This window comes from Marmota monax, unplaced genomic scaffold, assembly GCF_021218885.2.
Source record: "Marmota monax isolate L192 unplaced genomic scaffold, Marmota_monax_Labrador192_F-V1.1 WCK01_AAM20220418_F8-fsc00196, whole genome shotgun sequence".
Lineage (NCBI taxonomy): Eukaryota > Metazoa > Chordata > Mammalia > Rodentia > Sciuridae > Marmota > Marmota monax.
In genome coordinates, this window is record NW_026694390.1 from 3,216,166 (window position 1) to 3,277,113 (window position 60,948).

At 46.9% G+C, this 60,948-nt stretch overlaps 1 protein-coding gene across 1 annotated transcript; it reads left to right on the plus strand.

Moving 5' to 3' along the window:
- Positions 1-11,228: 11,228 nt before the first annotated feature.
- Tgfbi (transforming growth factor beta induced) lies at positions 11,229-44,877 on the plus strand. Its single transcript, XM_046468051.2, has 17 exons — positions 11,229-11,432; positions 16,291-16,389; positions 25,759-25,823; positions 27,317-27,477; positions 27,821-27,985; positions 28,211-28,357; positions 30,499-30,640; positions 34,126-34,338; positions 35,068-35,205; positions 35,796-35,941; positions 36,675-36,811; positions 37,617-37,747; positions 40,300-40,424; positions 41,959-42,061; positions 42,602-42,681; positions 43,736-43,760; positions 44,246-44,877. The coding sequence occupies exons 1-17, from the start codon at positions 11,299-11,301 to the stop codon at positions 44,284-44,286; spliced, it is 2,052 nt and encodes a 683-aa protein (XP_046324007.1). The 5' UTR covers positions 11,229-11,298; the 3' UTR covers positions 44,287-44,877.
- Positions 44,878-60,948: the final 16,071 nt, after the last annotated feature.

Sequence of the window (60,948 nt, forward strand, 5' to 3'; positions counted from 1 at the left end):
ACAAGTGCTAGGGGCCTGCTTCAGGGCCTGATGGTTTTAGAATTTCAAAAGTAGCTACAGAGAAGACTTGGATGTATTTTTTGAGAAAGACCAAATCCTGAGGAAATTTAGTAGATTTCTGTGCAATCTTGGAAGGGATAAAATGATAATCTTAAATAAAAACAAACAAACAAAAAACCAGGAGGATATTTTCCTGGGCCAATCAGAATAAATGCACAGAAAAGCAACTCTTTTAGGCTCTCCTATGTCTTGGGAATTATAAAGTGCTAACAAGAACCAGAAACCCAGACCAGCAATCCTGCCTCAAGTGCTAACTCCGTCGCCGGTTCTGGCTTGATGAGCTGCAGTCTACCTTGCTGACTTGGCATCACTCTCCACCCGATGATGAATCACCTCTTCTGGGAAGACTCCGGTCCCCTCTGGCTCCATGCTCCCCCCCCCCCCCACAGCCCCTGCTCCCTGCCCCCACAGTGGAGTATGCGGTTGTACTTTCCTTTGGAGTTACTATTGCATATAGCCCCATACTGGGCACTCATTTCTTTGTATGTGCGCCTGGCTCCCCTGGGACTGCAAGTGTCTCCCAGCCAGAGTGTGACTCACACATGTCTGGAAGCCAGTGTGCAGCCTGCTGCCGGCTGGGCTCAAGTGTTGGTAGAACCAGTCAAGACCCACTTTCAGAGTGTTCTGGTTATCTGAACACTGTCAGCAATATTTTTTTTTAATGATGAATAATACAGCTAACTCAACCTCTAGTTTGACTGTTATTTCAGAAATGTGCCAACTAATGTGGGCCAATTTTTTCTATAGACCCAGGAGGTCATTTTAATTTTTTCCTCTTTTTTGGTGTTTTAAATGTTAAATTAAAACGACCATGCCATCAATGTGAATAATTCGCAGGCAGAATATTGATATTTGATCAGTAATTAAATGAGGTAATAAAGAAGGAGAAGCTTTTTTTCTTGGAATATGCCTTGCCAGAGTGTCGTCACCTGTGGGGCTGTGCCAAGCATCCGCCCCCAGCCCCCCAACGTCTTTCACTTATTCTCATACTTTTATGGTGCTTTAAGAAACAGTGACTGCTAAGTCTATGAGTCTATCCCCAATCTGAAATACATTAGGAAAGAAAACGCGCCGTCTTGCCAACCAAGGAGTCAGACAGAGGTCACTGCTTGAAATGTAGAAGGCAAAGAGGGGTCTAGGCAGTCCAAGATGAATGGTGGAAGCTGCTAGCTCCTGCTTCAGGATACTTAAGAGCCCCATAGGAGCAGAGGCCATCAATCAACACCTGGGACTGCAGGACACCCTAGGGTAAATGGCATGGGGCTGGGGAAGATTCCCTCTGGGAGGTCCCAAGCCCTAGGGAGGCAGATGTCAGTGCTGTAGACTCCCTCAGCTATCTACCCAGACCCTGGAGGAAAGCTAGGGAGACACCTGCCACAAATTCAAGGAAGCAATCCAATCCCCCTTTTGCTCATGCTAGGTGGGTAGGATTTTTACTTTTAGTTAAAATTCTAGAGTTGCCACGACAGGCAGACTCTAAAACAGTATGATTTGGAGGGAGCAGAAAGTCACCGCTACCTGAGCAGAAGGAGATTTTGGTTGATAAATAATCCCCTCTCCCAGGCCTGGGAATCACCGCCTCACTTAGATTCACTAAGCTGTATATACAGAGCATTCTTCTTGTAGGCTGGGAGTGGGAACAGTAAGATTGTTGAGGATTGCCAAACAACGCAAGTTGATCTAGTCACAGGAGCACCGATTTCATGGTAAATTTAAATAGTGGCTTCCAGCAGGTCAGTTACCCCAGCCACCTGGACAAAGGAACAAGTAGCTGTGGCTTTCCTCACCAAAGCTGCCTCATTCATCAGAGTGACTGCTGTGAACCTGAGAGGGTTTGCTTAATAAACATCTATGCAAAGGAGGAGGTTTGAGGGTTTCAAAAAAATAAAAATAGAAATAAATGCAAATACCTAGTCACAGTGGTGCATGCCTGTAATCCTGGCAATTTAGGAGGCTGAGGCAAGAGGCTCTCAGGTTGGAGGCCAGCTGGGCAACTTGAAGAGACCCCATCTCAAAATTAAAAATAAAAAGAATTGTGCTTATGGGTAGAGTACCCCTAGGATTCAATCCCCAGCACAAGCAGGGGAAATACGCAATTCTACTCCCTGAGAAAGGGGCATAGTGCATACTGTGGTTTGGGTGGGGCCGGAACTGGGGGCTGGGCTGGCTGCCTTTGAATGCTGACTCTGCTATTTACTAGCTTTGTCACTACTCTAGCAAGTTTCTTTGCCTCCCCCTTCCCTGCTTTTCTCATCCATTAAATAGAAAAGATAACAAAACCTAACCCATAGGATTATTTCAAGGATGGAAGGACTTAATACATGAAAGTATTTAGGCTGGCACTTGATGTTGGTGAACTCTAATTATTTGTTATGGGCTAGTATTCTGTGTGTGCACATGCACGCACGTATCTTCTCTTCCTCTTCTGATTACTTCCCTGCATCATACTCAAACATATAGTCTTTCTTAATCAGCCTGGTTCAGAGGAAACTTGGAGGCTAATTTTTGCTTGTTAGAAGCAGCAATCCAAGGCCCTTAACTGTCTCCTCTGATCACTCTAAACACTTATGATTTTCACTATAAGGCAGCGTGTAGTTTGTGTAGAACTTCAGCAGTCACCCTATTCATGTCCCAGTGAAATACTAGGAGCCCCCTGGATGGAAGATTGAGGAGGAAAGCACTGGGGAAGACCAGGATATGGGATGTTATAGCTAGCCCATGCTAATAGACCTACCTGTGGACCCTGTCTTCCTGGATGGATCCAGTGCCCAAGAGCTGGGTGAGAGGAAGTAGAGGGTCCAAAGCAGTCTAAGGTAGGTATCATGGGGCACTCTCTGGATTTAATTTTATCTTTCATGCCAGGGACAAAGGGCTGATCTGGACAGTGAGCATGTTCCAAATGTTCAAACATGCAGGCAAAATGCTTGGGTCCTCATCTCACAGCTCTCCAGCCTACACAAAATTGCCTTCTACAGCCTGGACTTGACTGTCTGAGAGTTTTTAAGATGGAGTGGATAAGAGCAAATTCTTAGGAATTTTGGGCTCAGCTTTCAGAATGACTGCTGTAAAGCCAGCAGTCCCAGCTGCTTCAGTCTGTCTTCCTGTCTGCTCTTTGATTTTGGTACAACACTGAAACTGATAAAGGAGAAACTTTCTTTTACCTGGCTTGGAGGAATATCTAGAAAGCCAGGATGTGATGTTGGGAGCACCAGTCTGAAGAATCTCTCTCCTTTTTGCTAGGACTGGATATCCCACACTATGGACCCTGGGGAGGAACCCAGGACCAATGTCCTTTAAGGCCCCTCAGAATCTCTGCCTGACCCACAAGGCCACACATATCAGTCTAGCCCAAGGCATGTGCTGGAATAGCCCCCAAAGCTGCGCCACCAAAGTATTTAATGCAGACCTCTCCTCTCTCTCTGATGGAAAAAGTGTGAATTGCACCAGAAAGAATGTAGGCTAGACCTTTCAAAACACAGACAGCCAGTCCATTGGTGGATCCATAAATGTTAACTGGGCTCTATGATGACTTATTATGAGGCTGTAAAAGAATCACAGGAGCAAGCACATGGGCTGACTGTGAGAACAGGCATTCGACTTCAAAAAGAAGAGGCTCCAATAAATGGGAAAGCCACAGAAGGGAGGCCAGCTGAGAAAACAGCAGTCCAGAAAGGTTAAGGAATCTGCCTGAGTAAAGCTGCCTATTAGCAAAGCTGGTCTTGGAGGGAGAGTATTATATATACATATGGAGTCAAAGAGGATCCCAGAGAACTGACTGCATGGGAGAGCACTCCGTGCTTGGGGACCGTAGGAGGAGGTCCATATCCTGCAGGAAACTGGCCCACACTGGCACACACAGGCAAGCAAGTGAGATGGCTCAAAAGGAGGAATTTTGGAAAGACTTAAAAGTCAGGTGCAATGGAAATAGAGCAATACATCTGAAGTTCTTTTGGCATAGGGATTATGGATGGATGATGTTTTCTTGTTATCTAACCTTTTCAGTATTTACCAAGCCTTTTACAACACACGGTATTCCTTTTCTAAACAAGGTCAGAAAGTCAAGATGTTCATTGGGAAAAAAAAATGAAAAAACAGGCAGAGAAGTCTAGACTTTTTTCTTGTAAACAATAGAAACCATCAAGAATGTCCTAGGAGAGCTGCATTTTGGTAGAAGTGCTTGAAGAAAATGAGCAATTGTTGGGAAAGATGGATGCCTGGGAGTGGGAGCTGATGTTATGGAGACTGGTGGGGGGCTGAGGTGATGGAGATGGGGCCATGGGGATCTGAATGTTCAAGGACTTGGGGGAAGACAGAAATTTCTAGGAGATACTTGGAAAGAACACTCACAGCATACGTGGAGGTTAGAAGCGAGGGGATGCAGAGCTGCTTGCTAGATTTCCAGCCTTGAGCACTACCATCGGCAAAAATGAAGAAAGGAAGAAGGGGAGCTGCTAGAGTCATGGGATTTCTGTACTTTGGAATTCATTGCTGTTGGGTGGGATCTAGTTCTCTAAGCCTATCTTGTAGGAGAACTCAAGGGATGCAGAGGAAGAGGTGTGAGTAATCTCTGTTCCAAAGCCAACAATCACCTATGGGTATCACACTCATATAAGTATTTGAGGTCAGGCAATTAAAGCCATGCCAAAAGCATTTCTGAATTCTTCTCGTTTAAGATACTTTAGCTGAGCCAAATCAAGGAAACTCTCTTGTGAAAAATCAATTTCCCTAGAAATTAAATTTGGGTTCTAACCAGCAAACAGCATTTGGCAAGGCCTCATTTAAAAAGCCAGAGTTTGAGGAAGTTGGGAAAGCAGCAAGTCACTTAACAGAGTAAACCTAATGCCATTTCAGGGCCTGACAGCTGTTTGGTGTCTATCAACTGGGGAGCCTGAAGCTGCAGGTTTGTTTTAAGTTCTTGCTGTTACAAATCTGTCATCCATCCCTGCACCTTTTGAGGTTTTTGAAAGGAGAGAATGATGGAAGATTACTCAGAGAGAACCCGATTTCCTGTTCCTGTTTAGTGCGTAGAAGACAACTAGATGTAGAGAAAAACGCATCTTGACAGTCATTCACATTAGGAGCTGGGCCTCAGCACAAGATGAAATTTCCTCTATGATCGTTTTACTGGTGCACATATTTGGGTGTATTTCTTTTTGACCAAATGCTATATAAATTGAATCTTATTTTACTCTCATCTGAACTCTGAGCTATTTAAATGACTTTGTAGGACTGTGCTTCTCGAATTGTGACGTGCGTACAAGTCACCTAGGAATCTTGTAAACATTCAGTAGGTTCACACTGAATTTCTAGCAAGTTCCAGGTAGTCTTGATGCTGCTGTTTGCAGACCAAATTTTGAATGGCAAGATTGTGAAAGAGTTGTTCAAAATCAAATAAAAAAAAATTCTCCTAGCTATGATGTTTCTCCCCTGTGTTTGTTACCTGAATGGAATAATTGCTGTGTGAAGTCCTGTCCTACGTGCTGTGCATTATACAAGGAACGGAACAAAATTTGACTCATGTACCGTTTTCATTTGGAGATCTCATGCCAAAACTCATCCTTCTTTCTTCTGAGCAAGTTCTGAATTCTAAGAGCTCTCTAAATAGCTGAGTGGTGGCAGGTAGGAAGGGCCAAGTGTCCTCTGGAAGTTATTTTGACTGTGTCATCTATCTCCACTGATGGCCAAACATCACCAGGAACTTTGGAGGCCCAGGTCCACCCCCACAAATGCCAGTTCTCCCACTGATAGCCCCAAACTCAGTTTCTTAGTTTCCTTTGCAGGCAACTCATTGGAACTACTAATTCATCTTGATGTTTAAGGCCTGCTGTCATGCACTACACGGTTATTTTCTAAGACTAAACCGTTTTTGGTAATCTTGTATGTGCCACAGAATGTGAAAGTAGTTATTTTTTTTAAGTACCTGAAAAAGTCTAGTAATTATTGTTCCAAACAAGCCTCATTTTCTCCTGTTTAGATTTTCCAACATGGAAAGAAAAAAAATATATCCTGCCCAAATGAAAGGTCTTTTATTATGCTGTGCTGTGTTTGTCCTGGGTGATTCCAGGTCATCTGGGGATGGAGGACCCTGCTCCTCCCTCGAGCAGCATCGCTCCATCTCCAGAGAAGCAGCAGCCTGCAGTGGAAGAACATGTTTACATTTGCAGGGTTCTGCTTTTTATGGTTTTGGAGAGGGGGTGGGTGGTGGAGCATGGAGTGGAACTTTTTTAAATATCTAAACAGTAACTGAAGTATTACTGTGATCTCTTTACTGAGCTCATGGAAAATTTCAAGTCATCAAGCATTCGTTTTACAGATGAGGGGAGTGAGGTCCAGTGAGATTACTTGACTTGCCTGGAGCCCCTCCATCTTGCTGGAGGGGAGTGAGGATTGAACGGTATGCTTCCTAGCCTCTTGCCTACAAGAAGCATCTATCTTCCCTAGAAATGGTGATGCTGCCAGTTCTCCTGGTCCTAGGAAACATCTTCCAGTATGAACCACGAGCTTGAGTCTCTTCGAGTGCCTTCCAGTGTCCTAGACCAAGCATTCAGTTTCAAACAGAGAAGCTTTTTGCTTTCAGTCAGTCAAATGAGCACTTTCAGATCATTGTTTCAATAGTTGCTAAAGTATCATATCTTTTCATTGAGCTCTGTATTACAGAACAGTTACTGGGGAAAAGGAATAACAATAGCAATTCCAAATGACTGGCCATTGTACTTGAATTACATCATACAACCTACCCTAGAGTCCTGTGGAGTAGGCTTTATCATGGTCTCTGAGAGGCTGAATAATCCACCTAAGGCTGCATAACTAGAAAGTAACAAGATTGGTGTTGGAACTCACATCACCCGTCGCAAAGAGTTGGCACTCAACAACTTTGCTACGCCAATGCCATTGCCTCGTCACTGGAACCTGGTTGGGGGATCCAAGCTGTAAATCTAAACTATTGTTATGGTTTGGATATGAGGAGTCCCCAGAAGCTCCTGTGTTACTGCACGAGTGTTCAGAAGTGAAATGATGGACTTGTGAGCACTATAACCTAATCTAAATAGTTTGAAGAACTAACTGGGTGATAACTATAGGTAGGTGGGGTATGGGTGGAGGAGCTGTGTAATTGAGGGTGCATCCTGGAAGGGTGCATATTTCATGAAGCCCTTCCCTTTCTCTCTCTGCTTCCCAGTTGCCGTGAGCAGAGAAGCTTTCCTCTGCTGCCCTTCTGCTGTGATGTTCTGCCTCACCTTGGGGAATAATGGAGTCACCAAACATGGACTAAACCCCTGAAACCCCGAGTCAAAATAAACTATGCCTCCTCCAAGTTGTTCTTGTCAGGTATTTTGGTCACAGCGATGCAATACTGACTAACAGAACCATGTAGCAACATTGCCAAAAGCTGCTTTCTCCCCTTTGAACACACATCCATTCCAGAAACTTCCATTTCTTGTCCTACCCTGGCCAGGACCACCCTGATGTTACTTTAACATCAGCTCATATTTGGATGCCTCACGGAGGCCACACTGTGTTTCAGACCCTCACCCTGGCCAAGCCCACCTTCACGGTTCAGAATCTTAGCTGCCATCCAACCTGATGTGGCGCGTGGGGTCATGGCCAGGGACACTTCTCTCTTTGCAGGATCCACTGGCTGAGCAGAAAGTCAGCAAATAGGATTTTTTGATGTAGAAATCACCAGTATCCCTGGAGGTTTCAAGAAAACAAAGAAAAACGATGATGAATACCATAATAAGGGAAATGATTCACAGATAAAGTAGGGCTAACTCCTAGGAGTCCAAGCCCAGAACTAATCCAGCAAGAGAAGCATCCTCCTCTCTCAGAAAGTTGCTTTAGGGAAAATCCACTTAGTGTAGACCAAACCTTGTACTCAACAGTCCTCACCAGCAAGCAGTGAATCCCACCTGGGCAGAGACAGAACAAAGGAAACATTAACCCCCATTATGGCAGAAGACCCTAGCACTGGAACTGGACCCCATATGTAGCCAGGGGAATAAATGTCTCTCTGTGGGGGAGATGAGGTAAGGAAGGAGACCAGGAGAGCATCAGGGAAGGATGTGGGTTTCCCCAAAGTCAAAGCCATTCCAGAACATCCTCTAGTCTTCAATGCAAAAGATACCGGCTAGTGTTCGAATGTTCCAGGAAACTTTTTATAGCCTTGTAATCTTTTGTTTCCTGAGTGCCAACCAAGTGCTAGAAACAACTCACTGATATGGTCCAGCCTGATTTCTGTGTACCACCTGGTAATGATGGTAGTTCTCTGAAATTCTCTTCCTCTATGGCCTCTCTGGATTTCCCTGGACCTCTCTGTCCCTTTAGTGTTCCTTTTTCTGCCTGCCTCTCAACCTTCGTAACGTCTCCATCCTCTCTACATCAGAAAATCCTCCCTAGATCTCTGCCAATCATCCTTTCCTCTTCTTCTCACTATTTCTCCTCCTCTATTCCAACACATGTTCCCCACGGAGCTCATCCAGTTCATGGCTTTTGAAACCACCTCTAGTGGTGGAGACTCAAATCGGCTTCTTCAATTCTCACAGCTCTCCCGAGCTGCAGACCAGTGAATGCAGCTGTCTCCCATCCAGTTCGTCCACCTGGAAATGCTGGAGGCTTGTCACTGCCCTCATGCACTCAAATGTGAACCTTCACCAAGGCACCCTGTGGATGAATCCAGTTTCCCAGTCATGAGCCTCCCAGTTATCTCAATCCCTGTCCCTTAGTCTCCATGTCCAAAGAGCTTCCAAGTCTAGTCAGTGCTATGACTAAAGTCTTTCCTAAACCTGTCCATGCCCCTCCACTCACTCTACTCTTCTAATCAGTCCTTCAATATCTTTCTGAAGATCCCACTCTTCTTCCAGCACCTAAACCCCTCTGCTCCAGGCTCATCTTGCTCCTCATCCCTCACTCATTACCTCGCTCCCTCCCATGGCTTTGACTCCTCATTCTCAGTTATTTCTATCAGTGTTCTTGACCTTGTCTTCTTCTGGCTTCCATCCTAACTCTCTCCTTCCCTTTGACACTCTACACTCGATCACCATATCTGGCTTTGGCCATCCTGCTTTGCACAGCCAAGTCCCCAGGGACCTTTTTGTTTCGGACATAGTGGATGCTGTTGGACTCTGTCTTGTGTGCAGCATTCCTCTCTGTTAACAGCTTCCTCTTCTAGGACTCCCTCCTCCCTTGACAGCTCCACACTAGCCATTTCCGCCCACTCTACCATCAGCACTCCTTTCTCTCTTTATGGACTGCTCTTGGCCTGAGTCTCTGCTCCATCATCTGTCATCGCTTACCTCTAGCTTCACATGCTGTCCTGGAGGAGGACTCCCAGGTGTGAATCCCCATCCTGCATCCTTCACTCAGGACCCAGATCCTTACATCCAGCTGCCTAGGGGGATACTCCATCTGGATGAATCACAAGCACCTCAAACTCAGCGCGCCTCAATCCATTTATCCTCTCCTGGCAAACTTGCACTCCTACCAGGTCCCTCATATTAAAAATAGCACCACTCTCCACCACGATTCTCAAGTCAAAAACACCATACTCATCCTTAAGTCTCCTCCTGAGCATGTTACCTCCTAGATACCTCTCTTCCTCTCCACCTCTGCTACCACAGTTCATGCTCTCACAAAATCCCCTCTTGGTCACCTGATCCTCCTTCCTCCCACCTTGCCTTATCTCATCTGGTCTTACCAAAGCCTGCTAGTGACACCCACCGACCATGGCACTTGCTAGCTTCCCCTTTGTCTGTAGGACTCAACTTGGGGTGGGCCCTGCTACACTCCTGCCTTCCACTCCTACCCTTGATTCCAGTCCTCATGCTTCAGACAACTGACTAACTTGAGTTTCCTAAATACATGCTTCATTTTGCCTGGCTAACTCCTTTCCACGCTTCAGGCCTAAAAGTAGATGTCACCTCCTGTCCAGACCAGGTGCCTTCTCTGGACTTACAAAGCCCAAGCTACTCCTCTGGGCCACACTGTTGGCTTGACCTAGGGATCTGCCCATCTGTGAGCTTCTTCCAAAGGACCTGGGTCTCATCCACACATCCATCTTTGTCTCCCCAGGGCTAGAGATGCCAGGTAACTGATGGGTGATTAATAAGGGCAAGGTTCAACCCTTAGTCCATTTGCATAATTGCTCTGATCATTTGCTTAATTGCTCTGAGCTCCTTCAGGGCAGGAATCTTGCCTTTTCTGTCTCTTTGAATCTTTATCTGCCACAAAGGCTGCAGAGATGTTTGTTGACTGGTAGATGAATAAGGTAAGGACTCCACCCTTCCCCAAGTTTCCAAGAGCAGCTTAGCACCTAACAAAACCTGCCCGACATTTTAAGGCTTCTGACAATCAGAAGACTTACTCCCCATCTATGTTTCTATTATCATGACTGGTGTGTCTGGAAGGCAGAGGCCATTCTGATGGGCCATAGCGTTGTGGGAATCAGCACAGCCCCCTCCCCTTTCTTGCAGTGTTTGTAACCTGATCATTGAGACATCTTTGGACTCAAGACTTGCGGCCTGGGCTGGGGATGTGGCTCAAGAGGTAGCCTGCTCGCCTGGCATGCGTGCGGCCTGGGTTCAATCCTTAGCACCACATACAAAAAACAAAGATGTTGTGTCCGCTGAAAACTAAAAAATAAATATTAAAACTCTCTCTCTCTCTCTTAAAAAAAAAAAGGAAAAGGAAAACCTCTCTATGTATTCAGAAATTTGAAAACACACTTCTGTAATATATCAGTTCTCCCTAAATTGATATACAAGTTTAATGCAAATCCTACTAAAATCCCAGTAAATTAAAAAAAAAAAAAAAAAAACTTGAGGCCCCTTATGGAAGAACAAAGTTTGAAGCAGGCCTCAGAGAAAGTTGCCCCTCACTCCCAGTGTCCCCACTTGCAAGAAGCCCAAGTCTCAAGGATCTGCATACTTTGTGCTCGAGCAAAATTGACTAGGGGAGGAGACGGAGGTAGGGCATGAGGGAGGGCTGGGCAGCGCAGGAGAGAACGGAGAGGAAAGTGATCTGCTGGCAGAGGGGGCGTAGTGAGTGCGGAGCGCAGCCCCGGGGGCGCGGGTTGGGAGGCGCCAGCAGCCCGCCCTCCCCGCTCCGGGCCGGCCGGCTTCCCCGCCCCTCGCGGCCGCTCCCTCGGCTCGCGGCTTACTTAACCTGGCGCGGGCAGCCGGGCGCTCTCACTTCCCCGGAGTGGCCCGCTCGCGCATCGTCAGTCGGTGCGAGTCCTCCCTCTCCATGGCGCTCCTCGTGCGGTTGCTGGCCCTTGCCCTGGCGTTGGCCTTGGGTCCCGCCGCGACCCTGGCAGGTCCCGCCAAGTCACCTTACCAGCTGGTGCTGCAGCACAGCCAGCTCCGGGGCCGCCAGCACGGGTAAGCCGAGCGGAGGGGCGGGTCGCCAGGCTCAGAACGCACGCCGCTGGGGGCATCGAAGGGGGCAGAGAGCAAGGGACAAAGCCCGATAGAAAAGCAAGCAATGTGCAGCGCTGAGACCAGTCCTGCACTCGGTGGAGGGAGGGGGGTGCCGGAGGATGGAGAGAAGCCTGCTCCGGACGCTTTGTAGGGGAAGAGGGTGGGGAAGCTGAACAGTGACCCCCTACTCAGGACAAAAGCACGGGACAGCCCACGCTTTCAGTTTCTCCATCCAGACATAGGTAGAAGGGGGCGTGGGCATCTCTCTGACCAGAATCACTCTGGGAAGGTGCCCAAGGCAGCCATGCACATACCAACCCAGCCAGGTCATTGTCCAGTGACTCCAGACATGAGACTGGGGCTACACCAGGTGGCATAGGTGCCCCAGATTTCTGTGCACCTGGTCGTGCCCTGCACCCGCCATCTGGCATCAGGCAGTACTTCCAGGGCACAGAAGGGACAGTGTGGCATCTCCCCACCAAACACACAATGAAGAGCAGTATTCACCAAGCAGGGGTGGGGAAACTGAGCCCCTAGAAGACCTTCCCACAGTCCTGTGGTATGTATTGGGTCCAGGGTTGAGTTTGACCTAAAGCAGAAGTTGGGTTTGTAACTGTGGGACCTTATAACTGCAGGCATTCCTTTGAGTCACTGAAGATGTCTTTGCTTTAGGAGAGAGACCCAGGTAAAAGGTCTAACCTGGTAAAGACCCAGGCACAGACCCATGCAAAGGTGGGCAACATTTCAACATCCATCCAAAGCCAAGCCATGTGGGCTTCTCACATTACCAGGCTTTACTGTGGCTTCCAGCCTACCTGTTTTCACCGACATTTTTTTTTTAACAACTTTGTAAAATTATATGTAGGTAGAGGCAGGTTAGAGTCCTCAGGGGAGGATCAGATGCTATTGGGTCTGGCATTGACATTACAGGCAATGCCAGCCCTTCAAGAGTCTAGCCAGATCTATACTTAGATGAAAAGTCACTGTTGAGGGTGACAAAGTTGATTTCATAGGTCCCAGCAAAGCCTTTACTCCCATACCCGGCCATGCTCTAGGGGGTGGATATAGGCTGCCCCTTTTAGAGAGTAGTCACCCTTGTTTCCTCCATGGCTTTCTGACCTCACTTGGCCTTCCAGGTGCTCAGGGCTTTTCGGGAGAACGGCTCTTGGGGGCAAATTTGTCTTGTCTACTCTGCAAAATGAAATAAAGCCACAGCCTCAACAGGCTTCTGGAAGGAGAGCACTGAGGATGAGTTGGGGTCTTAGGGAACTGGGAGATGATCTTTGACTTAGGCCCTGGGCATAAGGGTGAGAGGGCAGGTAAGAAGGACATGGAGGACATGGGGCTTCAATGTCAAAATGTGAAACTGGCATTTTTATTTTTATTTATTTATTTTATTTTTATTGATTTTTGGTATAGAGGATTGAACCCGAGTTGCTATACCACTGAGTTCTATCCCCAGCCCTTTTATTTTTAATTTTAAGACAGGGTCTCAATGAGTTGCCAAAGCTGTCTTCAAATTTGCAATTCTCCTGCCTCAGCTTCCTGGGTCTCTGGGATGACAGGCCTGTTATTTCTCTCCAGCCCACCTTTGCTTCTTCTGCCTTTCTTGTGCTTTATTTTGATGCCACAATATGCCTGGGATGTTTCTGTTTCCTCTGCCTCTTATCCACTAAGTCAGGAGAAGATCCCCATAGTCTGCCCCGCAGCATTGTCTCCCAGAATGGCATCTCTGTACACAGTGAAGGTACTGAGGGTGCTGCACCAAGAACCATCTCCACAGAAAACCCACTTCCCTTCAGAGGCCAGAAGAGACACTGACGGGATGGAAAATAGGGTTTTAAAAAAATACAGATGCTTTTTATTGAGTTTCAGATAGTAGATCACCTTCCCTGCCATACCCCTGCAGGCTAATCCTCTTGATTAACTTCTTGCAGTGCAGTTGAAAAAACCCATAGTAATCTGTCTGTGATGGGCACAGTGATCAAGAAGTCACACGAGCACTCCCTCCCCCACTAAAATCTGGATACACGTGTGCATGCACCATGGCAAAGTGGTTGCAGGCACACTTGCATTTACCCTGATCTAACCATCCCTTGAAAATACCACGGGACTGCCTGGCCCTGCACACATGGGTGTGGCACCCTGTGCAAATGGATAACCCTGTTCAAGTTCCAGCCCTTTATTCAAAGTGAGAACTGGTGAAAAGGGAAGAAAAACATTTCTGCCAGTTTAAGGAAATGCAGACTGCTCCATGATATGAAGGGAGAAATGGTCAGTGTTCTGCTCACGGGCAGCGCTTTCTCCCTACCACAACTTTTGTGTTCAACTTCCCCACAGTACATGTTCCCATTTTACAGATGGTGAAACTACAGCTTAGTGACAGAGAGTGACTTTATCCAAACATAGAAAACTGTTGGGAGGGTAGTCTCTGTAATGGGGTCTCTTGGCTCCCAGGTTTGCCTTTTGCTATAGGGAAGGGGGAAAAATACTACTGAAAGAGAAGTTAGAAATGCAGCCACACTTCCAAATATCACAGATCAAAAATTGGAGTGATCTTCCTAAAGCACTTGGTTTTTCAAGTCCAAGTTGAACAGCAGCTCTGTTATTCTTCAGGCAGAAGGCCCAGAAATGGCTTGCTCTTTTTGATTGCACTACAGCATACATTTCTTGTGTGCACAGCTCATACAGGCCTGATATGAGAAAGAGAGGGTCACAGCAGCCCCAACCACTGTTTCTGTCACACAGGGCAGCAGCAGTGAACTCTCCCTCTGCAGAGGAATGTAGGAGCCACATCCATAAGAGGCTCATGAAGATTGGCCAAACACCTACAGAAAGTTGCAGGGAATTCATCAACAGTAATTATTTCCTGCTTGGTCAGATAGGAGAACTTTGCAGATTATTCAACAATAAGTAGAACTTGCGGCTGGAGTGTGGCTGTCTGGGAATCTTCAGGAGTTACTTAGGGACTGTCTAACCTGTGAATCCCAGAGAGCAAACAGAGAAGCAAGGTGTTTAGAAATCTGCTGGGGGCATTTAGTGACATCCTATTGGGAGTAAGGCAGCCCTCACCTGCCCTCCTGCTGGCTTGTCACGTTCTCTTCTCCCTCAGCTTTGTTCCCTATCTGGTTCTTGCATTACTTCTCTAATACTCTCTGGGCATTCGTGGCCCACTCACCTCTGCTTATTGAACAAAAATGTGGACAAGGGGCTGGGGTTGTGGTAGAGAGCTTGCCTAACATGTGGGGCACTGGGTTGGATTCTTAGAACTGCAGATAAATAAATAAATAAAATAAAGGTCAATGGACAACCAAAAATAATAATAATTTTAAAATGTGGATAAGAGGTGACATGGTAAAAGAGACAGGTAAAGAAGTAAGGGTTCAGAGTGAACAATCACCCAATAACCTAAATATTTAAGAGCTGATCAAATTCTAGCAGCCCCAATAGTGGGATGGCCAGCCTAGTTTTACTGCAAAAATCAGGGTTTTCCTGAAAAATATCGTGCATATGAAAGGGTACCTGTGGATTACAGTTTTAAAGTCACAAAGAAATTGATGTTGAAGTAATTACCCATTCATTGGGTGACACCTGAAGCTCTCTGAGCACTGATGTCTTGTGAAAACCCTCAGCTGTAGTTTCTTTGCTTTGTCTGATTTATGATTTAGTCAGATGAACTGCCTGCCTCCCCGTCTTCTCCCATCCCAAATGTCACCATGCAGCCACAGCAGCCTCCTTACCCCAGGGGTTCCTAATGGCCTGAGCACTATTCTATTGGATCAGGAGATGGTACAATAGAATAAAATACCCTGCAACAAAACCCTGTGGCTCTGGAGGAGCCTTCTAGGCAAAACCCCAGGAAATTTGCACTTTGCTTTCCCAGTCATTGAGGTCTTTCTGAGCTGGGTCAGGCGTTTCAACAAGTATTTTCAACAAGATTATTCCAAGCTTCTGCACCTGACCGGTTGCCAGGCTCTATCCAGAATGTCAAAGGTAGAAAGAGGCAGGACTCTTGCCTTCGAGGTTCTTTTGAGGGTAGCTGGAGAAAGGAGATATCCATCGCACATCAGCTATAGGGTTTCTGGTAACCAGCATCAAACAAGTTGCATCCCAGGTCAAAGAATGTAAAGAAGAGTGTCACATGGAGCAGTGGAGGAAGGCTTTTGGGGAGAAGTGGAACTCAAACTGGGGTCTAAGTAGTCGACAACTAAGAGTTAAGTAGGAGAACACCCCTATTTGATGTCATGTACCACTTGCCATGTACCCTCATTTACAGTGTTGTCCTCTGGATGAGTCATCACTGGGGAGACAGGCAGCTGGTCTAGACAATGAGTATATGTATATGTAGAGCTGCCAGGGGGATGCTGGGGTCTTCTCCTCATGATTGCAGAGCCTGTGACAGACACTGGGATGTCAAGTTTGGGCTCAGTATGAAGTACAGATGCAGAGAATGGCTGGGATGTCTTTCAAAGCTGCTTTACTTAGGAAACATGCCACTTTGACTTTGCTATTTTTTTGGATCTATACCATGCCATCTAAAACATTTACGACCCCTTTATTTACACTGACCCATTGCCCATGCCAAGGATAGTTACATGAAATTATATCAATGTGTGAGATAGATAAGCAATTTTTTGTTTGATGGAAAGCTTTCATGGGGACCAATGGGAATCTAGGTAGACAGGTCCAAAGCCTACCCCAAAATCCACCCTGCTGCCAAGACCGAAATGGCTGTCTGTCCTCCATCTGATGAACTGGGAAGACCTACATGATGTGATGGACATGCCAACCTCACTAACACCATTGCTTTTGTTTCCAGCCCCAACGTGTGTGCTGTGCAGAAGCTCATTGGCACCAACAAGAAGTATTTCACCAACTGCAAGCAGTGGTACCAGAGGAAGATCTGTGGCAAGTCAACGTGAGTATCTGCAAATACCCAAGACCAAAGAGGCCACGTTGCACGTGTGCCAGCCACAGGTGCCCCCAGGGCTGGGCCAGCCACCTTCTAAAAGGTCAGGCTGCCTAAAGAGCCATGAAGGTGCATGTACAAACGTGTCAGAGAATGTGTTCTGGGGAGTGGCATTTTTAGGAACCTGGCCAATTTTTTTCTGCATTTTAAGGCTGCTGACAACACTTTAATACATCTTTCAGGGCTAGTTTGGAATTGCAAGAAGCATAAAATTGTATGTGTGTGTGTGCGTGTGCACGCGCACGTGCATGCGTGTGTGCGTTTCCAAATCTTCACTAAATGATTCAGAAAGTCCATGGAGAGGCCACCAGCGTGTCACTCTGGGAAAGAAAATCTGTTGGTGAACTGATAGGAAAGCCCACTCTTACTCTGTTGTCCTAAGGTAAACACCTCAAAAAGATTTAGGTTGCTTAGAAATGTGCCCACAATGAGATGGCCCCCAATATTAAGATAGGCTTAGACCCTAACTTTGACAGGGTTCATTTTTAGAATACTCAGCTGTCTCCTCTGTAAAATGGAAATAATGAAACGACCTGCCTTATGGCTTTGTTATGAGGATTAAATGAAATAATGTACATAAGAGAACAAATATGGTGCCTGGCACATAGTAACAGCTCAATAAATACTAGCTGCTATTATCATTACAACAGAATTTGCAAATTAGACCACACAAACAGATGGAAAAGTGACAATAGGCTATATTCCAGTGACGTTACTATCAGGCTTGTTGTTTCCTGTATAAGCACAAAGGGAGGCAGCCTTCATCCCTACTGTCCAGCGCCTGGTGGAAATAGGGTAGTGTGCATATTCTAACAGAATTCTGAGGAAACCTAATCTGTTTGGGCACTAACTGTCAGCAGTTGTCAAAGTTGGCTCTCTCCTACAGATAGGAAGATGTGCTGTGCAAAACTTCCACTTGTAGGGGTCTGACCTTCCTCTCATCTGCGTAATAGGAGGATTAAGCAACTCTAAGCCACTATCTTGGACTTCTTCACTCTTATGGATTTTTAAATTTATTGCTTTGATGTTGCTTTCAAGTAACCATCTCTTCCAATTTAATAATCAACTAAAGGAAAGGGAAATGCCCTTTCCTTAAAATGTACATGGAAATAAATATCCCAATGTGTGGCCCTGATTATGTGAGGCAATGATCAATCCTAGTCTGAATCAAGGGAAATCAGGAATTGGAACAGAGCTGGAAAGAGCTGCTTCTCCCTGGAGCCTGTCTGGGGCATGTCTGTGGCAGCTGGCTCCCTGCCAATGAGAGTCCCACCTGAAATCTAAAAAGAGTTGCATGAGTTAGAAGGATACACCCTCCAGGTTCAGTGAACAGAAGCTCAGCAATAATTTTTCCTGTTTTGAACAAAAAGAGATTATGCAGATTCTATGCCTAGCCTATTCTTCCCTGATGCCCAAATTAAATATATATATAATAATAATGCTGGGTGTGGTGGGACACACCTATAGTCCCCACAACTTGGGAGGCTGAGACAGAAAGATTGCAAATTTGAAGCCAGCTTGGGCAATTTAGTGAGACCTTGTCTCAAAATACAAAATAAAAAGAACTGGAGGTGTATCTCAGTGGTAGAGGAAACCTGGGTTCAAAAATAATAATACCACTAGTACCAACTGACTTTTTTCATATGGGTACATTATCTACTCAAACAATTAATTACTCAATTAAACACAAAGCCAGGCCCCACATAATTGCTTCTTGGAAGATAACCAAAGCACCTGTGCCAAGAGTACTTCTCCATCTCACAGCTCTGGGTTACGATGAGGCCATATTTTCATTATTTGAAGTTTCTCTAAACATGTCATCCAATTGTGATGACAAGCTGGCCACAGGGTGGCACTTTGGATGCCCCCCTGTTGAAGCATTTGCCCAACTGGTTAACAGTAGCTTGATAACTTTCCTGGGCAGCTCGTGGCTGACGCTGGTGGAGGATGAGTCACGTTGGCTTATTGGCTCTTAACACTCTCCTCTTTCTCTGTGCGTGTGCCAGGACAAGTCACAAGCAGTAGAGCTACGTGTTGACAAAACACTCCCAACAATAATCTTGCCTTCTGGGACAGGTTTGGTTTTGAGAATGTGGTGAGGAATTTGGGCAGAACCCTCACTCCAGTCAGCACAGAGGGGTGCCCGGGAATAGAGAAAAGGAAAAGGAAAATCAAAGGGAAAAGATGTTCACATTCAGCTCTTGAATGTGGCTGTTGCTCTGAGTAGCTTCAGAAAAGAGGAAATGAGGAGAGAAAAACAAGAGTCGTTGTAAAATTTCATGATCCAGGACAAGACAGGCCCTTCCTGGAACATCACGTGCAGCATCAGAAAGGTGGAGCTGACTTGGAGAAGAACCAGAAAAAGCAGAGGGGAAAAGAGGAAGAGGTTGAGCTCAGTTCTGTTGTCCTTGAAAGCTAAGGGCAGCTTTGCGGGGGAACTTGTTTATCTAAGACCCAGACCCCTGAGGGAGCTGCCATCTGACCACCATGAATTAAGTGCTGTGGGTCCTGGGGGTGGGGTGCATGCTGGCTGGAATTAATGTCACCCTGGGGGGAGTAGGTCCCTCGTGCATTGAGTTGGATGAGGAACTGAGTGGGACATGGGAGCATGGTGGTTGGAGTAAAGAAAACCATCTTAGAGTGGGGCTGACATGAGCACTGGGCCTTTTCCCAGCAAGACTCAGTTGTGTTGGGATGAAAGAGCAAAATGGCCTGGGGGAGGAGGCAACAGGGGTCATCAGGGGACCTAAGGCCAGAAGGAAAATTTGACCTTGAAAGCAAATGAACAGCACCAAGCCCCAAGCACAAGGGTGAAGATTGTGACGCAAGTTAACAGAGAGACACAGGACAGGCCTGGTGAGGCAGGACCCTGAACCCACTTGCCTGCAGCTGGGAGGCCCTGGACTCCACTTCCTGGAGAGGAGAGGATAGGCCACACTCAGCATTGTCCTCATGTCTTCAGACAAGAGCTTTTCTGTATTTCCAAAGAGAAGAATCTGAGATTTGGACACTATCTGTCAAGCCAACATATACATTTTATAACAAGAAGTAGTTACCAGTGGGCTCCTACCTAGAGACTTGAGTACATTTTATTCCTTAGAAACTCACTTTAGCTTTTATTTCAGATCCTAAGGAGCACTAGAGTGATAACAATGGTCAATCAAAAAGGGTTATGGGAAATAGACAGCATCCTCCTCTGTGATTTCAGGCCCTGGTTTGATTGGTAATAAAATTCTTACATGTGGAAGGTTGAACAAAGGTGCAGGAAATTGTGGTCAGGAGTCTGGCTGTGTCTGTACTGGTCTGTGTGTGTGTGTGTGTGTGTGTGTGTGTGCAGAGAGGGAGATCTGTTTAATAGCTAAGTCAGAGCAGACGTCATGGGGATGTCGCAGACATAGCAGGGGCTCAGACATCATGAATGTGACACAGGAAGGGAGCTGGCAGGTAGGGATGGCAGCTGTCCATTCCAAAGTCTTGAAATTGTTCCATAAGCAACACATTTCACAAGTGCAGAAGCAGTTCTCTGGAGCCAAGATGGGCTGGCAGGATACTGCTGGTTTTCTAGTAGCAAGTGTTGCTTTGCCCAGGGGCTACATTGCAATACTTGTTCAGCATTGTGTTAAAGCTTAGAAATGTCACCTTTACTGAAGCCATCCAGGACAAGGTTGAGCTCTTCCATCAGGTGGCAGGTCTGTTTTCAGTAGATTTCATTCTGTGCAAAGCACGCCGAGACATCTGACATGAAACTGGAGAAGAGCCAGTCTTCTTCTCTTTTCTGTATCCCGTAACTTGGTCCCAAAGGAAAAAGAAGATGGTGGGAAGCCATTTAGGCTGTCCCCAGACCCACCCTAGCACTGTTTCATATTCCCCAAACAACCATCTAGGACCCCATGGATGATCTGCTTCATATCAGGGATATTGGACGTACACCAAAATCACATCTGTTAAGCAGTGTTTCCTGAAGATTCTAGAACATTCTGTAAATTAGGAAGCTGCTTAGCTGATTTGAAATTTCGTGTTGTTGAGAATTTATATGAACCACATACTTACTACCTGGGGCAAAAGCCCTGGGGAAAAGTAGAAAAATGACCCCTAAAGATGTCCACATCCTAATCTGCAAACCTGTAAATGTGTTCCCCAACATGGACAATGGGACTTTGCAGCAGTGGTTAAGGATCTTAAAACATATAATTTTAATAAATGTATTCATGCATTTCAAAAAAAAAGGATCTTGAGAGGAGGACATTATCCTGGATTATTTGGTGAATCTAATAAAATCATAAGGGTCCTTATAAGAGGGAGGCAGCAGGTTCAGAGTCAGAGAAGATGTGGTGGAAAGTTGGGGTGATAAAACCACAAGCCAAGGCATGCGGCAGCCTCCAGAAACTGGGAATGGAAAGGAACCGAGTTTCTAATGCTTCTGGAATTAATGCAACCTTTGATTTAGCCCCATGAGGCTGATTAGTGGCTCTAACCTCCAGAATTGTAACATAATAAATTTGTAATGTTTTAAACCACTACATTTGTGGTTATTTGTTACAGTAAGCTATGGGAGACTAATAGAAGCCTTACACCCGTGTATTATGGGGATTTATTTGTTACAATGTGACTGGATCAGTGAGCTCACTGTAGGATATTGCTTTGCCTCAAGTTATTATCCTAGCTTCCACTTTAAAGTTAACACTTGGAATGTTTTGTTTTAGAAGAAGCTGGACAACTGAGCACTTAGTTGACAGCAAGTATCCATTAAGTGCTTCTCGTATGAAAACTCATTCGCTTCTCATACTCTATGTTCTAATAGAATGTGATCATTAGCTCATTTGTAGATGGGGCGACTGAGTCCCAGCAAGCCTAAGCATCCTGCTCAGAGTCATCTGCTGGTAAATGGGGCAGTTCTGTCCACTCTACTGTGCTGCCCCTAGGAAGAATCAAGCCTAGCAGCTAGTGTCAAAGGAGGTATACAAATGAGCATGCCTGTGGGACCTGAGTGAACTGCCCAGGTCTCTCTCTACAGCCCTGAAAACTGTGTTTGTGGGTTCCAGAGACAAAGCCTCCTCAGGATCAGAGAAGCCCTTTGGCCCAGAGTCACTTCCAATCTGGTGGCTTTGGTGATCCCTTGCTGCAAGAGGCTCCTCAGTAGCCCTCATCAGATGACGGGCATGAGAACTGAGAAGACACCCAGGAGTGTCTTCTCACACATCGCACACAAATCACCACAATTGCATACACCCATTTTCTGAAGTCTTCATCCTAATCACTAACCAGGCTGGTGAATTCCTGGGATGCTGGAAGCCTTTGCTGGTGGAAGGTGGCTCAGAGCAATCTCTGATTTTCTATTGGGGACCTTAAGAATCAGCTCAGCTTCCTTTCCAAGGCCAGGAATGCAGAAAAAAGTAAACCACTTCAGGCAGGCAGTCCGCGGGGCACCCCCATGTCTAGACGCTGTGACTCTGTTTGCTCTGAGATTCCTGTTGGAAACTGTGACCCAGAGAATAGTTTACCTTCTGTCACAGGAGACTGGCTCTCAGGCTCCACTCCTTGCTCCATCTCCTCCACAAGTCTAGTTAATTCCTTGGCATTTACACCCAGTGAAGCGCACTTGGGAGAGAGTGATTATTTTAACTTTATATTAACTTTGTGGAAAATTACTTTGGGAAGAGAAATACTGGTCATTTCTGTGTCCCATTCTATGTGAAAAAGTTACAGGGGATGGAGGAGAGCTTCCCAAACATCCCTAAACCCAGGCCCTGTGTAGACACTATCTTTTTGGCCTGCTACTTTAAATACCCTTCTAATCCGGGTACCTTGACTCACTTTCTTCTGCAACTTATTCTTCTGTCCTGAGAAACTGGAACCAGATAATTAGTAACTTGTTGCCTTGGAGAGTTTGCTTTTTCTGACCTGAGGTTTTTAGTTATTAGAAACTATTTCTGGTCAACAAGATAGGAGAAGAGCAGCTTTGGCTGATGAGATGAGATTCAGAGACCAACAGTTCCTTGCTGTTCAGAGACACCTAGGAACTGTAGGTTCCCACTGGTTTCTGTCCTTCTCTGTGTTCATCCTAGAGGGATGGCATTAGATCCAGGCTCTTGCTTGTCTGTCTCTCCGCAGCATCTGTGTTCTCTCCAGGGCTAGAGCCCACATGGAGTAGCCCACTGGGCCCAGGGAGGGCGGGGCAAGCTGCTGTGCAGATCAGCAACCCAAGAATCTTTCGGGGGGATCGTCCCAATGGACCGTTTCTAGGTCTGAGGCCTGCAGCTGCTCTCTGCTTCTCTGGGGTCATGCAGGCTGGTTCTGGAAAGGGCCAGTATTGTTGGGACAGGTAGAGCAAGGAGACTAGCAGCTGTAGAACCATCTCAAGTCATAAGCCTGCCATACCCAGGCTGAGTGTCCTGGCCTACACTTGCATGCCCAGAGAGGGCCGGGGAGAGGGAGATCAACAGAGCAAGGGGAAGAGGAGAAACCTTCTGAGAGCTGTCCTCAGTTTACTAGAAAAAGATCTTGGCTGGGGGAGACTTTGCAACCTCAGAAACTGAGTCTCTACCATGGGGAACTTGCTGTCAAAGCCATCCGCATGTGACAGCAGAGTACAGTCCTGCTGCCATGAGACATGGGTGCAGAGAGCCCACCTGAAGAAGCACAGGGAGTGCTGACGGAAGTTAACCTTGTTTGCTTTGGAGACACAACTGTGTCCCCCAGATGTCAGAGTTTCAGATCATTCTGCTTTTGCCAAATGTGCGCATTGACAAGAGCAATGGAAAAAGAGTCTGACTTGGTGCAATGTGAGGAGAGCCCTAGTACTGCCTCGACCCACCTGTCATGTCAAGAGACCCATTCACCCCTCAGAGCTTTTTTTTTTCATTACATTTATTTATTCTAATTTGTTATATATATGACAGAAGAATGCACTTCACTTCTTATTTCATGTTTCTGATTATACACAAAGTAGAATCACACCATTCATGTCTTCACACTCTTATTTAATCCTGTTAACCCTCTCCTTGCTGATATTGTTCTGCTCACCTCTGACCTTTTCCCCCCAGCCCCTCAGCACCCCTTTCTCCCTACACATCCTACTTGCACACATGTGCATATGTGCCCCCTTCCCAATACACATACCTTGTTGCAGGAATCATGGGTTCCCATTTGTGAAGCTACCTGAGCTGTTTGTCTTTCCTGTGTTTTTGTTTTCCTGGGGAGTAGGGCAGAGATGTAACTCAGAAGCCAACATTTTTTGAGTCTTTGGCCAGATTGATGGGGGACTTCAGGCCATAGAGTGTATAGCACCCATGCTCACCAGGGGCCCAGAGGACTTGGTAGATTTTCCAACTGTCCTTCTCCAACTCCATGGAATTTTATAACAGATAACTTTTGAAATAAACTAAGTGTGGAGAGATATGACCTATTTCTACTTCCCTAACTCCATTTCTTCCCAATGAAGTCACTGAACCCTAGTATTTATGCATAGGATCAAAGCTTGGAGCTCTCCCTGGATTGAAGGACACTGTCCTTCTTTGAGGGAGTGGCTCTCTGTCCCATAGAAATCAGCCCACCCAGTAGAAGACTTGAGTGTGAGGTTGGAAGGAATTTTAGAGATCATCTAGTTTAACCTTGTGTATATGGGGAAACTGAGACCAGAGAGAAATAGACTTTCAAGGTCACCCTGCTAGTTACCAATGAATCACAATGCAAACCCCTGATTCTAGTACGGTTTCTCTTAAACTACACTGCCTTTACAAATTGTATGTCAATGAAATATTATTTTAGTTGCAGAGTCAATTTTAGAACTGAAGATAAAATTGTGGGTGGGTCAAGGTCAGTCTTGGGGAACAGCATGTTTGGGCCTTGTAAGTGCTGGGATGCAAGGTTAGAAAGGAACAGAAGGGCTGGACAAAAGGAGAATGGAGAAAATGGGTCAGAGAAGAATGTTTCTAACTTGTGGATCCTCAGTCATTCCCTGGGGGCCCATTTCTAGCTAAAAGTGGCACCTATAACTCCCTGATATCCTGAGAATCTGAAACATTCTCCTGGATAACTGGTGAACCAGGCTTCATCTTCACTTGATAAGTCTTCCCTGAGTTGATTCCAGTTGCATTCACAAGAGCAGGAAGCTCAGTGTGCACTGAGAGTCTAATCCAGCGCCCCAAAGCCACATTTCTTCCCAATCCATCTGCCTCTCTTCTGGTGATGTCATTAAGCATCCTGCATGAGTCTGATAAAACCCTTTGCAATTCAAGTCTAACCTCTCTCTTGTCCCAAAGGGCATATCGATGTATCAGAAAGAAGGGAAAGCATGGGGAGTCCGTGCTGTTTGCATTTGGCTCCAGGCCTGCTAAGGAGAGTTGGCTGGCGCTGTGGTGTGACCTCCACAAGATCTTTCTTAGGAGTAGACTTTCAGAATTTTTCCTTGCAATGTTATTGAAGTCCAGTGGCTTCCTCATAGTATCACATTTTCTGAAGCTGTGTCTTTCAGATCCCCACACAAGAATCAATGTCTCATTATAGGGTGGTCTGAAGGAAAGGAGATCATCTTTAGTTTCTTGAACAAATTGTTTCAAAGATTAAAACTGCACTACCAGTCTTATGTTCATCCAAATGCAGAGAATTTTACAAATGGACAATATGGATTTTTTTATGGAAGGACGAGGCATGGTTGAAGGAGGAGGGTGGGTAGGGAACACTTTGCTATGTAATCCTTTGTTTATCTTCAGTTTGAAACCATAAAAACATTTTATCAATTAAAACATTTTTAGCTTTAAATTTTAAAAAAGACTACTTCATAGGAGGAGCTCTGCTTTTATTTTAGTTTTATTTAGTTTTAAATTTTAAAATTTGATTATTAGAAACTGAGAAAAACTTGATGATCACAGATACCCTATACTTTTGGTTATTAAATCAGAGTTAGAAGAGCATGAGAGATTTAATCAGTGACACCCACACATGCACACGTGCATTTTATAGATGAGAAAACTGAGACCCAGGGAGGAAAGGGAACTGGTCTGGTTTCTGGTGCATGTTGGAGATAAATTTCTTGGTGTTTTCTAATTACACTATTGAATATACTGAGTTAGTTGGGCTTCCTAGTTGGTTTGTTGTAGATGTTGGCAACCTTCAGGAACATTCTATAAGGCCAAGGAGACATGAGGAGCTTCTTGCCAGTGAAAGGTAATTATGATCTAGCAAGTGGCCTCCTCAGAGGAAGATGCTGTACCCATGATCTCTCTTCTTCTATTCGGTGATTTGCTGGGAGAGAGAGACTGATGGCGCTGGAGGAGGAGTGAAGCCCTGCCTGACACATGTGTGTGCCTCTTGTTACAGAGTCATCAGCTATGAGTGCTGTCCTGGATATGAGAAGGTCCCAGGAGAGAAGGGCTGTCCTGCAGGTAATAAGCCAGGCCCTGCCTGTGGGTGTGGTTGGAGGGGTGAGTAAGGAGAGAGGAGCATGCATATAAAAGTGTACAAGGTCTGAACATGGGTCCCTGGGGAGGGTGTATTGGCATTCTCCCATTCTTTCACGTGTCACTGGCCTTTATGTTCCATGCAAGAGGTGGAAGATAGGAGCTAGAAATAGTGCATTTCCTGAGCTACTTTTCAACAAACTAGTGGAGCAGAACCCAGTTCTGGCCTGCCCAGACTCTTTAGGAAGTGGAGGCTCCTGGGCCTCTTATCTTTGCATTCAGCAGATTTGGTGTGGCAGCCCTTTGCTTTCTGATCAGATCCTGCTAGAGGTCAGATGGGATAACTTGGTCTCTGGCTGGGCTGGGAACCCAGGGTACCCCCACTCTGTGTCTAAATTTGGCCCACTGGAGTTCAGCAGTGAGCAGAGCTGCAAGGAGGCTCACCCAGAGTCAGTAAAGGATACCATGATTGGCAGCTCTGAGCCAAAGACAGGATGCCACCTTTGAAATTGATCAGAGTCTCTTCTTTAGTGTCACACATTACCAGCAACTGTGCAGAGGAGTTTGTGTTTTAACTTTGAAAAATAAGTTACTTTTAAGTTAAGATTATGAACCTGAAAAATGGCTAATAAAAAAAGTATGATGATAAAAGCAGTGTGATACTGAGCATGAGAGTCCATAACTAGATCAAAGTCATAAAATGTAGATTCCAGATTCCAGTGACAGACAACAAAATAGACCTTTTTGACAAAAAAAAAAAAAAAAAAAAAAAAGAATGTGAACCTGATTTAAAGGGTGGGGGTGGGGGGGCGTGCAACATGGTCAGTGCCAAGGTCACGAGGAGGATGTTGTTGGCATGGTGTGGGGAGCATGTCATTATGACCCAAGTAGAAGGACTAGGTGGGATGGGGAGAGTGGTTGGGAAAAGGAGATAGGCCGTAAGGGGGAGCTTGATCTCTGGACCCTAGTTTTAGATCTTTTAAAATGAACATTAGGCTCACTGTCTAAGAAGGATTTTATTACCTGCAAATACACAAAATACCTCTCAAAGATTTATAGTTGTTTCCTTCTAGTAGAGGCCATTAGGAAACTAGTTTCAATAAGAAGACAAGTCTGTAAAACTAGTGTGTAGTTAGGATTTCTCTTTCTGGTGTACATTCTTACCTGTGTTATCTAAATGTCTAAGAAAAAAAAAAAAGCTGTGCTCTGCTGTGTTTAAAATGATTAGGGAAAAAAAATGATCAGAAATTTCCAATTAGCTGAGTTCACATAGAGAGGCATTTGACTACTTACTGAGTTATTTTAAGCTCTCAGCTCCCCAGCAATAGACTGTCTTCGGGCTTTTCCACCCACTCCCTCACCCCTCTTCACCTGCAGATGTATCTCCAGGCCTCTCTGGCAGAGAAGGAAGGGCAGGGGTGGTCTGACTGGGGTGGCCCTGCAGAGGCCCATCCCTCCTTTGTCTTCTATCCCTGCAGCCCTTCCCCTCTCAAACCTTTACGAGACCCTGGGAGTTGTCGGATCCACCACCACTCAGCTGTACACGGACCGCACAGAGAAGCTGAGGCCTGAGATGGAGGGACCAGGCAGCTTCACCATCTTCGCCCCTAGCAACGAGGCCTGGGCTTCTTTGCCAGCGGTGAGCTGTTCCTTCTGCCCAGGGGGCTCTTCCTGGGAACTGCTTTATTCTGAGAGGTCTGGGCATGGAGAATAGGATCTGAAGCAATATCCTACTGTTTCTGGAAGCTTTACCTTTCACCCCACAGATACAAATTAAATAGGACTCACCAAGTCTCTTACAGTGTCCTATCTGTCCCATTGGGCACAGACCCGTCTTGGTGTTCACGGAGGAGGTCTCTTTGGTAGGAGTGAGGTCTACATCTACTTGGGGATTAGGAAGCATATTTCCCAGGGGAATGAGGGCCCACCCCTTGAACATGGGGTCTGCAGCTTCCTAACTGTCACATTGTTCTTCCTTCCAGGAAGTGCTGGACTCCCTGGTGAGCAATGTCAACATTGAGCTGCTCAACGCCCTCCGCTACCACATGGTGGACAGGCGGGTCCTGACTGATGAGCTGAAGCATGGCATGGCCCTCACCTCCATGTACCAGAATTCCAACATCCAAATCCACCACTATCCCAATGGGGTACGGGAATCCCCAGCCACACAGCACTGTCTTCTGTCCACTGCTGACCCATATGTGGGGCTACTCTCTGGGGTTTTGTCCTACAACCCCTGGCCTCCTGGGTCTTCTCCTTAGATCCTCTGGTTCCACAGTGGGTGGGTGTGAAAACATCATCTTCCCCTCCTGAGGCTTCCACATCCTGATTCTGTTTTGCTCACCACTTGTCTTTGCTTTTTCTCTGGGCAGATTATAACTGTCAACTGTGCTCGGCTGCTGAAAGCTGACCACCACGCCACCAATGGTGTGGTGCACCTCATCGATAAGGTCATCTCCACCATCACCAACAACATCCAACAGATCATTGAGATTGAGGACACCTTTGAGACCCTTCGGGTGAGGCACTTCCCTGGGCAGAGGCCCAGGCTGGGGACACCTGGCTTCCCAAGAGAGGCCTGGTAGATCAGAGGATGTCTCATGTGGGAAACATGGAGAATCCAATAATCATATGCCCAGCTTGGCCTAGCTGTGGAATGCCTGCTCTCTGTCCTCTCCTTTGGAAAGTTTCCTTTCCTTGGCTACCTGGGAAGGTTCAGTGGTTTGTGACTGAGGCAGGATGGGGAGATCTGAGCTGTGAGCTGCCTGGATCTCCACTGTGGGCTCCAGAGGTGGGAGGACCCTTCCTCCCGGATGTTGGCTTCCTCATGGGGACACCAGAATAATGGCCCGCCAGGCTGTGTAGACCACCCATTCCCACCCTGGGAGCCCTGTTCCAGTCCTACCCATGTTTCCTTGAAACCCAGACCAAGCACAGAGGCTACCAGGAGTTTAGAGTCTGACTCCTGGGCTGGCTTCTGACTGGTCTGAGGCCAAAAGAACATGCTCCCATCCCCCATGCCCAGCAGGCATCTGTCTTACAACTGAAGGGATGAGTGGTGTTGCTCTTGGCAGTGGCCACTCGGGGAAGTGAATGCAGGCTGCCCCGTCAGGGTTTTTGCTCTGATTCAAGAAGAACTTCCTAACCACAAAGGATACAATTGGGAGTGGGCCGCCCCTCCCTGGAGATCTCCAACACAGAGAGACAAACACACTGGGACCGGCTGGAGTGGATGGGCCTCAGCAAGTGGGGATGGCTTGGAGCTGGCTCTGGAGGGCCCTGTGACTCTATACTCTTCTCCCCTGCCTTTCTTCTGGGTCACCCAAAGGGCAGGAATCTGCAAGGGAAAGATGTCACTATAAAGTTAGCGACATATGTTTTCATTAACAATGGTTGATCTTGTTGAAAGCCCTCTTACTCTTTAGGTTTGGCAAATCTTCCTCCCTTGCTTTTTCCCCTTTGCCCTCCCTGATGGCCATCTTTCCTGTTTCTAACATGCTTACTAAGCACCTCCTACTTTCCGGGTATTGTTCTATGTGCTGGGGTATAGAGTGGACTGTCCTTGGGGTTGCTCATATTCTCTGTTGTGTTAACCAGTCCACACGAGCAAACAAGGCAGCCACAGACTGAACAGGGGGTGAGGTCAGCAAGTCGGTGGTGGGCAGAATATCAGGAGGCCTAGGGCAGGCCTCTTTGGAAGAGATGACCAGAGTGGAAGCCTGAAGGACCATAATGGGCCTGTTCTACAAAACACTAGGCAAGAGCACGGCCAGTGGAGGGAAGGCAAGAGCAGAGCTCCAAGCAGGCACAGCAAAGCAGAGGCACAAGAGCCAGAGTGACACCCCAACGGAAGCAAGAGGATGCAGCGAGGCCAGGCCAGACCCCGCAGAGGGGACAGGAGGCTGGCTCCATCCTGAGAGGGACAGGATGCCCTCAGGCTTTTAGGAGCCATTTTGGCTATGGTGTAAAGAATGGGTCATGTGATCCTTATGCTCCTGGAGCTCACAGAAGTAATTACCAATAACTATGGGATTACCGTTGGGAGAAGGGCAACAGGCGATGAGAACGTCAGTACCAGGCAGATAAACTTTTGTCTGGGGGCTTGCGGGCTGGGAGGAATGCCACGTTGACCTCTCAAAGAAAGGGTATTTCAGACAAGACCTGAAGAAGGAATAAAAGTCAAAGAAGCAAAGAAAGAGGGAAGGGCTGAGGGAACAACCTGGAGGTGGGAAGGAAGATGTACAGTAGTACCTGAAAGATGGCCCTATGGTTGGGGTCAAGCCAGGACCCCCATGGAGGCCTGGTTTGGTCCAGCACCTCTTTTCTCCATTTTTTTTTTTTTTTGCACTAGGGATTGAACTCAGGGGTGCTTTACCACAGAACTACCTTTTTAATTTATTTTGAGACAGGGTCTCCCTAAGTTGCTGAGGGTCTTGCTAATTTGTTGAGGCTGGCCTTAAACTTATGATCCTCCTGCCTCATCCTCCTGAGTCCCTGAGATTATAGGTGTATGCCACCATATCCAGATCAGCTTCTCTCTTCACCTTGGGCTTCTATAAAAGTCTCCAGCTCCCAACAGAGAACTAGCAAGTCTGTGTGTTCACCTGCTGGGAAGAGCCCAGAGCTCCAAAAAGTACGTCATCTTCTCTCTTTCTCCCAGGCTGCTGTAGCCGCATCAGGGCTCAACACTGTGCTTGAGGGTGACGGCCAGTTCACTCTCCTGGCTCCAACCAATGAGGCCTTTGAGAAGATCCCTGCTGAGACCCTGAACCGAATCCTGGGTGACCCTGAGGCTCTGAGAGGTGAGCATCATTAGCTCCAGCAACTGCTGAGCAGCCAGACTGAGCCCAAGACCTGCTCTACTTCAAGACAGGAACACTGCCTGTCATGAGGTCTTTCAGAATGACCACCACAGCCATGGCTTGTGTTGTTTCTGTCTAGCCGTGTCTCTGCAGAAGCCAGAGAGCCCCCTCCCTGGCTTTAAGGGGTGAGCCTAGAACCCCACAGCATTTGTGGAGAGCTGGGGAAGTAGGCAGAGCTGGAAGTCACAGCTGACCCTGGCCAGTCACAGCAAAAGACTCATGTGGCCAAGACCAGAGCAGGGCTGCCCGGTGGATAGGCAGTTTGGAGATGTGGGATGGGGTAGCAGGTAATGGCATCCTGAAAATAGAATCACCATGCTGACCCTGGAAATCTGCCTCTGTCTAGTCATGGGTAAGCTACAGTTAAAACCTAGTTCTTGCTGGGTGCCTGTAATCCCAGCAGTTTGGGAGGCTGAGGCTGGAGGATCCCCAGTTCAAAGCCAGCCTGAATAAAATACAAAATAGGGCTGGGATATGGCTCAGTGGTCAAGTGCCCCTGAGTTTAATCCTGATACCCCAAAACAAAACAACGACAACAAAAACCCTATTTCTTATATTAACTCTTCATTGCTGGTTCTATCCTTTCCTTGGTGAGCTGCTAAGTTAGGTGGGCATCAACTAATGCCAAGGGGAGGGAAGGAGCAAGCATTCCCCCACCAGATCCCTTTCAGCTCTGTACTTCTTTTGTATATGTGTGTGTGTGTGTGTGTGTGTTTGTAAATGGTCACAATAACTTTATTTTATTTGTTTTTTTATATGATGCTGAGCATCAAACCCAGTGCCTCACATGTGCTAGGCAAGCACTCCACCACTGAGCCATAACCATAGTCCTCAACTCTGTACTTTTTTTTTCTTTCTTGGTACCAGGGCTTGAACTCAGGGACATTCAACCACTTAGCCACATCACCAGCCCTATTTTGTATTTTATTTAGAGACTGGGTCTCACTAAGTTGCTTAATGCCTCACTTTTGCTAATCCTCCTGCCTCAGCCTCCTGAGCCACTGGGATTACAGGTGTGCACCACTGCACCTGGCTCAACTCTGTACTTTTTAAGGGTCATGAGCAGTAAGCTTCCTGATCAGTCCCAAATGCCCTGGAAAAGAAAGTAGGCCCCAAGTCTCCTGTGCACCCCAACCACACAATTCCTCCCAAACATAAAATCTAGGGATGACTTCATTTCTTTTGAATCTATTTAAACCTACCTTTACAATACATGCCTCATGCATTTCAGACACACTATAAATTTAAAATGTTCTCCTCCTGGCTGGGCATGGATAGGAAAGAGCACATTTCTGAAAGCACAGATGGGATCTGTGGTATGTCCAGAGGATTAGGATGCCTCTAGATGCCTGTACGGTGCTGGATCCTGGAGTCACAAAAGTGAATACAGCCCAGTCTTTGCCATCAAGGACATTAAAGCCTAGTGGCAGGCTTCAAAACATATTGTTGGGATCTGATCTGATGCGTTCAATGACAGAGATATTCAACACATTGTGGGAATGAAGCTGGGATGGGGCCTACACAGGTTCAGGGGTCTTGAAGTCTTCCTGAACGAGAGGAGACTTACAGGCATCTCAAGATGGTTTGCTTCCCATTGAGAACTATGTCCCCCATTGTGTTAGTCAGCTTTCCATCACTATAACATACCTGAGATAATCAACTCATAAAGAAAAAAGGTTCCTTTGGGCTTAGTTTTGTAAATTTCTATCTGTGGTCAATTGGCCCTATTGCTTTTGGGCCTATGACTCTGGGGCCATTCACCTGAAAAAAGACAGAGTGAGAGGGACCAGGTTCCCACAATCCTCTTTGAGGGCCCACCCCCCAATGACCTAAAGACCTCCCACTAGGCCCCACCTCTTAAAATTTCTACCACCTCCCAATAATGCCATCCTAGGGACCAAGCCTTTAACACCTGGGTCTTCAGGAAATGGTCCAGAATAGAGCTATAGTACCCATTAAAACATCTTTTGTACAGAGCATTATTATATCTTCATAAATATCAGAACTCCTTACTGTAAAGTAGAAGAAAAAATGACTGCTAATTTGTGCGTTTTGCATATCTGGTGTTTTCTGCTTGGAAACTGGTTTTCTCAAAGAAAGGGCTCTCTGTTGCTGTAGCTGCAGAGTTGAAGGAACAGGGCCATGGGCCTACCATCAGTGGTCTCCTGCTCTTACTACATAGGTTGACTGATAGGTGAGAAGCAACCCTGGGCTGGCATGTCCCATTTGAAGCTTGACTACTACTCCTGGCCCTTAGAAGTTCACCCCTACCCCACCCCAGAGCTTCAATTTCCTTGTCTGAGATGCAAGGTCCCCAAAGGCCTCATTCCCATGGGGTCTTGCTGTCCTTTCTCTTCCCCTCTGGCTGAATCGGGTCAGCACTGGCTTTCAAAGTCCGTTTCCAGCAGCCCAAAGCCTCTACAGGGCCTCAGAGCTTCCTCTTCTCCATGACAGTGCAGTTTTGGTTCCCACGCTGAGGGACAGCTTGAGACTCTGTGGTGAGACTGTAAGACAGAGGGCCTTGGCGATCTTGGAGAGCAGCAGCCCAGGAACCTGTTTGGCCTGGGGGGGGGAAGGTGTGACCTCCTTGACCACCCTTATAGCCACCTCTGTTTACAGGTCATGAATGCCAGCAAGAGCCATGATGGGCTTAGGAGCACTTCTTGGGAACCCAATTCTTTCCCTGCCCCTAATGTAGCACCTGGACAAGTGAATAAACAATGATATTTATTAATTGCAGGTGTGGCAAATGGGATGGCCAAGGCCATGTCTTACTCTTCCCCATGCACACCTCTAAGACAGATCCTGGCAGCTAGTAGTAGACTCTTGGGTAAAATAAACAAAAAACCCAGACAAATGAATTGTATAAAAACTGTCCTTTGCTGCAGTTTTCATCTTTTCCTGCCATATATTGTATTTTTATAAAGGTTAGTAGTTTTTAAAATCCCATGATAGTCTCACTTGAGTTTTTCTTTTTCCCCTGAAGTTCGGATCCTGATAGAGAATCCACCCTGAATTCGAGTGCTCTCAAGATAATGGGAACGTTGTTTAACAATCTCCTCTGTTCTTAGGCTTCAGATTGCATGGCAGCCTTTTAGTAGCCTAGGAGACAAATGCTTTTCTTGACTTCACTTGACTGATGAGGAAGATGAGACCCAAGGAGGCTAAATGGCTCGCCCAGGGTCCCACAACTAGCCCGTGGCAATGGGATTCAAACTCAGGCAGTCTAACTCCAGAGCCCCAGATAGAGTTTAGAGGGTAGCCAGCAGGAGGAGAAAGAATCTGGGCCCTGTGTCACTCTACTCTTATCTGAAGGTCCTTATCCAAAAGTGTAGAATGCTCACAGCCATGGGCAGACTGCCAGCTGGCCCTGAAGTCGGGTTAGAGCAGGCTCTTTCTTGACCTGTGTCCTCTTCTGCACCCAGACCTGCTGAACAACCATATCTTGAAGTCAGCCATGTGTGCAGAGGCTATTATTGCGGGGGTGTCCATGGAGACTCTGGGGGGCACCACATTGGAGGTAGGCTGCAGCGGGGACATGCTCACCATCAATGGGAAGGCCATCATCTCCAACAAAGACATCCTGGCCACCAATGGTGTGATCCACTTCATAGATGAGCTGCTTATCCCAGATTCAGGTAAGCCAGGCCTCCAGGGCTCTTGATTCTGCCAGGTTTACCACCCCTGCTGTCCCTGGAGGTGGGCTTGAGGGATTCAGGGATCCTTTGGGCCTCTTCCTTGCCTGTACGTAACTTGTAGTCTTACAGTCACCTGGAAACTGGTGGGTTGGGGCCAGATTATAAGGAGACTTCGCTTCAGGTATGGGGGTCTTGATGTTACCTGGGAGGCAGTGGGGACCTATTGAGAAAGTACATGGGGAAGGAGAGACACAATCCTGGAATCGTTTCAGAAGATCTGCCTACTGTGGTTGGACACAGAGGACCATTTGCTGACCTCAGAGCATTTGCTTCATCAATAGTGCTCAAGCTACCCCAGGGTCACTGCCTTTGTCCTATTTAGTGGGTGAAGGAATCTCACAGTTATAGACAAAACTCCATCTATAGGAGAGGTCATGACCCTTGTGTACTCTTCAGAAGCCACCACACAGGCAATGTGGCCTGCCTAGCCTCAGAGAAGCCCTGATGAAGCCACCTGAGGCAGCCTCTGCCCTGTGCCCAACTGAAGCTCACCTATTTTCCCCTAGGTTAAGTTTTCTGGTGACACAAACCCACTGGGCCCTGCAGTGTTTAGAGGATTGTTGATTCATGAGATGACATTCCTGCTGATACATGTCACACTCTGGGGTGGACGGATGCCAAGTGCAAACAGCACTATTAACTTTTGAACCCACTCTCTCCTTCCCGTAGCCAAGACGCTGTTTGAATTGGCTGCGGAGTCTGACGTTTCCACAGCCGTTGACCTTTTCAGACAAGCAGGCCTCGGTACACATCTCTCCGGAAATGAACGGGTGACCCTCCTGGCCCCCCTGAATTCTGTATTCAAAGGTAACATGGGGAAAGTGCCCCAGTTGGGCCATCTTTGGGGGCAGCCACACACACACACTTGTCACCTCCAGGACACTCTCCTGCTTTGCAGGACCCATTAGACCTTCCACCCAGCTCCATCGAAAACAGATGTGGCTTCATCAGAAACTTCAGACTCGCTCTGCATTTGGCCAGGCTGAGGGTGCATTTGGGGATCTGTTTCTCAGAAGTCCAGATTTTACCTCTGCCAGGAGAGCAGCACGTTCCCTTGCCTTGTTGTCTGTAAGGCCAATGCCAATGCATAGGTGGGTGGTCAGCATGAAGGTAGTGCTGAGCTGCAGCCATGGGGAAGGCAGAGAAGGGGAACAAGTTGTATGCATGCCTTTCTTTTCCACTTAGGGCAAGACTCCAAACACCTTCCATTATCTGCGCTTTTTTTTTTTCTTTGAGGAAGATGCCAGATATTAAGGAATATTGGCAGCCGTGCTTGATTTCTCAATCTCCATTTCCAAACTCAAAAGAGTGATCAGCTTTTCACCACATTTGTCTCTCATCCTTCTGGTCCTCTAAGGAGCCTGGCTCTCTGGATGTAACCCCACCTTCTCTTATAGATGGAACCCCTCGCCTTGATGCCCAAACGAGGAGTTTGCTTCTGAACCACATAGTTAAAGACCAAGTGGCCTCCAAGTATTTGTACCATGGTCAGACCCTGGACACGCTGGGTGGCAAGAAACTGAGAGTTTTTGTCTATCGTAATGTAAGTTCTGGGTCCTAAATCATCCTCCTTTGGCTCAATTCTAAGAAATGGAAGTTGTATTCATGTTTTTACAATGTCCTCTATAAGCAGGAGTTGGCATAAGAACTGGTTTCTAGTAAGGAAAGAAGTGATTTCTGCAGAGTATAGGATAGTAAGTGAGCTCCTGGAGAAAGATTAGAACCTCTTTTTCTGAAGGTCTCAGAGAATAAGCCACACACCTGTCTGACCCGGATTGTTAAACAGTAAGACCACCTGGAACTCAGAGGGATGGACATGTGGGAGGAAGGATGAAGGTTTTGAGTCTTTCTACTTATGTGAAGAGAAGCCCCCTGAACAGCCCTCCTTGGTCTCTTATTTGTCTTCAAACCCCACAACTACCCTGGGATATCAAAAGGCAAAACATTGCTCCTGCCTGGGACCAACCAGCACCATTTAACTAAAGATGGTTGTCATCTGTTAAATAAACAAGCTCATGGCCTCCTTCTATTTATTTGATCATGGTCCATGTTCCTCAAGTGTAACTAATATTCTCATTATGGGTCCCCTGGGTGACTTTCCTGGGACCTCTGTGCTCTTTCTTTCCTTGAGGAAGACTGTTTGGTATTGTTTTCTTTCCTGGAGAAAATATGTCATTTTATCCCACCTTTTCTGACCTTTGGGATGATGCCATCAGCACAGACCCTGAACAGACGGGAGGCCCTGGGAGGATGACCAGCCCTGTCTTTCTCTGCAGAGCCTGTGCATCGAGAACAGCTGCATTGCTGCCCACGACAAAAGGGGGCGGTATGGGTCCCTGTTCACCATGGACCGGATGCTGACCCCTCCCATGGGGACCGTCATGGACATCCTGAAGGGTGACAGTCGCTTTAGGTAACCAGTCTCATCCCAGGGTGGGACTTTTGCCAAGTGGTTGTGCCAGGGCAGGACACTGTACCTCAACTTCCCCAGAGCTTCAGCTAACAGTAGTGGTATACTGGTGTGACCATCCAGACTTGGGGTAGGGAAAGGATAAGGGTCCTTTCCCTTGGAATCTTAAGTTTAAAAGAAAGGTTACTCTGGGGATTATAATCCCTATAATCAAGGGAAGTGGACAGAGGACTATGTTTTTATTACTAAAGCACAAGAAAAACTTTGCTTTCTCATTGCAAAATCCGTAAGTACAGACAGCACAGGACTCTGAGGGGGAGACAAGTCTTTGCCTCTCTGTGCAGTATCTACTTATTGGCAACCAATGTCCCCAGTGCCCTCTCCATTTCTGACTTGCTTATTCACCACTGGGTATTGTCATGTTGAGTTTCTCAGCTGTCTGTATCAGGATCTGGAAGACACATCCCTCTTCCCTTCCCACAATCACATACCTAGTCCCCAGTGGCTCAGTCAATCCCTGGGTCAACCATGTCTCCCACCTGTCTTCTCCCTCCTTCCCTCTCTGGTCCCTGAGCTCTGCCCATTTAACCAAGCATGACATTAATACTGGGTGGAGAGAAGATGCAGAATGAACCAGTTTCCTTTTCTTGCATAGACAGCATGTCAAATCCAGTAAGGTGTCAAAAACAGTAAGGTGCGTGCATTCTGGTTGTATGGACTCTACTATCCCCAGTAGTGAGGTATTTGGAGAAAACCTCCCAACTCATCCCTCACAGGTGGGTGACATTTCCTTTGCGTGTATCCACAGCATGCTGGTAGCTGCCATCCAGTCTGCAGGGCTGACAGAGACTCTCAACCGGGAAGGGGTTTACACAGTTTTTGCTCCTACAAATGAAGCCTTCCAAGCCATGCCACCAGAAGAACTGAACAAACTCTTGGGTAAAAACCAACTTAACTCCATGTTTCCACTTTTCTAAAGTAACAATCCAGGGCCCTGGAAGGAAACTGTAGGTGTGTTATAAAGGCGTTGACTCAAAGGAATTTAGTGATGAGCCCATTTGGAGAAAGGGCAGGGCTTAGGGAACTAGCAAAGGATGATGCCATCCAGGGCTGGTGACAGAAGGAAGCCTTTACCACCACCACCACCCCGGCCTGGGGTGGGGAATGAGGGCAGAACCAGAGAGACCTTGCACCTTGGGCTGAGAACAGCAGAGCCATTCATAGCCACTATCAGGACTTATAGCAAGGGAGGCCGCTCAGTGCCCTAGCTCCCTCTCCTCCCAGTTGCCTGCTGGGCCTCCATTAGCCAATCACAGGAGGAGGAGGGAGCCAGGATGTTGTCATTCATAGAATCAGCTTCCTGGGGCACCAAACTAGGCAGAGACAGGTAGACAGAAATTGAGTGTGGATGGCAACAAGCTCAGTCACAGGGGTGTGTTTTCCACTGGGGACCTGTGAGAAGAGCAATAACGGGACCATTTACTTGTGTTACTTGTGTTAAATGTCCCTCGGGATAAAAGCTTTCCCAAGAAGGTAGTCACAGCCTTGAGAAATGTCTTTGAGGATGTGCGGGAGGCAATCTAGCAGTAACAAGTCTGGGCTTCTGGATTACCTGAAAACAGGTTCAAATCCTGGCTCAGACATTTACCAGGTGAGTGACCTCTAGCAAATTGCTTAACCTCTCTGAGCCTCAGTATTCCCATTACAAAAATGAGGGTAGCCAGTTTCCTCACTGGATGTGTTGTGGGGATTCTGTGGGGTGCTGCGAGCAGTGCTAGGTGCACATCATGAATCAAGAGCCGTGGTGACGGAGGGCTTTGGCATTTTGCTGAGTTGCATGCCCTTGAAAGGCAGGGCCACCATCACAGAAAGGTGAGCCTGAGGAGGAGGATGAGGACAAGGAAGGACCTCAGCCAAACCTCTAGACACACATTGTTTACACCTCCCTTCCTGCAGGAGCATAGAAGGCTCGGGTTACAGCCAGCTCTGGGCTAAATTTGTGTCCTGTTTAATTTTCTTTATTGCTAAATGAATGTCTGTGTCCCCAAGGCTGACGTATGTTCCTGAGAAGAGGGGAGAAGTTCATGCACAACATAAACTTTCCATCCTCCCTCAGCCAGGCAAGAATGGAATATTCCCTAGGTGGCCCAGGCCTGCTGGGCTTCCCTCTCATTTTCAATTGTATGGGAGTGGAGGAGGGGCCAAGAAAAAGCTTCCCCAAACACGGCCCCCTCACCTCCACCCCAGGCAGGCTAAATGGGCAGACCTGGGAGATGGAGTGTAGTCCAGCTCTTTCTGGAAAGAAGGAGGCCCCTGGCATCAGCACGGGGTGGGGTGGGGGGTGTTCTCCTAGCTCTGCATCTCCCGACAGTATTTTGTGGAAGGGGGAACTCATCAGTGGCAGCTGCAGATGACTCCATCCCCTGGCACTAATGTAGATTTGTCCAAGTAAAGTCTACAAGATGCTTTAAAGCTAGTTAGGTGAGATAGGACTCACCTGTAGTCCCAATGGCTCGTGAGGCCAAGGCAAGAGGATCGCAGGTTCGAGGCTAGCCTGGGCAACTTAGCAGCACCCTGTCTCAAAATAAAAAAAGGCTAGGAATGTAGCACAGAGGTAGAATGCATCTGGGTTTAATTCCCAGTACCACCAGGAAAAAAGGCTTTAAAACTTCCTCTGTTCTCAGTTTCAGGATGATGGGAATAGCTGCCCATGAGCCCTGGGAGAATCAGCCATTGACTGGAAACAGGAGTTTCAGAGTTGAGAGGGCAGCTGGCGGTTTTAGAAACTGCCTCCCACACTTAATTTGGGAAAGGCCTGTTCACCTTTATGAGCCATCAGATGCCTCCCCAGTTGGTGGAGAAATTGATGTGGGCTGGAAGGAATGTGGAGACGTGCCGAGGAGGGATGCGGCAGAGGGAATACCCCCTTGGCCCTGACCTCGTGGGCTCCCTGGCGCCTCCAGAGTGCAGCTGTTGACTCTTTTAAAAAAATCTCCCTTCAGGAAACAGCCGTCTCAAGCACAGTATGCATTTGAGGGCAGAATGTGTAAATATTTCACTACTGTGTTGTAAACATCAGGAGCCACACTGATGAATCGTCCCAGATGCCAGTGCTGGAAAGGTCCCTGGCTTTCCAAGCAAATATTTAGTTCATGGAAACATGAGTCATACTCGCAGAGGAGTATGGATTAACTCCTTCTCAGCAGCTAGGGAGCTCAGCATCAGAGAGAGCCTGAGCTTAACCCAGCAGCCCTGGGTCTGCAGGGGCAGATTCATGATGATAGATATGTGCTTGTGTCCACTGACTGTTAGGCAGACAGCAGGTCACAGGAATGAGCACACACTGAGTGCTCAATGAGTGCTTATTACGAGGGCAGAAAGTTCTCCATCTCAGGGATGACCGCTTGCATCTTCTCATCTGGGTCCTTGACCTCTCCAGGCAGTTTCCAACCTTGGGATTCACTCTGTCTCCTTTTCCCACTGACCTGCAGGAAATGCCAAGGAACTTGCCAACATCCTGAAATACCACGTAGGTGATGAAATCCTGGTTAGCGGAGGCATTGGGGCCTTGGTGCGGCTGAAGTCTCTCCAAGGAGACAAACTGGAAGTCAGCTCGGTGAGTGTGCCAGCAAGTCAAAAGGCTGGCTGTGGCCTCCAAGGTTCCAAGGCACATCTCACCCAGGATGGCCTGTGACACATACTTTCTTTAAGATGCATCCTGAGTCTCTGAATGTTGTTTGTCCCAAGAACGAGAGAAAAAGAGAAGAGCGTCCTCAGGGAAATGAAGTGAGAATGTAGTTAGACATGAGTAAGAACTTCCAGATTTACAAGGGAATAAAGCATCTGAAGAGGCCCTTTGGGGAGATGGTGGGGAATTACCTATATGTCTTAAGAGATAAATCTGTCTCCTCCTTATGCTGGCCCCCAACATGAGCTGCATCATGAACCAGATTGTTACAAGGGACTTTTCAGTTCCGATGCCAGCTCCGTGAACCTTCTCTTGCTCTGCATGTTTTTGATACCATTCTGCCTTGGAGAGAGAGCTGATAGCCAGCCCAGCCCAGCCCAGCGGCTGCATTGGCAGAGGCTGCTGACCTCTCCATGGAAGGATCACTCTGTGTGTGGCTGGCTACGGCCCCCGATCCTCTCTCCTGGCCTTCGGCATCCCTTGACTACCAGTTTTTCCTAGAAGCTGGGAAGACACATAGGGAGTGACTTGTATGACTCCTGCAAGTCAAGCCAGAACACCTAGTTTCAGGTGTTGGGTCTTGTCTGTCACAGGAGCATGGGTTCAGGAAGGCCTGAGATAGATGTTCCCTGAGTGGGCCTCCTAGGAAGGAAGGAAGAAAGGAAGGGAGGAAGGGAGGAAGAAGGGGGAAGGCAGGCCTTTGGCCCAGAATTAAAGGCCTGGCTTCTGTGCCCAGCTATCTCGCCTACATGGCCTAAAAGATGTAGTTTACCTCTCCTGAGACTCAGTTTCAATAAGTGAGACAACAATACCTCCCTCTGGGTGTGGTGGTATGCCCCTGGAATTCCAGCAACTTGAAGGCTGAGGCAGGAGGATTGAAAGCTCAAAGCCAGCCTGAGAAAAAATTTAAAAGAAGAGAAAACTGGAGATGTAGCTCAGTGGAAGAGTGCCCCTGGGTTCATCTCCCCAGTGACACAAAGATAAACAAAAACAAAACTAAGTTTTTTGAGGACTAAGTGGATAACACAAAGGAGAATTTTATAAATCACAGTGTGCCAAATCCACGACAGGGGTTGAAGGTCAGCAGAGGGTGGGGACTGTGTCACTTACCAGAGTATCCCCAGTACTTAACAGAGGGCCTGGCACAGGTATGTGTTCAGTAAATGCTTAGTGAATGAATAGAAGAATTATGTTCTGGGCTGGGTGCGGTGGCACACATCTGTAATCCCAGCAGCTTGGGAGGCTGAGACAGGACGTTTGTGAATTCAAAGCCAGCCTCAGCAAGGGTGAGTCACTAAGCAACTCTGTGTGACCCTGTCTCTAAATAAATTACAAAATAGGGCTGAGGATGTGGCTCAGTGGTTAAGCACCCCCAAGTTCAATCCCCTATACCAAAAAAAAAAAAAAGAAAAAGAAAGAAGATTCTGTTCTGTTTTATTATTGTTGTCTCTTTTTCCTTTAGAAAAACAATGTAGTGAATGTCAATAAGGAACCTGTTGCGGAAGCCGACATCATGGCTACAAATGGCGTGGTCCATGTCATCACCACCATTCTGCAGCCTCCAGGTAAGTCCCTAACATATAGCATCGCTGCTGACTCTGCAGCGGCTCCTTCTCTCCATGTGACAGAAGAAAAATGTTCTAAACAAAGGTAACCTGAAATTGTGACATTCCCACCATGGCTACATGAATGGGCTCCTTGTGGCTGTCTAAAAAGTGAGTTGGGAACTGTGGTTTTGAATGCACTAGACTAAGGAACTTGTGGATACATGTCTTCTTGCTGAATTGCCCACTGTCTTAGCCCCTCTTAGACAAGGTCCAGTTGTGTGATGCATGCAACTGTGGGCTGCAGGGTTCCCAGGGCTCATCTTCAGTGCCTCTTTACCCCCAGGGCAACTGGACTTCAGTCCTGTCCCTCCTCACTTGTGCATGTTAGCTTTCTCTGCTCTCTCTTCCCCCAGGGGCCAAATTCCACAATGAGTTATGAAAAGTTATAGGGGAAAATTTTGTTTGGAAACATGAGTCAGAAAGCCCAATAGTGCCTGTCACTCATGGCTGTTAGTGACGCCAGGCTAAGCGTACCAAAGCTGCTTTTTCTTTCTCCAGCCAACAGACCTCAGGAACGAGGGGATGAGCTTGCAGACTCTGCCCTGGAAATCTTCAAACAGGCATCCGCATTTTCCAGGGTAAGAAGCCTATTAGGTTCATGCCTCTCTGGAACAGCCTTGGGGCCCCTGTTTGGGTCCATGAAGGGTCTTTCCAGATCCTGACTTCCTTGTCCACTTTCCCAGAGCTTTTAGGAAATATCTCCCCACATCCACTGGGATATCCTCTGCCCTGGATGATGTGGAATCCATAGAAAGTACCCAGGTAGCTCCTGCTTCCTTTGTGAACTTTAGCCCACAAAGGGGCCTCTGAACCCCAGTTCACCAGGAAGCCACTGTTAGTGAGAAAAACTCTGGAGTCCATCTGGCCAACAATGCCAGCCCATACTGAGGTCACCTTAGGGTGGCCTGGCCTGCCCTGAGCCTGGGCCACTGAGTTGCTCTTCCATTTTCCATAGGATACCCATTCTGGGTGATGTTGGGGCTCTCTGGCAGTGTGTGGATCCTGGGTAAGGGCTACCGAGCCAGTTATGTGGGTGGGTGGGGGGGCCTCCTTCCCTGGCCTCAGCCCTGCCTCCTTCTCAGAACCTCTCTTTCTGAGCTTCCTTTCCAACTGCTCACCAACTGGCCCAGGACACAATCTCCTTGCTGTTTTGGGTCAGGTGGAGCCTGTGGGAACCTGAAGCACTAAACAGAAGGTTTACATTTCAAGAGAAGAGGCTAGGAGTGCAGGCCTGAACCCAGAGGCCTGGAGCTCTACCACATCACTTCACTTTTGAAAAGAGGTGTTTCCTTAGTGCCCTCAAGAAGGGTTCTAGAGCTGAACTCCCACTCCTGGGAGCCACCTGGAGTAGTACCAGTCCCCCAACTCCAGGCTGTGATCTCGATGGAAATGCCTGGCTTGGGGATCTCCCATGAATGTCTACTTAAGACCCCACTTGAAAGGGACTTATACAGACAAGGACCACTGAGGCCTACTGAGGGGCTTCCAGGGGCCCATCAGTTCTACCTTCCCTCTCCTCTTCCTCGTTGCAGCATGTTTTCTGAGTAGGCATGGTGATGGGCCAAACCACTCCATAAGTAGGTGCAGGTATAATTTTCACTAGAAAACTTGACACCTTGTGTTCTCTTTCAGGCTTCCCAGAGGTCTGTGCGACTAGGTAAGTCTGGTCTGGATTTGTAGTCCTTGCATTTCTATCTGGGCCATACCCCCATCAGGACCAAGCCTGCCATCTACTGTATGTACATAAGAACATCATGGTGCAGTAGAGTAAGCTGACCTTTGAGCTCAGACCAGAGAGGTGAATTGAGGTCAGACCCAGAAAGCCCTCTCCTTTTCTGTAAGATGAAGATCATAACAGTCTTTTAGGGTTGCTGTGAGCTTTGGCTTTGGGACCCTGGGAGTATTGCATAGGGACTTGGCAGGAGCCCATGGTAAGGATGTGGTTCCAAGCAGATAGATGTAGAAAATCCCAGCACATCAGACATTGAATAAGATATAAAGTTTCACAAACCAAAAAGCACCTGCTATGTGCTAGAAAGCATGGCGGAAGGCCATTTGGCCCTTTCCAGAAGATTCTGACAGTGCCCCCAAATGAACAAGGGAAAGTCTGCATCTTTTTAACTTTTCAAACCTCTTTTACAGCCCCTGTCTACCAGAGGTTATTGGAAAGGATGAAGCATTAGCACGAAGGAGCACAGGAGGAATGCACCTCCCAGCTTCCCGCCAATTTCTCTCAGTTTGCCAAAGAGACAATTTGAATGTTTTTGAAACCAAATATCACACTTCAATACACCTGGGCTGCACCATAATGGGATCTGAGCCTTGGGTGGTTGGGGTGGGGGGATGGGAAAATATGTACTTTTTACTTTTTGTTCCCCCTACACATGGTTGTTAGCCTACTGAGGGTAGAGATCTGGATGTCATTACTTGACATTCACTTCCAGAAAGGACTTACCCCAAACGTGGAATGTCCTGCCAATGCCAAGTGCCTGGAATCTCTTCCAGGCTGCAGCATTGTGGAGCTCACAAAACGTGAATGACGCAGTGCAGCGCTCTGGGGAGTTCTGGCGTGGTTTTGTAAAGCTCTTGCACAGCTGGAGAAATGGCGTCATTATAAGCTATGAGTTGAACTGTTTCTGTCAAATGTGTCTTGCATCCACATGTGGCTTGGACGCTTCTATGTGGCCCTGTCCAGGTAGAAAAGGATGTAAAGCCCGTATTTCTTGAGTGTGTCCGCCATGGTGTGTTTGTAATAATAAAACCAATGAAATAGATGCCTTGTGTGGATGGGACCGGGTGCTGGCCTGGGTATCAGAGGGATGGGTTCTGTTTCTTGGGGCCGCCTTCCACGTTCCTTCATGCCTCAAGTCTTCCTGGGAACAGATCAACAAGGAGCTCTGAGGGATGGTCTTGGATCCAGCAGTTGACCCTCAGATGCCCATACTGCTTGTGGGGATTTGAACCTGGATCTTTGTTGAACTTGTTTTCAATTCTACTTCCACTAGACCTGGGGGTTTGAGTCCTCATTGTTCCCTTTCCCCAGCATGTTATTTTTCCCCACATTTTTTTATTGGTGCCTTATAGTTGGACCTAGGGTGGGATTTGTTGTTACATATTTGTGCATAAACACAATGTAACAATATAATTTGACCAATATTATTCCCCAGCCTCCAGCACTTTATTCCCTTCCTTACTGTGCAGTATCTTCCCTTCTGTGCTGTGACCCTTCGTCTTTGCACTGAGAAGTGGTTGCTCACATGGTCCCATTACACAGATGAGGAGACTGAGGCTCAGGAAAGGGAGAACCACTGATAACACAGAAAATAGCTGAGCCAGGGCTGGAACCCCAGCACACTGACTCCCAAAGACCACCATCTGACAAGACAGCAAGTCCAAGTTTCCCATGCCATACCCTCTGTGTCAATCCATGATCAAATCCCTTCCCCACTCCTTTATCTGCTGTCTAGACTGCCTTGGCACTCAGGGAGTCATTCTGTCACTATGGAGTCACTGTGCCCTACCTGTGTGGCCTTGAGGATTCATTTAACTCTCAGGACCTGCTATTCTGTAACAGGGAGATGACTGCCACATCTGCTTCCTGGGTCCATTAAGAGGATGAAATGGGGGTCCATGTAGAATGCTTGGTGCAGCGTGGCCTGTCCTTACTGCTACCACTCTGTCAGGGATGCTCAGGATCCATGGAGCTGTGAGCCCACTTTCCAGGAGAATGGGACTGTCCTTCCTCTTCTCACCCTACTCTGCCAGGGCTGATTCACTCCACTTCATGAACCTAGTGATTCAATAATGTGTCTACAGCAAAATACAGCTCAGTCCACCATTACTGATTCTAGAATGTTGAATGAGGCACCCAGAGATCCTCCCTTCAATAGCTTCCAGTCTAGAGAAAGACACATTAAATCAATCCATTAAGTCACTCATCCAGTTAGGTCTGTGGCTCAGTGGTAGAGCCCTTGCCTAGCATGCACAAAGCCCTGGGTTCAGTCCCCAATACTGCAAATAAAGTCACTCATCCATTTGTTCCACAAATATTTGTTAAAGGCCATCCTCATACACCCCCATGCTAGGCCCTGGGGATAGACATGGTCTTATTCTCATGAAGCTTCCCTACAGGAGGGAAAAAGAATCATCAGTCAGCAAATGGCACAATGGACTATGATACAGAGAACCCTGAAGGATGATAGCATGTGGTTCTGTGATAGATTTTAGGTATCTGAGAAAGTGGGGACCAGAGGAAGAGATACCCAGGAGCAACCAGAAGTGGGAGGAGATGAAATGAGGTGTAGGAGCAATCTGGAGGGGAAGGGTCCAACTGGAGAAGGCTGGGGAGAAGGTGTCCTGAGAGGTGAAGCTTAGCCTTGTGTGAGTGACCAGTCCTGGATTCTTTCCAAGAGCTCATCCTGCCTCCCAGAGTGTCACCAGCTTGGGCTGCCACACTGGCTTTGCTCATGCCAGGTATCCTACAGCTGTGCATTGCCTTAAGCCCCCCCCCAAATACACATACCTGGACTTTACCAAGACAACATCAAACCCAAAGAGATGGCTAGCATACCTTTTAAAAATGCTTGCATTTAAAATAAAAATCACCATAGTGACACGGGTCTCGGAGATCAGGAACAGGTCCTCGTTCCCCAGTTTTAAAGATCAAACACCCAAGAAACACTGCAGAAGCAAGAATAGAAAGCAAGTTTTATTTAAGAAAAAGACAGAGAGATAGAAACTATTCTGGAGAGTAGTGGGGTTCAAAGCTAGGTGCCCCCAAAAGTGGGTGTGTCTTGCTCTTTTATCGACCCCAGAACCCTCACCTTCTCTTTTCTTCTCCATGTAGATGCCTAAGGACAGGAAGGAGCAGCACAGGGAGTAATCCCTTGTGTTGGGAATCTCCATGCCCTGATTCCAGAGGTGTTAGCTGTTAGCAACTCATGGTCTTTTCTTTGATAACCAGCCTTCATTTTCTCACCCCCATCATTCATTATCTATACTGATTGTCAGGCCTTTCACCCCCTGCCTCAATTTGTTGAGGAATGTGACATATCCTGTCCCCTTGGGCCACGCTGGACTGCAGGCAGATTGCTTTTTGGCAAAGAAAGCATGTGGACAGCCAGCACAGTGGGCTCATTTTATGGAATTATTCTCTTAACCTTGTGTTCCCACCATCCTCATCTTTTTGTCCTCTTACAACAGGAGTCCTTCAAAAATGTCAAATGCTAAAATGTATGTTTAAGGTCCTTCCCACCTCTCCCCTCCATTTGCCCTTATGATCTTTAGTCTGCCCTCATCCCACCCCTTCCAATAAGAGGCTCTCCATCTGATTCTCTAAACTGTTCCTGGGGAATCCTGTGGCTGATAACCATGCACAGCCCTCCCTCCTAGCCAGAGAGGGTCCAGTTCCCTTTTTGGGGTCCTAAATACCCCTCACTGTCCTCACACCATCCAGTTTCTCACAGAGACTCAGGTTGAGCATCAATCAGGGGCTCCTATCCAGAGAATAAACTTCCAGGAAGAGGGAAGTAGGGGAGAGACATGCCTGTCCTGTGCCCTGTACCATCCAGAGATCAGAACGCAGCACAAGAGGGAAGGAGGGGACTCAGGTCTCTGCTGAGCCCTAATCAAGGAAGAGGATGCAGAAGACAGAGGGAAAGGGGTTCCACTTGCTCACATCTCTAGGACTATAGGGTTTTCTGGGGTGTAGAGAGGACTGCAAAGACCCTCAGCATTGGGGCCCAGAAACCTTTCCAGAATGGGGTGTGCCTTCCTCAGACAGCGGACAGGGGCCACCTGGCCTCACTGGCAAACTGAGAGACCAGCACAGTTAAGGGCCAGAGAGGGCCGCTGTCTTGGGCTGAGCACCCACAGGTGTTGTCTTTGCAGTCTCTTGTATCCGTGCTATCTATCGACCAGGGAAGAACGATGAGAATTTTCATGTCGCTGCTGTAGGAATGGAAGCTCAGAAGGGTAGTCTGCCAGGTCACCAAACAGGAAGAATTTGAAACACAGACCTGGCCCACGAGTCCCCCCCTCTTAGCCCCTCTGTTCTCCTCTACCTGCTACTTGACCAGAGTCCATGGAAGGGTGGCCAAGGCAGCCCTGGGCAAGCAGGATATGGGGCCAGGTGGCCAGAAAGGCACTCTCCTAGAGACCCCAGGAAGTCTGACCTCTGCTGGCACAGCCTAGACCATAACTTGTTCATATCCTGCTGGGGGAGCCGGACAGGGGAGCAGCCATAGCAAGGGGTACCCGGGTACCACATGGGTATCAGGAAAAAGAGAAAAAAAAACCACCTCTTTGCTTGGAACTATGATTCAACATTATGCTTTTGAGGAGCTGCCTGGAATATTGTGCTCAGAACTCTTTCAAAGCCAGGAGAGGAGGCCATGGAATGAGGGATGGGCCCGATGCCTCATCCAGAGAAGTCAAATGGGGCCACGTCTGGCCATCCCTGCCTGGCGAGGAAAGAAACTCATCCACACCAGAGAGCCAGTCCAGGAACTCAGTCGGGAGGGAAGGGAGCCTGGGACCCCCTAGACACACATGTGTACACACACACACATCCTCTCACACGCTTGCACACTCATTCTCCTCACACATGGATCCTCTTATACACTCACACATGAACACACTTATACACATGCACACACCCACACACATCCCCCGTGGGTCTTAGAGACCCAGGATGTAGCCTCAGGCATAGACAGCTTGTACCCCACAAACTCTGGGGCCTGGGGAGAAAGGCAGTCACTGAGGTGTGGTTGCCCCACAGGAACCTTCTGGCTCTGACCTCAGGCCTGTTGGGGGAAGGTTCCTAGAGCCATCCACACCCCATCCAGCCATGGAGTCCCTACCATTAGACGGGAGAGAGTACAGGAAATCCCTCTGGTGAGAGATCTGGGCCCAGCTGGGCATTGCAGGCTGTATTAAGGATTTTAGAAATTATCCTTAGGACTGTGAGAAGCCACTGGAGGGGGTTAGTTGGGGACAGGGATGTGCCTGGCACACAATAAGTATTCAAAACCCAGGGCCTGGTTCCCAGAGAACAATGGTCTCTTCACTCAACAAGATGGGCTCAGGTCCCTGTTGCTGTCTGAAAAAGCAGGGGGAGGTTTCCCTGGATGCTTACAGTATCCTTCTGGAGGACGAGAATAGCTGGGTTCAGGGAACAGAAAGCTGCTTAATTGCACTGCAGAATGGGTCACTTCCTCTTGAGCAGGTGACAACCCTCTAATCCTTTGGGGTAGGAAGTTTCATGGTTAGAGAGTTTTTCCCTATTCCCAAGACCTTCCAAGACCCAGTTCTGTGAGAAGGAAGAAGGTCTGAGATTTGGGAGTTGCAGAGACAGAGAGGAAAGACTTCTGATTAAATATTTTCATTTGGGCGGAAATGAGTTTTTGAGTGAACAGATGGAAAACCACTCTCCTCCCCTGTCAATGGGGCTGGTGGGTCCCCATGGCTCTTTGGCAACAGTCCATAAATAATTCAAGTTTAAGGAATCCATCTGCATGTATGGGCTTCCCTGATGACAGCTCTCAGTCAAGCTTCTCAAATAGGAGGATGAGGACAAAGACCTTCAGAGGAGCTGTTTCTAGCCACCTTTGGAGCAGAGGAGGATTAGTCAGTCACTCCCAGGGAGGGAAGGGAGGGGAGAGAAAAAGGATGAGGGATAAGTACCTCAATCTTTCAGGGGCAGCTCCTCAGAACAGGCCTGAGAGATAAAGAAGAACAGGGTCTCCAAATCACCCAGATATAGCCTCAAATCCCAGGCTGATTTTGAGAGGAATTACCTACATTCAGATCCCACCGTGTCCAGCTTAGAGCAGGAGTCTCTGATCCTCCAGGCCAGGGGCTCCAGACAGAAGCAGAGGACTCTCTTCTCAGGAAAATACCCATATATCTGCAACCCCGGCAGCTCTGAGGAAAGCACCCCCCCACACACACACACACCTTTAACACTTAGACCAAACACATTTTACAGGGACCTGAAATCTATAGCTCCACCTGCTTTCTGAATGCAGCCAACAAGTCTCCACCCCCTGGGGCATCTCAAGCAGACACTGTGCACAGTAGGTGGTGGACAAACAGAATGAGTAGGCCATGGAGCTGCCACAGGGCATAGAGGCTGTCTCTCAATGGCCTAGTGGCAGTGTGACAGCAAAAGAGGAAAGAGCACTAACAGGGCTCCAGACAGAGCTCACAGTGCCAACCATCTGGGCATCGGTCTACGGAGAATGCCCGTCATGTCAGCAGTGTGGAAGACCTTGGCTGGCAATGCAGAACTGTTTCAACAACAGAGAGTGTGCATGGGTGGGACACTCTGTACCCCAAAGTAAAAAAACCCTCAGCACTTCAGTAATGTGGAACCACCTCATTTGTGGTTTATTATTTACATAATAGAAAGAATTCAATCAGGAAGCCATATATCAATAAACTACCCGCTTTGTGGAATCACGGAGTTGATGCCAGCAAATGATTAAAAATAAAAGCCTTTTCATCATCTTTCTAACCAGATTTTTGACTTCAGAAAAATCATCTTTGTGAATTTAGTTTTATTTCCTAATATGCCTATCTTTTTAAGGAGATGCTAAGATATTTTTAAATGTTTTTATTTGTTCTTTTTATATATGCATGACAGTAGGATGTATTTTGACTTTTATCATACATAGATGGAGTCTAACTCCCCATTCTTGTGGTTGTGCATGATGTGGAGTTTCACTGGTTGTATATCCCTATATGAACAGAGAAAAGTTATGTCTGATTCATTCTATTGTCTTTTTTTTTTTTTGGAACTGGAGACTGAAGCAAAGAGTGCTATACCACCTCAGCCTTGCTAAGGTTTTGAGACGGTCCTCAAACTGGTGATCCCTTCTGCCTTAACCTCCATAGTACCTGGGACTATAAGTATATAACCCCACAAAGAGATCATTTTCTTTTTAATTTTTTAAATCCAATTGTAATTTGATTTAAAGATGGGAATTCAAGTTCTTAATGAATTTCACCTCCAAATTGTTATCCCACCACCAGAAACTCACCAATTACTTCCTTATCCATGGCTATGTGTCATTTCTATTCATATCAGCTGTGTCTCTGGGCCACATGTTCTGTCCTTTTGATGTACATAGCTGTGCTTACATCTGTAGCACACCACGTAAATTGGTGTTAATTCAGTATCTTTTAATATCTCATAGAGTTAGATCTCTTTGCTTTGAAGATGACTTTTTTCTTTTTACAAAATTAACACTTCCTCCTTGCAAAAGTTTTGGGAAATGAAGAGCGGCAGAAAGAAAAATTAAAAGTACCTATAAGCCTACCCGTAACAACCTTTGTCAAATTAGTTTTAGCAGCTCCTTTCAGATTTTCTTTTTGAGGACACTATGAATGTTTATAATATATTGTAATTTTCCTTTATTGTACCCAAATAAATTGTTAATAGGTTTCAAAATAAAAATAAAACAAGCATTGTGGTCAGGAGAATTTTAAGGCAATTTCCAATATTTAAACTTGCATGGCCCCAGTGTTATTCCCTTGTTGGCACTGGGGAGATTATCCCAGGTGGGCAGGATGCAGTACCACAGCTCTTTAAAAGCAACATTTTTCCTCCAGCAGGGGGCAGATTTGGAGGTCAGAAAGAAGACTGAGAAGGACTCCATGCCAAGATGGGTTAGGGAGGGACTGTGAGAGGACTCAGTAAGTAGAAGAGCCCTCAGATGTCCGCCAGACCTACAACCACAAGAGACTCAATTCTGCCACCAAACTAAATGAGCTAGGAAAGGGATTCTTCTATGGAGCCTTTAGTAGAGGTTCAACTGACCCCATGGCTTCTGCCCATAAGACACGGAGTAGAAAGATCAGCTGAGCCCACCCAGAATCCTAACTTTACAAAATTGTGAGATAGTAAATGGGTGTTGTTTGAAGTCACTAATTTCATGGTAATTTGTTCCACTTGAAACCAGTGAATGATAAAGAGAAAAGCCCTCTAAACATATTTTAACATTAGAAAAATTATATTTGGGTATAATCCTATAAGTATAATTTCATTTTCTTCATTGAGCATCCACAGAGGACTCTGAGTTGGCTTTGCTCCATGGAGAGCCTGGGTTCTGGGTCAACATGGGGTTCCTGGGCCTGGGGGTTGGTTTCAGGCCCTGTGAGTGCCTACTGCATAGATACAAGCCCTTTTTTCAAGAATCAGGGTGATTCCCCAGACCTAAACTTCCCAAGTCTCATGAGAAACCTGCGGGGTACTGAGGAGGGTAGGCCCATGGCCACAGCTGTGTTCTTGGGCTTTCCCCCCGATGGCAAGCTGACATCCCAAGGATATTGACACAGAGTGGGATGAAGTTTGCCTGAAAATGTAATCCCCATCAGCTGAGCCTGTGAGATCTCACAAGGTCTTCTGGGAATAAGTGTTCACCTTTGCATTTTAACACATGTAGTCTTTTAGTATTTTGCCCTGTTGCACCCAAAGTGGCCCTGGGGCTGGCCAGAAACCGATATTAGGTTACTAAGAGCCCTGGAACTCTGCCAGTCACGCTCTCTGTGTATAACAATAATAAACAAAGCTACCTCTTGCCAGGTGTGGTAGTGCATGCCTGTAATCCCAATGACTCAGGAGACTGAGGTAGGAGAATCACAAGTTCAAAACCAGTCTGGACAACTTAGGCAGACCCTGTCTTAAGATAAAAAAATTAAAAGGGCTGGGGATGTAGCTCAGTGGTAGAGCACTTGCCTAGAGTGTTAGTTTTTTGTTGCTGTGACCAAATAACTGATAAAAACAACTTAGAGGAGCTGAAGTTTATTTGGGGCTAATGGCTTCAGAGGTTCAGTCCATGGTTTAGCCAACTCCATTGCTTGGGGACAAATGTGAGGCAGAAATAGTCTGGTGCAAATGCATGGTAGAGGACTACTGCTGTGCTCACTGTGGCCAAGAAACAGAAATAGAGAAAGAAAGAGAGGGGAAGAGGACACAGGGAAGATGAGCCTTTCCAGGGCATACCCCCAGGGACCTCTTCCAGCCATACCCCACCTGACTATGGTTACCACACAGGTAGTCTATTCAGACTTGGATGAACTAATTAGGTTACAGCTCTCATAATCCAATCATTTCACCTCTGAATATTCCTACATTAACACAGGATCCATCCCTAGTACCTGAGTGGTAGTGATGGGGTGATAGAACCAGAATTTATTTTGGTTGTGTGAGAGGTTTTGTTTTGTTTTGTTTTGTTTTTGGAGGTGCTGGGAATGGAACCCGGGGCCTCGTGCATGCTAGGCAAGTGCTCTACCACTGAATTACACTCCTAGCCCTCTCTTATTTACTTTGACAAAGGTCTTGCTAAGTTTCAAAGGCGGGCCTCAAAACTTGCAATCCTCCTGCCTCATCCTCCCAAGTAGCTATACCACCTTGCCTGGCTTTAGTCTCTTTGAACCGCCACTTTGAGTGGCCAATGGTAAGATGTGCATTCAGCACAACACAGAGGTGGTTCTTAATCCTGGCTGCATATTAGAATTCTCTGGGGAACTTTTTAAAACACTAGTGCCTGGACCTCTACTCCAGAGATTCTGATTTTAGTTGGTCTTACCAAAACTGTTTGAAAACCTCCCCCAGATGATTTGAATATGCAGAACAAGGTCCTCCAATATGGCCACGTGTATATCAAACTGTAGTCTGGTTGATAATTATCGGCTATAAGAAAGTTGATGTTGTCTATGGGTTATTTCAACACTTGAAGGATTTATGAATCAGACCTATTGTCCCTCATATCCAGGTGTCTAGAAGAAAGAATGACTCAGAACAAAGGATAAGCCGGAAAGGTAAGATGATATTATTTTTTCTCAGGTTTGGGGCATGACTGGAGACTTCTAGACACTGCTCCAAGGGTCTGAAACAGAACACTGTAAAAGCCAGCAGTTGACAATCAGTTGATTATGATGTTCCTGCAAATCTCAAAAGTGTTCTTATCTTGATGCCTTCTACCTTGGAGGGGCAGGATTATCAGATTTGGATGAATACTCTTTAAGTGATTAACATGTCTATGTGTAGAGTTGAACTGGAATCTGACCCAGAATTTAAGATAGAAATGAGACAGATGCAAAATGAAGAAAGAAAGATCAAGTTTTTATCCTATTTTAGTTACCCATTGGGCATCCGAAGGCTCAAGTGAAGAATCAGTATTTTTTAGCAGCCTCTAAGTTACAACATCTCCTGAGAACATGTTAAAAAAATGAAATCTGTGGGCTTAACCTCAGCCCAACTCTATCAACAATTCCCTGTAGCTTTAGCAACTCCCCTAGGTGATGTGGGGCACAGTTTGAGAATCACCACCAGAGGTAGGGACCACATCTACTGGGACAGCAGCCCAAGGCCAGCAGAGAGGGAGTGTCTGATTCTCTCCAATCTTTTTCCTCCCATAGGGCCCAGTACTGTCCGAGCAGGAAGCAGACTAGAATCCTGCCAGCCACATCTGGAACCTAGCATGAATTCTGTTTCCTGACAAGGTCAGGGCAGCCACATTGGTATCATTATGTAAATATGCAAAAAGCAACATTCTTGAAGGAAAGCCCTTGACTTTGTGATTTAATGAGCTCTGGCTCAGACCTCTCTCCAGATGTCTATTTACCGGTTCACCAACAGCTGCCAGGGAGATAAAAAAACAGAGTTGATTTGTTTGTTTTCTCTCAATTTAATGCATCAGTTTCTGAAGGCTAAACATCCATTTCTGGAAAGCTGTGGGATTTCCCTGGTCTAAGAAAACAGGAAAGTTAGCACCTCACTGAAAGGAGGGGGTAGGATTATCTTTCTGAAATTCATTCCTTCATTCTTTCTATAAATGTATGTAGAATGCCTGTTACATACAAGCCCCCAAATAGGAACTAGAGCAAGAAATGGCAATATCATTTATTATGTTAGTTAATGGTATCTTCACAATCATTATGATGTAGATAATATTATTAACCCCACCCTCCAATTTTGCAGATAATAAACCCAGGATCAAAGAAATCATCACATGACCCAGGTCACACAGACTATGGTTGGGGGGGTCATGGAGTGGGTAGAAAGGTGAAAAACAGGGTTTCTTTATCTATTATCTATAATCCAGCAAAACTGTGGATTGAGGTACTTGGTTAAAGAACCTAAAGGGACTGGCTACCTGTGATGTAAAGAATTAGCCCACTGGAGTCTGGTAGGCTGACCTACACTAACTGTGTGTGTCTCTGCCCCACCCATCCACACCAGCTCCAGGAGAGCTGACAAAAGGGAAGAAGAGCCTTTGGGCTTTACATGTCCACCTCGTGAGACCATTACCGTTTGATAAACCATCTCTACCTGGTTTAGTTAGCACCTTTCATCTTTACATTGACCCTATTGCATGGTTCTTGCCACCAGGGACACAATGGGAATTAGAAAAACAAGAGAGGGATAGAGAAGCTATCCCTGGTCCAGTTCTCATGACTGATGGGATCCTCAAAGCCCTCTTCCTCCTCTATCCTAAATAGATCCATCCCACCAATCCGACACCCACCCCAGACATCAGAAGTCAGGAATCAACATCCCTCTCCCCTACTAGGTTACCAGGTTCCCTTTTCAGGGACACATTCCTGGAGATACTGGTTTCTAGACAAGGGTTCTTGGGAGAGAGAAAGTGTTCCAAATGATCTCCTTGGTTTTTGTTCTTGGGTCTTTTTTTTTTCCAGTGCTGGGGATCAAACTTAGGGCCTTGTGCTTGCTAGGCAAGTGCTCTACCACTGACCTATATCCCCAAACTCTCAAATAATCTCCTTGTAAACACCCAGCCCAGAATGGTCATGCCTTTCTGAGCTGGAGAACCTTGCCCTTGAATAGAGAGTGCTCCGTTACAGTTGCATGTGGACAGAAGCAGAAGAAGAAAGCCAGGGCCATAGGGGTAAAGGGCAAAAGGCATGACCCCTCTGTTTTCCTGGAGCACGGGCCCTGCCCTTAGGCTCCCCACTCTGGGTTCTGGGAGGTTGACATGAAGTTTGCATTGAAAGCTCAGCGGCTCTGCCTGGCCTTGCCAGGGAAGTTTTTAGAAACCAGGACACCAGCACGAAGGGCCAAACACGCAGCAGGGCACAGTTCCACGCAGAGGTCCCTGGATAGCTGAAGGACTACCTTTTCACAGAGAAGAATAGTCATGATGTCGTGGTGCAATTCCAAGTCTGAAATTAGGGGAGCATGAGGAGCCACATAACCACAGCCACAGGAGGCAGCCAGTAGAACTGAGATGGAGCAGAAGAGAGCACTGTCTGCTTCATCTTCTGCCAGACGCATGCATTTTTCATTATCCAGTGGCTTCCTGCCTGAGGCTCTTGCATTGAAATGGAGCGTGTCTTCAGTCATCTTCCCAGGGTTCACACTCACAGATTCAAATGAGCTCAGCTCGCCTCCCCAGACCTCTCTAGGCCAACTAGCTTCTATATCCTAAAATGACCCGAAGAGCTTTGAGGTTTTCCTTTCCTTTCTTCACAACAGAAAATTGGAAGGGAAGATCACTCTGATGTGTGAAGAATGGGCTGGCGGGCATAAAAAAAAAAAAAGAGGGAGCCCAGATGGATGTCTGTCAGTGGTCCAGGTGAAAGGGGATGGAGTCAGGACTCCTGTAGACCGGGTTATAGTGACAATGACGACACATGATTGACTTCAGATATATTTTATAAATAGAGCCAATATTATCTGTTGATTGATTCAACTGTAGGTGAGGAAAAGAGGAGAATCAAAGAAATCTGTCTCATTTCTGAAATAAGCAACCAAGTGGATGGACCTGCAATTTTCCAACAGGAAGGACTGAGGGAAGAAATGCTTTGAGCGGGTAGTAGGAGATCAAGAGTTTTGGCTTATCAAGTTTGAAATGTCTCTGAAACATTTTGTGTAGAGAATTGAATATTAGAATCTGAAAGTCAGGAAAAATTCACTGTTAAGAACCAAAAGGTGCAGTCATCAGTTGGGAAGGAAGTTTGAGAAGAGGTGTGAAATAGTCACCCTAGAGTTCTTTAGAGATGCAGGTTTCCTGGCACCCACCAGCAATAACCATTCAACTGCAGCTGGGGTGGAATCCGCTCCAGGCTCCTCACTACCTGAGGATGCTCCGTGTGGGAGCCCTCCTACACTCCGCAGGAAGGATCATTGTCTCCTTTGTTTGAGATATATATTTAGAAATTATGAGCATACAGTTTAAGGCCTCCATACTGAATAAACTCATGGAGGAGAGAATAGGCATAGAGAAGACTCCAGAGCTCTGGGTGCTCCTACCCGACAGAGTACAAGCAAGCAAAAGACTAAGAAAGACTGTCCCATGGGATAGGAAAAAGAAGATGTTAGGAGGTTTAGAAGAGAAAGTGTGATTAAATTTGCTGAAATACAGTAAGATAAGGAAAGAGAATTGAATTTGGCCTGAGGTCTCTTTGATCAAAGCTAGTGACTTGTAGAGGGAGAAGCCCTTTAAGATTAGATTTAGGAGAAAACAGCTTTGCCAGGAAGGGGTCAAGGAAACGGGAGGTTGACAGGAGGGGACTTGGGTCAGGGGGAGATTATATGTGTGTTGCTTTGTTTTACTTTGTTCTTAGGGGGAGAGGACCATGTCTATTTCCTCCAGGTGGACCATATTGAGGCTTATATGCTACCAGGACTAATTCAGTGGAATGAAGAAGTTGGTGGTATGGGAGGTTAGAGTCTGGGATCCCCACTTGAAATTGGGGTCACCTGTTGATACTTGACAAGTCCTGCTTCCTCAAATGTTGAAGTATAACACCAGAGAAGCACATCCAGGCAAGCGTAGAGTAGAAAGTAAGAAGCTTATTAAAGAATAGTAAAACAGACTTCTCCCTGGTGGAAGAAGGGGGATCTTGTGGGATGAGGAAGCCCTGTCCCTTTAATACTTCTAAAGTTTCCCTTGTTCTCCCGCATTCTTTTCCCTTATCTTGTTCATTCCCCTCATCCTGCATAGTGACTGGGGGATTTCAGTGGAATGGCCTGGGGGTGAGCAGGTGAGCTGGAAGGGTCTAGGTAGAGTGCTAGGCAGGAAGTGAACTGGGCAGCCCAGGAGGCGTTGATTAGCAGATCCCAGTCTGCTCAGGAGTTGCTTAATTAATAACCTTTTTGGAAGGGGCAGTATCAAAGAGCTTTGGAGACATGAACATTCCATTCTCCCAGGGGCTGTTTCCAATTTCCTGGACTCAAATTGGACTCCATTTTCTCCATCAGACACGATTTATCTAGCTACATTCACTGTCTCTCTTTAAATCTGGCTTCACTGTGATAGGATCCATGTGGGAGAGGTAGGCTTTGGTGAGGGAAGGTGAAGAAATTCTGAGTTTCCACAAACTCACTGTTAAGAACCAAAAGGTGCAGTCATCAGTTGGGAAGGAAGTTTGAGAAGAGGTGTGAAATAGTCACCCTAGGGTTCTTTAGAGATGCAGGTTTCCTGGCACCCACCAGCGATAACCTCCCGCTGCTGCGGCTGGGGTGGAATCTCTACTCCGAGGTTTTAGAGCTCCTCACCACCTCAGGATGCTCCGTGTGGGAGCCCTCCTACACTCCGCAGGAAGGATCATTGTCTCCTTTGTTTTACACCAGGTTCTTTATGAATAATTGGAAAACGATTGGTCAAAATGTCGAGTTGAATTGCCCCAGCCCCTCATTCCATTACAAGCACCACTACTAATACATGAGCTTCCAAATTGGGTCAAGTTTAGGTTCCCTTTTAGCTCAGTTTTTCTCTTTTCCAAAGTTTGAGGCCCGCTGGTAGTGGGGAGAGGGGCTCCAAAGGTGGCGCTAGCTCCTGGAGATTCGTCACCCGCCCTCCCCCCAGGTCCCTTGGAGGCAGCAGGTTGGAAGCAGAGTGGGTACTTTATTCTCCGAGGGAGGGCGGGCCTTGGCAGACAGATCAAGGGCTTCCGGCGACACCTCTCCACCTGGTTACTCTAGGTGCATCAGAGCGCCGGCAGCGGGCGGGACAATCTCCGGGACCCTCAGGATGGGAGTAACCCGGAGGGACGCTCCAAAGCTTGGGAGCTGAGGAGAGTTCACAGGCTCAGAAGCATAGTCCGGCATGATCAAAGGCGCATATAAAGTCACCAGAGCCAGGAGCGGTGGATGGCGGGTGGGACAGCTGCCTAGAAGGGCCAAGACAATAGCCTGAGAGCCCCCCGCCCAAGTTCCCCCTCGCTGCCGGCACTGCTACCCCCTGCTTCGGCGCCTGCTGTCTCAGCTTCCCTGGGGTCGCAGGGATTTGCTGGGCTTCGGAAGACCTCTCCCCATTCCACCCAACCTTACCCTGAGGGAACTGATACCATAGTTATCTATGTAAAACCTTGGTAAGTTCTGATTCATAACTTCAGGACAGAAATTTAATATGAGAAACAGTTGGACATGTCTAAACAGCCTGATTAGTAATAGGTCCCTGTTCTCAGGCAGCATATGTTCTAGAGGAGAGCTCCACATTAGAGAAACTCTTACCAAACCCAGATTTGGAAGTTTATCCCATGGAAAAATCAATGTTCAAGAGAAAAGCCTTCAGGAGAAAGGTTTTATTCAGTGGCCAAAGATTGTAAAAGAGGGAGCTTTGTTCCTCTTCTCCATTCCAGGGGGTTGATGGGTTACAGATATAGGATAGGAATAATGTGGGAGAGAGGTAGGCTAACAAAGGAGAGACATGTTCTTGTCTTTTCTGGATATAGGCAGAGCTCTTCCAGGAACTCAAGAGCACCCGTTTATTCCTCTTATGGTCTGGTGTTTCTGGTTATAGCTTATAGTATATGTCTTTACTATTAAAGGGGGGTGGGTGTGCTAGGCAATTCTGGGTCAAAATAATCCTATGTTATAGTTTTGGACAACATTTGTCAAGCCAGATATGGTGGTGCTGGCCTGTAATCCTAGCAAATCCAGAGGCTGAGGCATGTGGATTGCAATTTAGTGGGGCCAGCCTCTGAAACTTAGAGACCCTGTCTCAAAATTAAAAATGAAAAGGGTTGGCAATGTAACTCATTGGCAGAGCATGCCAGTGTTCAATATCCAGTACTAAAAAACAAAGAAACAAACAAACAAAAGAGTAACCTAAATAATTGTTATCATCATAACCCATACATCAGAGGTGCTATCTGCAGTGAATCTAATAGGAAACTAATTTTGTGATGCCCAGTTGTGTGGTACTAGGGGTTGAACCCAGGGAGGTTGGCTATACCCAGTCTAATTTATTTATTTATTTATTTTCATTTTATTTATTTATTTGGTGCTGGGGATTGAATCCAGAGCACGTCACCACTGAGCTATATCCCCGTCCCTTTTTATTTTCTGAGACAGGGTCTTGTTAAATTGCCCAGGCTACCATCCAACTTGTGATCCTCCTGACTCAGTCTCCAAATTGCTGGAATGACAGGCAGGTGCTGTCACTCATGGCAAATTAGTGATTTTTAAGTCAACTAACAACAAGTGAAGCTAGAAAGTTTATTTAGGTTTTTTTTTTTTTCCAAGTAATGAAACCACATAAAATATCTGGAGGTTGTGCAAAATGCTAAGAAGGAAAGAAGGGATAGAGGGAGACTGAGATGGAACTCTACATTTAGCATCTTACCCCTGAACAGCACTGACACAGGCCAGGGAGGAAGGAATTTAGGATGTTCAAAGACCTACAGAAAACTCCCTGGTCTCTGCAATAGAGTAAGAACGGGTAGGGTCTCATTAGCTGCGGTTATCAAGTAGGTCCTTGTGGACCACACTATATGCAAAGAAAATAGTCCCTACAGATAAAATAATAATAGATGGCAGCTATTGCTAGCGAGTTCAGGAGGCCTTCCTAATTGTTCTTGGAATAAAGTACATA

What these genes read in the sequence shown, in the direction of transcription:
- Tgfbi (XM_046468051.2), top strand. Translation starts at nt 11,299, where the DNA reads ATGGCGCTCCTCGTGCGGTTGCTGGCCCTTGCCCTGGCGTTGGCCTTG. An exon ending in TCCACCACTATCCCAATGGG is followed by an intron (nt 27,986 to 28,210) that starts GTACGGGAATCC and finishes TTCTCTGGGCAG; the next exon opens with ATTATAACTGTCAACTGTGC. An exon ending in GAGTTTTTGTCTATCGTAAT is followed by an intron (nt 35,942 to 36,674) that starts GTAAGTTCTGGG and finishes CTTTCTCTGCAG; the next exon opens with AGCCTGTGCATCGAGAACAG.